General features: G+C 40.4%; 1 protein-coding gene across 18 annotated transcripts; it reads left to right on the forward strand.

The window, feature by feature from the left end:
- The first annotated feature begins 12,400 nt into the window (after positions 1-12,400).
- PCBP2 (poly(rC) binding protein 2) lies at positions 12,401-37,653 on the forward strand. Of its 18 annotated transcripts, none has more exons than XM_032210750.1 (15): positions 12,402-12,570; positions 15,379-15,520; positions 15,912-15,935; positions 16,026-16,058; positions 16,367-16,483; positions 19,336-19,467; positions 20,547-20,675; positions 21,461-21,535; positions 23,135-23,221; positions 24,031-24,072; positions 25,211-25,283; positions 25,646-25,684; positions 26,860-26,915; positions 28,594-28,763; positions 32,346-32,762. In XM_032210750.1, the coding sequence occupies exons 2-15, from the start codon at positions 15,452-15,454 to the stop codon at positions 32,674-32,676; spliced, it is 1,377 nt and encodes a 458-aa protein (XP_032066641.1). In that variant the 5' UTR covers positions 12,402-12,570; positions 15,379-15,451; the 3' UTR covers positions 32,677-32,762. The 18 variants fall into 18 exon arrangements, with proteins under 18 accessions (XP_032066647.1, XP_032066650.1, XP_032066649.1 ...); XM_032210752.1 differs by having other exon boundaries at positions 26,863-26,915; XM_032210751.1 differs by having other exon boundaries at positions 15,399-15,520.
- Positions 37,654-51,650: the final 13,997 nt, after the last annotated feature.

Genomic DNA, 51,650 nt, shown 5'->3' on the forward strand with positions numbered 1-51,650 from the left:
CACTAAATAATGTGGTGTTTAAGTGAGTTGGGTCTGATTTTATCTTTTTTTTTTTTTGCCATGGTCTTAAATGAATCCAGCTCCTCCCCCCCCCCCCCCGACTTTGGAAATGGCAAACTTCGCAAATGGCAAACATGTGACTCCAGGATGACTGCAACCCATCATAAATGCTGTTCATGTTACTTGGCAAGCGTGTGGATTTTGATCATGCGACCGTGGAGACACTTCAAAAGTGTAAGCGTCGTTTATAAGTCACTTTTTCCAGTGCTATCGTAACTTTGAAAAAAATGGTCATAAGTTGAGGACTTATGTATATTTATTTTTCAGCTGTTAGTGGCTGTAGGAGAGAAGCAGCAATGGTATTGGAATGATTACAGCTATAATTTTCAGTCCCTTTTGGAATATGTGGGGCTTTAAAAAAAAAAAATTGAACCTACAGCTTATTGCCTCATTTCACTCCTTTTATTTTTCACACACACACTTCCAAATCACACCATGGTGGTTTGGAATTTGTGCTTCTGAAATTTTACCTCTGTTTTGGAAAGGCTCTGGGTCTCAGAAAGGGATTGGGCCCTGTATGGCTCAAGGACTGAAAGCTGCCCACTCTTTAACAAAAGGAACTCAATACATTGGAAAAAAAAAGAATTAAAGAGGAACAAATTAGGCTATGTAAAAACAATTCCAGGATCCGTCTTCTTTTTGGTAGAAGGCAATGATTTATCTGTTTGTTATCATGTTGTATCTTGTTTTGCAAAAAGTATAAAGGACTCCTTTGATGAGGAGGCCTGGAAATAAAGTTACTGATTATTTCTAATTAAATAAATAATTTTATTTTATTGGAATGGTTCCTTTTTTTCCAAAGTCATCTGGCCTTCATAAACCACACAACTATTTTATATTAAGCAAAGTAATATTGTTCTTAAATGGAAATTATTCCTAAGCAAGTACCGTGTTTCCCCGAAAATAAGACAGGGTCTCATTTTCTTTGAACCGAAATAAGCACTTGGCCTTAGTTTCAGGGAGGTCTTATTATTTTTGAGGTGCAGGAGGCAGTGAGCAGGGTCACCTCATGGCTGCTGCTGTGTTGCAATATTTTTGGGGAGGGCTTATTTTCGGGGGAAGGGCTTATTTTAGCGCATGCACTCAAAAGCCCGATTGGGCTTATTATCCAGGGAGTTCTTATTTTCAGGGAAACAGGGTACAAACAGAATTTTTAATCCTCCCAAAATGTCTATAAAGGAGAGCAATGATGACAAAGAAAACAATACTGGTATATCGATACAAGCCAAATTCCTTATTATAGAGGGGGGAAATGTCTTATTGTGAATGCAGTCTTCTTTAGGCCAAAGAGATTTTAAATCAATACTCCACCAGCAAGGGAAAAAAAAACTTTTGAAATACATTTATTTTAGTCCCCATTTTCATCCTCCAAACAATTTTTCTTTTTAAAAGAGGAAATGTGGAGGTGGCAGGAAGAGAGGAGCCTAGAAGCTGGGATGTGTGCACCATGCAAACATGCACAAAATATTTAAGGCAGCCATAAAAGCTATCTGAAATACCAATATTATGCTAATAGTATTGAAAATATAGTTTAACTGTGGCAGGGCTAAAAAAAATGCCCCAAAAGATAGACCCTTACATTTCTAGCAAGAAATTTCTGGAATAATTTTGAGAATAGCCTTTTTTCTAGTTGCCTTGTAAATAGCCTTGTTACTTGTTGGCACCATGAATTTCCATCTGTAGCAAGGATGCTTGGATGATATTTAAGCAGATTCCTAAACACTCAACACTTGTGCTAAGGGCAAGTAGCCTAGCTCCGATCTTCAATCATAGGGGTGGAATGCTCCCATGTGCTACCACCAACTATGTAATCACAACTTCTTTATTTTGCTGGTAGTGATCGGTCTTCGGGTCATTCCAAGTAAGATAATTCAGAAGAAAGCAACTATCCTCGACTATCAAAATCAATCACAACTTGCCTAGTGTAAAGGAATGAGCTGGTTGATTGAGCAGTCAACTCTATCATGCCCTCCACTTGTGCTAGAGCAGAGGTGTCAAACTCACATTGTCACGTGATGTATTTGACTTTTCCCTTCGCTAAAGTGGCGTAGCCAGTGCATGATGCATCCGGCCTACAGGCCGCAAGTTTTACACCCCTGTGCTAGAGGAAGAATCATGCCTCTCATTGACCCCCATCCCAGCTTAGCTCATGAGCCAAGACTGTGGCACTGCTTCCTCAAGAAACACCAGGCCTCCAATGGCCATCACCCTGTCCCTTTTCTTGACTGGCAGACCTTTCTGTGCTCTTCCCTCTGATTATCCTTTTAGCCGCTGTTCTAATTTTTCTAATCATGGCTTTGAGAAGGGATTTTTTAAAATGTCAGGCAGAAGATATCCTGAGGGGTAATGCAAGGAGAAAGAGTGGATGGGAAGAAGCTGTAAAGACAAATCGATACTTTTTTTTTAAAAAAATGGCTGTATTTAATATGTCTCCTAGCAAAAATATCACAGCAGTGTTTTCACTAGCAGTAATGCAACTACAACATCGCTTAATTGGAACAATTAATTTGTAGAAGTAATAAGCAAGGAGGGGGAAATGTCCATTTTAACGTGCAAAGAGGGAGCTGAATGAACAGCAGATGGCCTCTCTATCCATAGAGCAATGGTGAAGATAGAACTCACTAATTCTTATTTTGCATCTTTTTTCTCAAAAGGACAATTGAGCTGGTTGTTGTTATGCACTTGGAGACTGAGGAAACTGCAGGTTAGAACTGGCAAGGCTAATAGTGAATTTAACTAATTTAAATGATTTCTCAGATTGCAAGAACATGGTAATTTTTGAGAACTGCTGTAGAACTGGTTAATTTCCGAAGATTGGGGAACAAATATCTTCTATTTGCCATAAAATTCACATGCTTAGCTTACAGAATAGACAGCTAAAGAGAGAGAGATGACTGTAGTCTTCAAAAAATATCAGGTGGGATATTGCACCAAAGGAATTAATTTACTGTCTTGTTCTAGAGATAGGCCCAGACAAATGGATTAAAAGGAAGTTTTAATGGAAGTAATCAAGTTCAAGCTAAATACCTGGATGAAAGCCTGACTATACAAACTGTCAGTCAGCAGAACACATGAAGTGGTGCATTCTTCCTTTAGAGATTTTCAAACAAGCTGGTTGGTCAACTCCTATCAGAGAAATGCCAGTGGATTCTGCAATGTTTCTCTATGTTTCTGTGACGACCTTCTATAATCCACAAAGGGAAGGAAGGAAGGAGGAACGACTTTAGCTTCACGCCTGTCCAATCTTGGGAGCTAGCAAAAACTGGCTCAAAAAACTGCACTGACAACATCTGAAACTGGACTTACAAGCGGAGTTGAAATGATTGTGAAGAATCTGAACAACTTCATGCAGGGGTGTTAAACTGGCGGCTTGCGGGCTGGATGCATCATGTGCAGGCCACACCCACCCTGGCTTCACAAAGGCAAAAAACAATATGATATGTGACATCACTTGACGCAATCACATTTGACACCCGTGAACTAAAGCATCCCCAATTTGAGCTCATAATTAAAGTAAGCAATACAGACTGTAATAAGGGACCATGAAGGATTTAGATTTAAGGGAATGGGACAAATTCAGCAAGGAACTTAAAAATAGGGCCCTTAAACGACACTGTATGATTTTCATTGGCTTTAACTTTATGTAAGGGCATAGCTGGGAACCATATAGGATCCAGGAGATTATTTATGGTTTAAAGGTCTTAGTGACTGATAGCCTAGAATGTCCTCTTCATTAATAGTAGAAACCTAGCGTAGCCTTTGCACTCTTGCCAGCTTTTTAGGTGACTGACCTATTTTTTTCCCCTTTATGATCCAAAGGAACAGAAAGTCGTTCCAAGATATTTAAAGGATCTGACTTGCTCTATTAAGTTTCCATGTTTTTGCCAAGAGTGTTTGAAGCTCTGGACCCCTTCTGAAGAAACCGTGACCTTGGTTTTGGATTAGCTTCACTTCATCACAGTAGGTTGCTATGGTCCTCCAAGGCCATAAGAGTGGTCATAGGGCTAGCTGCACCATTGGCATAAAGAAACATGGCTCTATGTCCACTACCCAGCCTGGCAGGGTGGAACATACTTTGTTTAAACTGTAACTGTAACACTCAAATAATTGCTAAAGGAAGGGAAGCCAAATGCAATCTGACTCCTGGAGATTTGGAAGAAAGATGGCAGTACCTACAAAATATACAGTATCAGGCAAGGAGACATTTTCATGCAGCTTCATATTAGTAGTACAGCAGCAGTCTCTACTCTATGGCATAGGAACATCTGTATTTGTTACTTTCCCAGTTTGAGCCAGCATAGCAATATCACATAGACTTACATACCGCTTCACAGTGCTTTACAGTCCTCTCTAAGCGGTTTACGGAGTCAGCACATTGTCCTCAAAAATCTGAGTCCTCATTTTACCCACCTGAGAAGGATGGAAGGCTGAGTCAACCTTGAGCCTGGTGAGATTCGATCTGCCAAACTGCTGGCAGCTGGTGATCAGCAGAAGTAGCCTACAGTACTGAACTCTAACCCATCATGTTTGCATCTTTTCTGTGGACCTTTTTGCCAAGGTTACTACATTGGCAAAACAATGTTTTTGAAACAGACTTGCTCAAATATGTATTGGTTTTCATGGGCTATGTTGAACTCATAAAGTAAAGCTCACCATTTAAAAACAATGTACAGAAAGCAACAAGGAAGCAGAAGGATAGAGAAAATAAACCAACTGTATTAAGATTGAAACAGTATATTTTCAGTGGGGTTCATCACTCTGGGGTCTAATTTAATTCTGCTGCAGATTTTTTTTTTTAAAAAAAACCACTTAACATCAGAATATGATATTCTATCTCCTTCCTTCCGAACAGGAGCTTCTAGTGCCTGTCTGCAAAAGAGATGATCCAGTCAAAATAAGGCACTTCTTACTACTTGCCATCAGAAGCATATTTGTATTACAAATTGTATAGCCTCTTCCTGAAGCCTACAATTACACAGATTTCTAAATTGGTTTACTGTTCAACTTGTTGCCCATTCCAAGTCAATTCCACAAGCCATCACTAACTAAGATTGGTTTTATGAATCTACTGTTAATGATGGTTTTTCCTGGGCTAATACTGCAATTTAGATGAATTGTTAGAATGACAATCACAGCAAATGCTGTTTGGTTTTGTAGTTTAATAAATGGAGTCTTGACATTGACCACTAACCTTAAGTGATAGCCACATATGGACATGAAATAGGAATGGTTGCTTCTATAGCCAACATCAGGTCTTTTTCTGGTAACCAAGGAACAGAACATTACTTCAGCAGATCACATGATTCCAGAGTAGTATAAATAAAAACCACTTAGATTTTCACCTTGCAAGTAACTAGTCCATATGAGGCGTATCAAGCTGTATGTGGTGCTTTCATCTCAAAGTTCAACTGCCACAGGCTTCAAACTTATTTCATGGTCTCAAACTGCTTGGTGTCCCCTCTGTATCTTACCTTGCCAAGCTGTGAAGCCTTTTTGCACATTAGATTCCTGGTAGTTTTATATAGCTGTCCCCTCCAACTCCAGCTTTTCTTTATCTCTTTGTGTGTATCTGACAAGTGGCAGAAAGGATTGGCAGAATGTAAAGAGAGCAATCAGATATAATATAGTACTGTGAAGCAAAGACCAGGAAAGCAGAGAGTTGTGTAGCCTTAGCCCACTGCCAGTTCAAAATTGTCAACATGTTAATTACAACGTACCGGGATGAATCATATGCTGCTGTTTGCTTCAGGCTGACATTTTGCTTTTATAATCCAATAGTTGGATAACTATAATTACAGAAATGACTCCACTGATCCTCAATCTGATCCATTACTCATTTATACAAGCTGTGTGTGCGTTTGTGTGTCATCCATCCCTTCCCTGTTTGTTTTATTTACAGATAAAACAGGGTGTCCCCCACCCCCTTGCCTTGCTTAGTTTTTCTCACCAAAGCAGTTCAATAAATACAAACGTCACTGGTAGCTCATTTATATAGGCATATTATGAATTATGGGAGAGTTTATATTTCAAATACATTTTAAATCCGAAGATTCAGTAGTGAGCAGCACTGAAAGAAGAGAGATTATGAAATAGTTTAGCAATAAATTACCTTCTTAATTAAGTTTGTAAAAAGCTGCTTGCTGCTTGTTTTACTAAGTTAAAATTACTTAGAAGACCAAGTAAGTAGAATTAGCTTTTCTTAATGGAAAAAAATATAACAGGTTCAACTAAACAGTATTAGTCCCCCTGAGAAAATAACCTATGACAGGCTGGATTGACAGCCTCCTAGTGTTAAAACTAAAAGTCACCTTATGGCTTATTTGCATGACAGGTGCTATCAGGTGCTTATTTATCCTGTTTGGCCACCTGGAGGTTGTGGCAAGGATATCACAATATAGGTTGAAGATGGAATTTTTATCCTTTTGTTTTTGTTTTCTGGGCGGGTGGGCGGGATTGATTTTATTAATAGACTATAAAACCTGTTAAAAACAACCTATTTTTAGTGGATGTTTTGTCTTTTAAAGCAGAAAATTGTTCCACCATAATTTGGAGCTTGCCCATAAACTGTAGTGATGGGTAAGTGTTGATGAACTACATTTGGCTTGTCAACTGCTCTTGTTACTAGCCAGTCTTTTACTTTGTTTGTTTGTGTGTGTGCGTGTGTGTATAACAGACTATCTGTTTTCACAGATATCTGTGAGTAGCCAGATTAAAAATCCTCCCCCCTTTTTTTGTATAGGATGATAGCTTTTGTGGACTTACTTGCAGAACCTTAATTTAAAGGTTTATCCGAATGAAAAGGTCTGCTGTGTTTCTGAATTGAGTCACCTAAATGGTTACCTGCATGGCTCCATAGCTTTGCATTGTAACCTCAGCAGGTGTTTGAGAATCCTGATGCATTTGCAGTCCTAGGTAATTAGTAAACAAGAAAAAAAGGCATCAGCCCATTAAAAAAAAAGATATAGTAAGGGCTCACCGAAAGACTGAGAAGCTTTGTTTCAAATGTAGAGTAACTGAAGATTAAAAGCACCTAGGCTTTTGGCCTTCATGTTGTGGATTGTTTTGTTGTCCAACAGGTATGCCTACCTTCCTAACCACATTTGCTATTATCCAGAACATTCTGTCAGTTTTCTTTTGCCTCCCTCTGGATAAAGGGGAAAAACCTGTTAAGGATAGAAATATTGCAATGAAATGAGTTATTTTATGGATGCGCAACTGGGAAAAAAATATGGGAAGCTAATATTATATGTACTGGTACAGCAAGATTGCTGTATGTATAAAGATGGAAGACTAACAAAAAAAAACCAGTTAGAAGTTTGGATTATAAAAGTAACTGAGCTCATATGGAAATGGCAATACTGACCACTTTGGCTAGGGGGGAAAATAATACTTTTTTAAAAAGACAGATCTTAAATCAGTGATGGCGAACCTTTTCAGCACCAAGTGCCGAAAAGTGAGTACGTGCATGCATGTCTGATCTGAAATCCGGAAGAGGAGCTGCCCAGGAGGAACGTGTGTGCTGGAAAATGAACTTCCAGTCTCCGGTGCACGCTTGTGCACTGGCCAGCTAGTCTTCTGATTACTGGTGCACATGCCTGCGTGACGATCAGCTGGCCAGCGTGCATATTCATGCTGGAAAATGGAAGACCAGCTCTTTCAGTTTCTGGCACTACTGCAAACGTGAAGGCCAGCTGATCGTCTTGCACGCATGTGCGCCAGAAACCCGGAAGAGAAACGGGTGATGCCGCATGTGCCAGCTGACATAGTTCTGCGGGTTTCTGCCAGCATTACTACTGATTCAGTGCCTGAAAAATTTTGCTCTGTGTGCGTGCACATTTGCACTTAAAATGGTTTGTGTATGCGCAGAACATTAAAAAAGAAAAAAATGCATTTTTTTTCAATGAAGATTGTTCTGCACATGTGCAGAACAGAAAATCAAGATGGCGCCGCCGAGGATAGGATCTATTTATGGATCTATTCAGCAAAACTGGGAGGAACCTACCTCTGTTCTGCATGCCACTTTGGGCACACGTGCCATAGGTTGACCATCACGGTCTTATATGGCTTTTGGTTGAAAGAAATCTGAATTGATTATGTATGGATTTGAGGATGAAAAAGCTTTAAAGAGAAAGGGGAAGGATTAAGATGGCAATTACTCAATGCAAAGAAGGATGGAAGTCATACTTCTATGCTTTTTGCTTCTTTTTTCACTTTTTCCTATTTTCTGTCTTTTTGTTTAAATTTTTTAATCCTTTTTTGCACTAAAAATTCCAGTATTTTTTTTTAAAGGCTAGAAATACTTACAGTACTAGCAGCTTGAATGGGCCTCCTGTTTTGATATACATCTTTTCACAATGCCAACAAACCTCCTTTCCCCACCATTTATTCATGTTATGCTGAAACCTGGGTGGGAACTGTGGCTGAATTGGTCCCTGTTCCACAGCGTATTCAAGCTTTGACAGATCTGGGGGTGGTGTGTGTGAGGGAGGAAGGATTGGGGGAAGAGGCTGCCACTATTAGTAAGGCTTTTTCTGCCCTTGATTTTACAAACACATTACAAAGCAGAGAAACAAAATGGTGGGATACTCCAGTTGCTACAACCATGCAGTTTTGCTTCAAGCAGTGTGCAGAGACACAAAGCGGTTTGTTTAGTTTTGACTTTGCTGGTTGCAAGAATCGTTGTGAGGAGCCAGATATTGCTATAGTTACCCTATAGATTGCAGTAACTTTAAGGCTTGTTTCCACTCCATTAAGAATTGTAGTTAGACAGAGCTAAGAATCTTTGACAATTTAACGTTCTTGTCAAACTATCCCAAGCCAAGATAGCTACACTTCACTACAGTCTCTAATTGCTATGTTTTAATCTTTCTGACATGTCCTTTCTCCCCCAAGAACCAGGCTGCAGAAAACTACCAAATACGAATTCTAAACAAATATTTAACATACAAGATGCATGTAGTTGTAGCTGCATAGTTTGTCCTATGGCCTACCTGCCATCTCTGACCTAGGAACATCCCTGTACTGTAATTCTGCCACAGTTCTTATTCAGAGGCATGACAAGCATCCACATCTTAGCAAGTTGTGCTTTGATTAAATCATTGTTTGGTGAAAAAGTGATAGTAGCCAATTTTGCTGTTCATGCTGAATCAAGTTTATATATATTTTAATTTTGCAGCACAATATGGAAATTTGTATGTGGATGATTTGTATCCAATCTTTAATACCATATGTGAGATGGGTGGCTAAATAAATGGAATGAATGAATGAATGAATAAAATGCCAATGTTTTCAAGACCAGACAAAATATCATATCATAGCTAAATGTTCAGAAATCATGGGTTTTTTTTACTGGAGACAAAAATTTGGCTAACAAGGTGAATTCCTACACTATTTATGGATCTGAAAAAGAGTTCAAGTGTGGTTTAACTTAAATACTACAAAAATCCATTGAGTATACTCATACATACTATGACCACAAATGAAAATATTGGTAAGAGACTTCTAGCAGTTTCTTTCCATACCTATTGTTATATATCTTCAGTTGTTCTGAAGAGGCTTTCCTCAAAATACATCAATGATCTTCTGAGGTTAAAGAGAAACAATAACTCTTTGGTAATCACTTGTTGTAAAATGAAATCCTAACAAAAATCAATATTTTATTTTTTAGTTTTCAGGAAAGATGTGGCTATCTAGATAAGCATTTGGAATCTAATATAACACTATGAATTAATTTCAGTAAATCTGAATCTTAGTTGAGTGTGCTTTTTCACTGTATTTGATACAAGTTTATGTTATTTATATTTTATTAATCCTTTTCTAGAGTGTTTATGCAAAAAAAAGAGTCCAGGTTTGTTCCTGTTATATGAACCCAGCCAGTTTGCAAAATGTCAGCTTGTGTTTCAGGTCAAGTTCCAGCCTGAAATATTAGTAAAAATGATTAAATTCTGTGTGAAACATTATCTAATTACTACCTGTCTATCTAATTTATTTCATTCCTCAAGTAATTCTAGCTGCCTTACAAGTAAACATCCTTCCAAAAATATACATATTATAAAAATACACAAAGTTAGAAAGACAGAGAGCATCCTTAAGCCACCACCCTAGATTTGCCATAAATCCATTGGAGGAATTAAAAAACCAAGTCTAAAGAATGTGATTTCTTGGCAGTATTTTAGCATTTAACCATTGTTAATTCCACAGCCCATTTGAGAGTCTTTTTTCTGAAAATTAGCCAAAATCTGGATTCACATTTTATGCTAACCCATAATGTGGATTTTTTTTCTTAGCAAACCAATTGCAGCTTATTTTACAGACCATGGGTAACCAAACACTAATTTAGCTCATGATGGTCCCGATCCATAGGTGATGATTATTGGTAGAGACTTACTTACAAATACCTTGAAACAGGACTTCCTTTCCCTCTGTTTTATAGGTGATTTGTTTTTAGACCCCCTTCCATTTACACAGGTTTGACCTCTTTTGAAACAGAGATGTTGAAAAAAAGGAGGATCAATGCAATGTCCTTGAATAGCTGAATGTTCCTGTGAGAATAAATTAGCAAGCTTGAACATCACAGACACTGCAGCAACAATATGTGAAAGTTGACACCTGTTAAAATAAGGGAAGCTGTTCACACCCAACCTCCTCATCATTTTATGCCATTTCCACTTCTCTCCATGGTTTTTAGACACCCAACGCTTTTTTCACAGCAGCATTTATTTTGAAAACTAAACAAATACACCAGCATAGGTAAATATGCCTGGAACATTACTTTGTTAACTCTGCCCATTTTATAATATTCAGCATAATAAAAGATCATTCTGTTATTCCCAAATAACCTAAAATTAAGTTCACCCTGCCACCCCAAAAAAAGGCAAGTTAAAGACTAACAGGCTAGAAATGTTGTAACCTTGCAGACATTTACACACAATTCTTAGCAGTCTTGGTGTTAAATTTAGCAGCATCAAATGGCAGATTACCACTCTGGCACGTATGTTGGGAATACAGCACTATACAACAGTGTATGTAATCATTATGTAGCTGGCTCATTTACTATTTTGAACCAAATGAATGCTTGATCCACCCTCTCTATAGTGTAAGAAATGTGTGTGTATAAATCGCTTCACAGGTTTTATTTGACTTATTCCCACTTTCAAAAAATATATCTGGAATTTTGAAGCACTGTTTCTGTCTTTAATTTGGAGACTGTTAAATTGATGGAAACTTAATTATTTTGCCATGTTATTTTTCAAACACTGACTTTCAATTATTAATCATGCTCCTTCCCAAGTCTTTTAGCGGGCCACATTAAAAAAAGTTGCCAGTGCAACCTAAGTTAAGGGGAGGACATGTTTTGAATAGATTTATGTTTTTGCACAGCAGCACTCCCATTTTTTGCGTTTTCTGCTACTACAAAGTAATCTTACATATCTTCATCGAATCTAGTGTGATTGCAATAGAGCTTCTTCCTAGATAAAAGTATGCCATGTCTTTCTCTGTCTTCGGGCAAAACAATTTTCTTGTAAACGGATGTAGGCGAATACAGATGTTGCCATAAAATACGATTTAGCAGGACATCGAGTTTAATTCTCCGTCCCTACAGAGCCTCTGAGACTTTTGAGTTACTCTTCCTGTCGAGAATTATTGATAAAAACAGGAGCGAGAGTAAAAAGATCCACTAAGGAACTTTTCTGGGGTGTGGCGCGCTCTGTCTCCGATTCCAGCGCCTGTAAGAGGGGCATATTTCTATGTTTGTCCTGGGTTGCTGCTGATTGTTCCGTCAAAGTTAACAAGAACAACCGAAAGCAAACTGGATGCTTCCGCTCCCCCTTGTAAGACTAACAGGGCGGCAATTTTGGAAACCGCAGTATTACTATAGATACGCTGTTGATAAATAGATGGCTGCCCGCTTTTTCCCCTATCCCTTTCCTCCTGCAGCGATTCTCCATAGTTCGTCAGTCGCACCACGCTGCTTTTGGAAGACTACACAGCAGTTCGCCTGAAGGGGGTATCACGCACTCCCCGCCATTGAAGACGCTCTATCCGGTGTCCCAGACCCGCCTATCATTGCTTCCACTCTATGATCCAAATTACAACGGCAATTGGCAGAGCCGCGCTGGGCCGCCCTTCTCTCTCGTTCTTGCGCGCAAGAGGTCCGCACGGGGGAGGGATCTTATTATTTCCGGGTCAAGGCGGGGTTGAAATCGCCCCGCTCTCCGGCTCCCCCTCCCAGACCCGCCGAGGCCGCCGCCGCAAGAGCAGCTGCCGCAGCCCCTTCCCGCTGCCCTTGCCCTCCTCCCGCCGCCGCCATCCCACCCGCCCACCCCGGCTCTCTCCTCCTCCTCCCCTCCCCCTGTCCCGCTCCCTCCGCCCGCCCCGGAGACCCACGCACCACCCGCCCTCCCTCCTCCCGCTCCCCCGTCCCATCCCCTCCCCCTCCCGCCCGAGCGAGTCAGTGAGCAAGAGAGCGAGCGGACGTGCGAGGCCTGGCCTGGCCAGCTATCCCGCCAGGTAAGCTTCCCTATTAACCCTGGGTTAGTGTTTATCCTCAACCCCCCCCCCCTTCTCAATCCTCGGCCTCGAGTAGTTTCAGTTTTCCGCCAGTTCTTTTTCCCCGACCCGGCCAGGTCACTAAGGAAGCTGGGGGATGCGCGCGCGGCCTACTGGGGCCTAATCTGGCCCGAGTGCGTGTGTGAGGCGCGCGCGTGGGGGGGGAGGGGCGGCCGCGTTCGTCTTGCCACCTGCGTATCGGAGCGGGGCCCGCGCGATCAGCTCTGCGTGTTTGCGGGGGGGGGCACTAACTGGGGAGGCCGCACAGGGCCGGTGGGGGGGCGCGCGCGCTGTTGCTGCGTCACATTGGGCGGGATCTAGGCCCTGGCCGCGCGAGGGACGGTCGGAGGGAGGGGGGAGAGAGGGAGGAAGGAGAGGGTGGCGGGGGGGGAAGGGAGGGGCGGAGTTTATGCGTTTTAGTGGGGGAGGGAGGGCGAGGCTGACGCTATAACGCGCTTTGGCTCTGTGGAGTCGGGAGAATGGAGGCGGCCCCGCTGGCGGGCGGAGGAGGGAGCGGGGAAGGGAGCCGCCGCCGCCGCCGAGTTGCGTCTTGTGTAATTTTCAAAGCACTGTATCCCGCCAGCGGTACAGCGCCCTCTTCACTGTTTAACCGCGATTCTCTTTTTAAGCCTTCTCAGGTCGTTTGGGGAGGAAAAGTCGACACAGTATAAGAACTTTGCCTCAAGGATTTTTTTTTAAACCCGAGTAGGGTTTGGATTAAAAAAAAGTGGGGTTGTTGTTTCCTCCCGACACTGGACACATAGGAGTATTTAGCGTACTTTAAATAGCGAGATTGGTAAATACCTAATGTGGAATAGGCTGGAATATATGTATAATTGGGCTGTATACTCAAATTTTGCCACTTTGCCCCCCCCCCCCCCGCGTGAAACATTGAGAAGGAAGCCAGATCTTTTAGAAAAAGAAAATCCTCTGATAGATACTTTAACAATGATTGGAAAATAATAAACATAATTTGGAGATTAAATTCTTATGGGCGAGGTTTTTTAAAAATACAATTGTAAACAAGTAAAACAGACCTTTTTTATGGGCATCAGATTTATTAATCCAATGTGTTACATTGTTGATGTAGACAAAAATCCTTGTGAGTTACACCAATGAGTGAATAAGGATTTGGGAGAGAGTTGCATAACACACTTTTAAAAATATAGAGACTTGTCTGAAATGTGGCAGATACAGTGAAATTGTGGTCTTACTCTATTAATGGTATATTTTTATCTACGTGCTAAGCAAAAAAAAACAACCTTAGTCTGATTTTTAATTTTTGATAATAAAAAGCAATTTCTGATGTCTGTTCTTCTATATTCTTAATATTGATTTATTTTATTTTATTTTTTGTGCCTTCAAGACTCCTGGCGACTGCCTGAACTAGTCCCTGCAGTTTTCTTGGCAAGGTTTTTCACAAGTGATTTTCCTTTGCCTGCCTTTCTAGGGCTGAAAATGAGTGACTGGCCCAAAGTCACTACCCAGCTGTATTTTGTGCTGATGTGTGACTAGAACTCACTGTCTCCCAGTTTCTCACCTGATGCCTTTATAATACACCAAATACACCGAACTGACTCTCTTTAATACTGATGCATATCTTAATGAACAAGTAATTTTTGTTAATTCATTAATTTAAAAACTGCATGTGTTGTAGCTTCCTGTAGTGTTGAGTAAGTAGCTTAAGAAAAGCATATTGATCATACTCAGAAGTTATTAGATTGAAGATTGAGGTTCTTGGTGCTTAAAATTGGATGTTATATAAAAGGTGATTTAAGTGTAGCATATGATACAATTGGTCAACCAGGCTGTACACTGTCAGATTTAAATAGTTTTTTTTTTTAATATTCTTAATGCAGAAATTGCCAGAAGAACTAGGAATTAATGGAGAAACTGGTTTGCTGTGGATATGAAAATGACAATTGATCTCTATCCCAGCAAAATTGGGGAAAGGGCGTCTGGGTCGAAAAGAAAATCAAATTGTTCAAGGGGAATCTAGTTCATGATGATTATTTCAAGGACGAAACTATAATCCATATTTCTGGTAAACATCAACATTTTAATTTTTCAAGTATCTGAATATTTTATGAATAAACATATAGGAGATTGAAATTTATCTTTATCAACTCTTAAGAGAAAACACCAGGAAATCTAGGTGTAGGGATTACTTTGGCCTATTCTCTCCTGTCAAACTAATGTTATTGTGAATACACAATGCTAAGACATACAACAGGGGTGTCAAACTCATGTAGTCATGGTATCACATGATGTATTGGGACTTTTTCCCCTTTGCTAAACTGGGCAGGGTCAGGGCCAGCATGTGACGCATCCAGCCTACAGGCTGTGAGTTTGACAGCCCTGGCATAAAAAGTATCCACAACCAAGCTAATGTGAACAGAAAAGGCAATGCAATCCAGCCATTAATCTCAAAGGATTCCAATACGCCGCAGACATTGCATACTCAACCAAGCTAATGTCCAGATGGGATTAAAATGAACACAATAAATTTGCATCTTTTTCTTCCCTTCTAAAATAATTTTAATATTTCTCTTCCATTGCAAAGAGTAAAGGGCCATAATTTATTATTATTTTTCTTTGCTGAGAGTTATGGCAACATTACAGTTTAAAAGGGGAGAAAACCCTACATCCCTTGGTCTACTTTTTGTTAAGATATATTTAAAAAACATGTTTTCAGACAATAAATTAAAGACAGATTGGAAATGGTTCCAATGAACTGGTGGGTGATGAGATGGTATTTTTCTATTACAGTGCGGTTTTTTTTCTCCCAGCGACCAAAGATTTGACCACTGACTAAGCCTGACCTAACTGAACACAACTCAAGATGGACACCGGCGTAATTGAAGGAGGTTTAAATGTCACACTTACTATTCGCCTACTTATGCATGGGAAGGTAATTGCAGCTTTCTATGTTCTTTGTCTTGGCATAAAACTAGGTCACAGTAAATGCCTTGGAAAATCCAGTTGTCTGATCAGATTAAAACATCTGCTTGCTCTTGGCATGCCATATATTGTTCTCTTAACCCCTAAGAAGGGAAACTAGAATTTAACTTGATTAAGTATATCTTCAAAATGCTGATTTAAATCCTCTTCCAGTACAATTACTTCAATCAGAGCTTTGAGATTATCAAATTAAACTTAATCAAGTTCCTCTTGTCAATTGTAAAAATAAATGTTTTTTTGTTTGAAAAATGTAGGACTTATAAGCATAATGTTTGGGAACTTATGGTTATGGACATTGTTAAATTATTGAAAAGTATAACTTTTCATGTTTGCTGTTTCAGGAGGTTGGAAGCATCATTGGAAAGGTATGTGACACAATTTAATTAGTATTTTCTTACACACATTTGAATTAATAAGTTTTCACAAGTATTTTTCTTTTTTCCCTATCTGCACAGAAAGGAGAGTCTGTAAAGAAGATGCGTGAAGAGGTACGTTTCAAAAGATAAAAGGCAAACAAAATGGACCTGATAAATAGGGCAATATGGGCCTTCTTAACTAAACATTAGTAATTATGTTGTTCTTGTGTTATATCTGTTTTGTTTTAACTGGATATTGTTTCCGGATAAATTTGGAGTAGAGAACTTTATGGGGGGAAAGGTGAAGCGGATCAGAGGTGAAACTCAGAGGCTACAGTCCAAACCTTAGCATGCTTACTTAAAAAGAAATCCCAGAAATCTAATGCAATCCTAAGAAGTGGTGCATTATTGTCTAGCAATTCATTTATTTTTCTTTTTAGAGTGGTGCACGGATTAACATCTCAGAAGGGAACTGCCCAGAACGGATTATCACTCTTGCTGGACCCACTAATGCCATCTTCAAAGCTTTTGCTATGATTATTGATAAACTGGAAGAGGTGTGTGAATTTAATTAGATGATCCTTGATGAGTTGAGGATATGACCATGAAAGACATTTGGGGTAATGAGCATGGATTGAAACTGTTTTGAGAAGATTTAAAGTTGGAGATAATTTTTTTTCTTAGAACCCACATTTTTATGAAGTAAATATTTTTTAAATGATAGTAGATTTTGTTTCTTATTCAAAAACAATGAATTAGGATACTAAGCTGAGGAGATTCCCATTATAAGATATTATTCAAGGAGGGTGGGGGGAAGCCTCAGTCTGATAGCACCTTTCTGACTAACAAATTTTATTAGCAGATATACACTTTTGTGAGCTGCAGCTCGCTTCATAAGGTGTAGAGCTATCTTTGACAAAATTTGTTAGCCAGAGAAAATGTTATTGGACTTTCTTGATCCTATCATAGACTAATGGCTCTCATCCTACAATATACTCAAAAGGAGGAAAGAAGTTAATTAGTTTCCCCACACAATCCCAAGAGTTCTTTAAAAACCTCTGGGTGGCTCTGATACAATATTGAGATATGTTTCGAAGAATGGCTTCAATTGTTCTTCAAAGTGTTGCTTCTACTTGCAGAAATCAGAAATGTAACAAATCTGCACTATGGTTTCAATTCATTACATTTTTATCATGCCACGTAAATTATACATACATAGTTAAATATAAACGACAAAAGGCAGCAATCATAGCTAATATTCTAGCAGCATATTTTTCCCCACAACAACAACCCTGTGAAGTGAATTGTGCTAAGAGAGCAACAGACCTAAAGTCACCTAGCTATCTTCTATGCTTATGGTAAGCCTAGAAATCAGCACCTTAAGTACTACTTGTCTGAAATGGTAGAGGGCCGTGTTGGCAAACATAGGGCACAGGTGGCACGTGGAGCCATATCTGCTGGCATGCAAGCTGTCAGCTCCACCGTGCACATGCATGCCGGCCAGTTGATTTTTGGCTTTCTGGGGGGCTGCGGGAAGCCATTTTTGCTGTCCCCAGGCTTCAGGAAAGCCTCCGGAATGTTGTGCTCGTTATTTGCCTTACCCAGGCTCCGGAGGCTTTCCTGAAGCCTGGGGAGGGGGAATCCCTCCCTGCGTAGGGGGTTGTGTATGCATACATGGGGGGGTCGCATTCAGACACATGCACAGGTGGCCGGGGCACATTGGATTGTGAGTATGGGGCATGTGCACACTATTGTGCAAATACAATTTAGGGTTTCCTGCCTGAGTAGCGGATTGGACTAGAAGACCTCCAAGATCCTTCCAACTCTTGTTATTCTGCTCTACTCTACTCCATCAAACTGGCTCTGTGAAATTATAGCCACTTGAGAGAATTTTCTCAATTCTGTGGTGTTAAGAGCTTTGGTCACAATAAAATAGACAACAATAGCAATAGTTATTTTTAACCTTTGAAAATTTCAGTTGATGCTTCTGCCTGAGCTGCCTCGGAGTATAGAGCAGGCTTGCACAACATATGACCAGTAGCCCTATGTGTCTGCTGGTATTTTTTTTTAAAGTCAATAAATTTGCTGCTGCAGGAGATGTGCTGCTTAGCACCTCCAGATCTCTCCAGTATTGCTGTAGCCGATTAGTGTGCCACATACTTTTTTGTAGCCTAAAATAATTTTTACTATGACAGTGTATCCCTTTCCCGTCTACAAATTGTGCATAACTGGTACATAGTGGATTTGCCCGTTAGAATAACAGCAATAATAAATAAGGCATTAATAAATAAATAAGGCATTTGCCTTTGTTTCCTCTTAAATCTGTACAATACCAGCTTTTTACAGGCTGGAAATTGAAGAGCAGTCTGCTATTGTCCTGCAGTGTCTTTTTCTACTGAAATAGCAGATGTGAACATTTTGTTAGATAGCTCCCCCCCCCTCCCCCCCCCAATCTTCTGGATATAATTTCAAAAGCAAGCCTGGAAGAAATTCAGTTCTAAAAAAAATGATTTTTTTTTAGTATCAGAATGAATACTCTAGCAAAACAGTTTTGAGTTGCTCCTAAAATTAGCAACTTTGTGAAGTCATTTTCTTAACTTCATTTGGCTGGCTTCACTGACCCTGCTACTTCAATATCATGCCCTTGGTCTACCAAATAATAAAGCATAGGAATATAGTTTAAAATTTCAAGCTAAAAAAGGGTAATCTTCAGTGGAAAGCAAATATTAAAGGGATGTTCATTTGAATGTTTGAAATTTGATATGCTAAAATAGGCTTCTTAACTTGAAAGTCAGTGTCTAAACATACACACAATTTCAGTAACCTTTTACAACTTGAAACAGCCTTTTCTGCTTGCTCTATTACCTCTTCAAAGCTTCAGCCCTTGTCTTTGAGTAGTAAAAAATTTTTTTTACTGTTCTTGGCATGGAAATTTTAGCTTGCTTAGAAGAAAACTAGTTATTGAGTTTAGGTTTTTAAGATAATGCAGGTATCTATACCATGACTGAAGTTTCACAGATAAAAACACTATAACTATAAACACCCTATAAGTAGGGTTTTGTGTCTGATAGCCGAGACAGCATATTATGAGTGTTTTCCCTGTTACAATATGTGAAGTAAAAATAATTTGTTTGTAACATGCTGAATAAGAACAATTCTGTACATTGGAAAACATTTTGTATTTTTACATACTGTAAGGAAAAATATGGGAGGAATTTCTTAAGATGGCCCAAGAATTAAAGCATGTATTTACCTCATTAGAAGTTCCCTTGTTAGGAACACTGCTGGTAATCTACTGAGGACATGATGCAGGAGAGTTTAGCTTTTTGAAACATGAGTTGCAGAGTGCTTCAACACAGTCTCCGGTTGAAACCTTGCTTATTTGAAGTTTGTTAATCTCTATTTTCAGGACATCAGCAGCTCAATGACTAATAGTACAGCATCTAGCAGGCCCCCTGTTACTTTGAGACTCGTGGTACCTGCCAGCCAATGTGGTTCTCTTATTGGGAAAGGAGGCTGCAAAATCAAAGAGATAAGAGAGGTGGGTACTCAATTCTGCTAGTATTGCGAGATAATTTACTGTGGGGAAAAATGCACACTCATTATTTCATCTTTTGTCAAATGCAGTAAACATGGATGTTTTCCATTGATTCTGCACCATTCTGCTTAATACTGTACAGTATGGCCATTTAAATTTAGTGCTCATGAAACTGACAGGAGAGGACGGCTGAAAATCTCTAGCAATAAGTTGGTGTCAAATAAAATAATATCTTAACAGAAGAGTTATTCTGACATTCCCTGTACCATACTACTTTGCTCATGACATCTTGGATGAACAACATCATTTTGATAACCTCTTTCATTAAAGAAATTAAGTACATGGCTGTGTGGATTGAAACATATATAACTACCAAATCATTTGATGTAATTATATTGGCAATTACATTTTACCAGGGTGTTACCCTGGTTAAAAATGTAAATGACTTGATCCTAAGAGCTGTAGCTACTATCCTTTCAAAAGCAGGAAAGTTCTTTTGCTTTAGATTGGGTAATTTACTTCTAACTATACGAAATTAGTATTTTTCCTACCATTCTAGAAAAGTTATGAATGTGCATGGTTTTCTATTTTTGAGCATCTTTTTGAAGTTGTTAGGCCTAGAAATAACATTGTCTACAACAGTTGATGTTGATCTTTGTCAGATTATTTTGACTACAGTATTCATGTAGCATACCACATTGCAATCGTCCTTGCTTAACATCAGGTTAAAATCTACAGCTGCCAAATGTCAATTTAACATTGCTATATAACATATGTCAAAAATATAAGTGCAAAAAAGTGGGAATTAATAACTCTTATTTTAATTACTCTTTTAGAGTCATCCTGGAATAATATTTACAAGGTTATTTTATAACCATAAAATGAAAACAATTTTTTAAAAAGGATTTTGAGTATTATATTGGAACTGTTCTGCAATTATCTTTTTCTATAACAATAACTTCCAATAAATTTGTGTCTTTCCTAATAGTACTAATTACTATCCTTTTTGTGGGGGAGGGGAGGTATAAACCACATAAATCATGAAGCAAAATACCTGATTTTTTTTTATTTTCAATTTTAAGAGCACAGGGGCGCAGGTCCAAGTGGCAGGAGACATGTTACCCAACTCTACTGAAAGAGCGATCACCATTGCTGGGATTCCACAGTCCATCATCGAGTGTGTCAAACAGATCTGTGTGGTCATGCTGGAGGTAATCTTTATTTTTATAAAGGCTTAACACCTACACATAGAAAGTAGATGACAGAAGAAGAGCAAAGAGGATAGGGTCATTACCTAGTGGCCAGTTGTTTTTTTAATTTTCAGCAGTTGATAAAAGACTCCCATGCTGTCAACTGAATTGCTATTTTACTTTTGCTCCATAAAATGCAGCAAGAAAGTTTTGTGAAAGCATATACCCCTTTTCTAGTAGCAGGGTGATTCATGTAAATGGTGTTTGAAGTGTCATTTAGGCGAAGGATTTTTCAAAGGATCACAATTTCTAAAAGACCATTTTGATTGGTTCATTGTCTTGATTAGCCAGAAAGCTGAACTGTCTCTTCAGTTATTTGCAGGTATCTCCAGGGGAATATAAACAAAAAAATCAGTGCTATGTTTCTCAGTAAAAGATTTTTTTATTGTTACAATTCTATGTCATTTTTCTTCATTTTGTAGAAATGCTTTATTTGCTTCTAGATTTCCTAGTCCTGTTTTAAACTGTAGCCTTTCTGTTTTTATACTTGTATCTGTTGAAGAAAGTGATTCTTGCCTGAGAACTCATGTCACAAGGAAACTGCCTTTGGGCAGCAAGAGTTTTTCTTCTTCTCTTTCAGAAGATTGATATGACTACAGTTCAGAGACAAATCAAAGAATTGTAGAAGCCATAGATCAATCAGTTAGTTATGTAGCCTGTTATTTAAGTATTCTGGCAGATACTCGGTGTCTCTAAGAAGTCCCTATTGATTAACCATGTTTTCCCTTTGACTCTTTGTAATCTAGTCTCCCCCAAAGGGTGTCACCATCCCCTATCGACCCAAGCCATCCAGTTCTCCTGTCATCTTTGCAGGCGGTCAGGTAAGGCCATTCCTCTTGTTGGGCATGGGTGAGGGCAAAACAGCAGTAGCCTACCAAGCTTCAACACTGCCAGCACACATCAAACTACTCTGCATGCTTATCACCTGTGCTGCCCATCTGGCCAGCACAGTGCTATCTCTGCTGCTTTGGTTTTGTTCTTTGGAGGCTGCTCTCAAATGTTCACAAAACTCTGGTCTCTTTGGAAAATTAATGTAGTCAGCACTGTGATTTGCAGGATGTTGTTGGCATTTATAATCCACTCCAAGCATAAGACTGTTTGCAATCTCTTTTTATCTGGCCCCTCTATTTTGAGTCAGCATTCAAATTAGTGATTATTAAGTAGACTATTAATTCTGCAGAACCATAGTTCAAAAAGCAGCAGGGGCTTGAATTGAGACGGGTGGACATTGGGAGAGTTGTGTCCTAGAGGGCTGAGAAAGCGAGGAGTTGCTGGTTGATGCCACAGTACCTTTGAGCACAAATTTGGGAGTATCTGGGAATTACTTCTTTTTTAACCTTTTTCATCCTTTTAAAAGGAAATGAGTGCCACTTTCTTTTTAATTACATATGAAGTAGTTAGTTTAAAAAGAAATGATTTGGGGTGCAATTATCTTATTCTGCTTCAACACAGAGGAATATGAGGCACAAATATGTTAATTTTCTGATAAATTGTTATGGCCAGTGCATGACTTCAGTCTCTCAGCTGGCTGGAATCCTATAACTAGTTAAGCATTTTCAATGATATTCACTTGGTGAACTGTGAGTGCTCAGATATTTTAGCTGGACTTGAAGATTCTTGTGATCATTTTAGATATATTTGGTTTGAGGTTGAAGCATGCACTTTGGAAAAGCGGGTCTCAGAACTATGTGTCCAGGGCAAGCTCTTGAGTATGTGGAGTTGGAACATATAGTCATTCAACTGCTTTTGAGCACAGTGCCTCAAGGCCCACCTTTAAGCTTATTTTCTTTTAAAGGGCTGCATTAATTTTCAGATGCTTCAGAAATGGATTGGGTCAAGTGGCCTAAGCCAGCATGAGATTGTCAAGATAAGCAGTGATGGCACTGGGAAATAGATTTCAGGCAGCAGCTGGACAGGCCTGGCTGCAATGTACCCAGTGCTTTATACATTCATACGCTACTTATATTGGAATATCTTGCTGGGGGAAAGGTGCTGTCGTGATCTTGTTCTTGCCTCAATCCCTTCCTCTTCCTTGCCCCATTCATATTACCTACCTTCCAGAAGCTCTTGATAGCTTGCTAAGCAATTAATTGACAGTGCAAAGGCACTTGGGAGGTTACCAAAGATATTTGAAGTAGTCACTTGCATCCTAGAAATTGATCTTGTGGCAGAGTAGCCCCATTAATGCCATTAGAATAAGACATTTTGTATTCATGCAGTCCCCCTGTCCCTGAAGTTGAAGGTAGTTGGGGTTTGCACTCAGGGAAATCTCACATTGTCTTTGCTACTGAGTAAGAGTAAGCCAGCATTTGCCTAGTACAGATTAACCCTTGATCAGAGTAAGTTTTATGTGACTTTGGTGTTAGCGAAAGGTTTCGGATTGACAGCCCTGGAGACTGAAGTCCTCTATTTATCCACAGGACAGGTACAGCAGCGGCAGTGCAAGCTACCCCCACACCGCCCCATCAATGTGCCTCAACTCTGACCTGGAGGGACCACCTCAAGAGGTGAGAGGGGAGTTCAGTCTCCATGGCCCATTCAATCCTTGGCCTCTTTGAGACTGCCAACAAGGGTGGCAAGATTGGTGGTGGCGGCTTGTGCTGTGAACTCCTGTTCATTGGGAACTGGATTAAGGCCACCAAACAGTACCTGGCAGGCCAGTAGGCAGACCTGCAGGTGGCAACTGCTTGGCCAATTCCAACCAGGGCCTTATTTCTCCCCATGCCCTACCAGTGAGAGATAAGTTCTTCCAAAGCTTCACTTAGTGTTAAGCAAGTCCCCATACAGTGACTGCCTTGCTGGGTTTCTTCAGTAGGGTTATTCCTAGAATCATCGTGTTTGGCTGGCTGCTGCTTTCTCCTTATTCTTCCAGATGTATTTCTGCCATCCAGTGCCTGACTGTAGTAGTCCACTATAAAAATTTAAAGCGGATGGGATGGGGATGAACACCCAGCTGGTTCATCTTAGCTGTTAAAACAGTTGGAGCTATAGGAAGTAATTAATCTTCCCTTTGAGCCGAGAATGCAGAATGTGTAGGGCAGAAGGGCTTGCAGCACAATCCAGTCCTCTGCTAAACAACAAATCTTCACCAACAACCAGCTGTTAATACTAATCATTTTTGTGGTGGGGAACACTTTCCCTTCAAACACTATATACACCTAGCTAATACAAGGAGCCCCTTTAAGAGACCTGGTTTCAGGCTCCCCACCAACAATTCTCCCCTCAGCTTTCTGGCTTCCTGGCTAGTTGAACTCTTATCTGTCACTGGGTGGCTGTCCAATGGTTTTTAATAGGACTGTTTTCCTCCTTTTTGTAGGCCTATACCATTCAAGGACAGTATGCCATTCCACAGCCAGATGTAAGTTTTGTTTACACTTCTTGTCTTGAAATCACCCACTTCTCCCTTCAAAATTTCTCCATGCTTTCTCAACAAGCCACTTTAGAAGTCTGTTTTAATTTGAAACCACAAGCCAACCTAAAATGAGCCTCAAATTTTGTTCAGCAGTTCTATATGTAATTAACCTTAAATCTCTCCTCCTTTTTCTGTGTCCTGTGACACACACTTGCCCAGCAAAACTTGGCATTCTATCCAAGTTCCAGTCCCTGTCCCACAATTTGATATCAGATCCCACAAACAAACAAAACAAAACTCCATGGTATACTGTCATTGTGGTTCTTAGTAAATGGCATAGGGCATTGGGTGTAGTGCACTTCCCAGTGGTGGAGGGGAAGCTAGCCTCAGACTTGAGCTTTCATCTCTAAAACATGATGGCCAGCACATCATGTAGTCACTACAGGTGTCGTTATAAGGTGGAGGGCTTTTGCTTGGGATGCCTTTTCTTGGCACACTTTCTGCTAATAAATAAAATCATTAGCTGTCTTCACTTGATGTGAAAGGACTTTTTTCCTTCACTGTCCTTCTTTACTAATACCTTCTGTTGTGTGAGATAGTTGTAGTACTTCTCATGGAAGGGCATATAGGAATTGATCTCTGCTCATATAGCATGTTTAGAGCAAGAAAGGGTGGGGCTGGGATGAGTGAGTCTTAAGAGCTATAGAAATTTGTGCTGTTTAAGATTGGGGAGAGCATCTGACTCCATTCTGGTCACTCATGATATACCTCTCCCCTCCAAATGCTTGACAGAGTCCTGCATGGTGTGGTCCCAAGCACCACTGCAAATCAGTCTCTGTGTTATTTTGCCTGTTTGTGCTTTGTCTCCTGGTGTTTGTCACAATTCACTGCAGATGCCTTCTGTTGAGCCAGGGGTTTTTTGAGATGGGTGTTGGCTTTACACCCCATTAGTGCTTTTCTACTGTGTACCCATCTCTGCTCAGGGAAGCGCTTGCTCCTCAATCCAGTTTTCCTCCTGAACTCCCCTATCCCAAGGGGGCAGCACCTCATGCTCAGCTTGCAGGGTCTGTTTTTCTTTAAACTGTGCTGAACAAGTAAGTCTGCAAAATTCCTAACATTCACCTTTCTCTCTCTCTCTTTCTAGCTGACCAAGCTGCATCAGTTGGCAATGCAACAGTCACACTTTCCAATGTCTCATGGCAACACTGGATTCAGTGGTATGAAAATGTTGTTCTTTATTATATAAGCTAGCAGTCCAAGAATCTCCACTTGGCCTTTTAAGACAATTGCCTTAAGCACATTTTTTCACTTAAAAAACAAAGGATCCACAGGTACCAATCTTGAAAAACAGGTGACTGTTACTATCCTCAAGAACAAAAACATTGTGTTGATTTTAAAGAGAATATTGATGCTGCTTCCTCCTTTGGTCCTTTCAATAACATTGGCAGTTGCATCTTGCCTTCCAATTACTATGGTAGAAATAGTTGTACCAAGTTGTATAAAAGTTTGCCTTGTTGCTGAAAGTCTGATAGGACTTCGGCTAGGACCACCACACTTACTGTCCCTTGTATTTTGACAGGCGTTGAATCCAGCTCTCCAGATGTGAAAGGCTATTGGGGTAATGACTGAAAAAAAACCTAGTTACTCTGTTGTGTATGTTCATAATGGTAGGGGAGTCTTTCCCAGTTACCAAATTCTGCTAACTGCATTATAGTGCAGGGGGGAAAGCCTACAGCACATGATATAGGTGCAAAATCATATTCGATATTCTTTTTTCCTTCTGTAAAATACGGTGTGCTGGAACCTATATTGGAGAGCAGATAATAATAGAATGAATAAGTCTATTCTCTTTTCATGAGCTATTTGCTAGTGAAGATAGTAGGCCAGCTACAAATGTCCACACAGTAGCTGTATTGGGTTGATAAACATAAAAATGGCATTACACACAAGCCTCTTGAACAGTACAGATGGTACTGCTGTTTATTTATTTGCTCAGGCTTCTGTGCAGTTCTGGTCAAAAGCAACTGAAATATGGCCTCTGTCCATTATATAAAGTAAAAACCACAATAACAAGATAAAATGAATAACAACAGACCACAAAACAAAATACAGCACCAAGATAATCAACAGCAACCACTCAGAAGGTGTCACCTTGGATCATTCGCCAGTCCCTTTGAAAGAGGCAGAAATTAATGGCCTTCCAGAATCCTAGCAGCACTCTGATATCTGGAGTATGGTGTTCCAGAGAATGGATTCCGTGATGGAAAAGGCCTACACCCATGGGCCCTGGGGACAGCAGTCCCAGGTCAGCGGTCAGGTCCCAAAGAAGCCCTCTTTTCCTGTTCTTATCAGATGGATAGATATCAGAGGAAGTAAGAAGTCTCTTTGAGAGTGTTGTACCATGAGGCAGCAATAACTTTTATGTACAACTAAAATGTATACTGATGAACATGAGTATTTGCTTTGAGTCTGTTTATTACAACTTGTTGAAAAGTATTATATAAAGGATAATTGTTTTTCAATTGTTTGTTCATAAGAAGAGACAGTATTACTACTTCGGTTTGCTCTAGCTAAGTGCAAACATTCATTTTTGTCTCTTATAATCAGAGTTTACCAAAGAGAGAGAGAGAGAGGAAGAAAGGCTTAAGCTTAACATTTTGTTCATCTTCTGCTTGAATACTTCAAGATTATAATTCTTTCAGCAGCAAATGATAGCCTGATTGCTTTGGCATTTCAGTTTTGTACTGGGCTGATTGTCTCAACTTAACTTGTTTTGATCTCTTCCTATGTTAGCAGGTTTGGATGCATCAGCTCAGACTACTTCTCATGAACTCACCATTCCAAATGATGTAAGTATTTTTCAAACATGCCCAAAAGCTCTCTATTCTGGATTGTCTTGAGATACTGTTTCAGGAATTCCATTTCAAGGAAATTATGGTTGTGCTCTAATCTAGATAGCTGTTCTATTTTAAGTTTAGGGAATAGTTAAGGATGGGAAGAAGGCATTTAAATTACATGTCCTTGATTTGCAGCCACAATTGGGCAAGAATAGCCATTGCTGAGTCATGCCCGATTTTACAACTTTTTTGTCACGTTAAATAAATCATAGCAATGGTTAAGTGAATCTGCCTTTTCTCCCATTGACTGCTTGTTGGAGACTGGCTGGGAAAGTTGCAAATTGCAATCACATGACTGCTGGTTGCCAAGCAACTGAATTTTGATCATGTAATTGCGGTGATATTACGATAGTCATAAATATGAGCACTGGTCAGAACTCAGTTTTTCAGTACTATTGTGATTTCAAACAATCTCTAAAGAATCAAATAGAATAGAATAGAATTCTTTATTGCCCAAGTGTGATTGGACACATAAAGATGGTGCATACGCTCTGTGTATATAAAAGGAAAAAAATACATTCATCAAGTATCATAACATACAGCAAGTGATAGTCATAGGTTATTAATAAGGAATCAAATCATACTAGGAAACAAACAGAACAATATAAATGGTAAAAATATAAGCAACATAGTTATAGTCATAAGTGGGAGGAGATTGGTAATAGGAAGGATGAGAAAAATAATAGTAATACAGTCTTAGTAAATAGTTTGATAATGTAGGAGTTAGTTTAGCAGAATGATGGCATTTGGGTGGAAAACTGTCCTTGTGTACTTGTTCTGGTGTGCAGTGCCCTTTAGAGTCGCATTGAGGATAGAAGTTGAAACAATTTATGTCCAGGATGTAAGGGGTCTGTAGGTATTTTCTCAGCCCTCTTTTTGACTCCTGCAGTATACAGGAATGGTAGAGGGATACCTGTACGTGAACAATGACACCAAAGCATCTCGCAGTCTATCTCTTAGATTACGATTCTGTAATTGAAAAGGAAAGGAACAATTACACTTTCTCTTTGTAATCTTTTAAAACAAACATTGCAACTTAGAATAAGGAAAATTCTTTACGAATTAAAACGTGGCTTAATGATTAGTTTGAAGGGTGTTATGCTGGCCTTCTGAGAAGAAGCCTTTAGCATACAAAAAAATTGAAAACTATTACACATCTCAAAATTAATGCAGCTGCCAACCTTTCAAAAGAATATTGATTATGAGCACCAAATGCCACGCTGTTACCTTGCAGGCCAAGTTTTACTATTAACATTCTGGAGTGCTGTTAGGTTGATTTAAACAGCAAATGTTGAAATTGAGTATGTGTTGCTTTGAATTCCAAAAGGAAAGTTATGATTCTTTGGTAATATAGGAATACTGTGCAAAAGGTAACAAAGTTATTTGTCCAACCAAGTTAATACTACAGGACAATTTTATTCATTTGAATTCACGTTAGTTAATATGCCAATTGGAAAACAATTTAAGAAAAGGTCTTTTAACAATAGTGGAGTTTCCTGATAGAAAACAGCATTTACATAGTTTCTAGACATCAGCCGCATCCAAGTCTGAAAAGAAAACAACAGTACAAAAACATATTTTTGACATTTCAGATTGCAATTTGACTAAGACTTTGTTTTCTTTTTCTTAGCTGATTGGTTGTATCATTGGGCGTCAAGGCGCCAAGATCAATGAGATTCGCCAGATGTCTGGGGCGCAGATCAAAATTGCCAATCCAGTGGAAGGATCTACTGACAGGCAGGTTACTATAACTGGATCTGCAGCCAGCATCAGCCTGGCTCAATATCTAATTAATGTCAGGTAAGTTTTTAGTAAACTGCTTATTAATGCATGCCTCAGATGATAAAAGAAATGTTTACTTTTTAAAAACCTTTTAAAAAGACTAAAAGTTCCCAATTACCCCCCATTCCCCCACTCTTGTGTAGAAATAATGCAAAACTGCTGTTTGCTGCAGTGGAGCAACCTCATCTTCGCAGATGTATGGGTTGAGATTGGGAAGGTATTGGAGCTCTTGTAGGTAGAGGAGAGAAATAAGACATGCAGTACATCCCTCACTGCACTATAGACCTTGAGCTTCCTTTAAAAAACATTACTAGCTGATTGTCTTCTGAAAAACCCGTTTTTTTATGAAGGCAAGCTAAACTTGGAATTGCTAAGTACTACGTTTTTTTTTAAAAAAGAGGTGCTTAGTTGGATTCCTAAATGATAACAGTATGCAGTTTATCGAGAAAAAAGTAGGGGTAGCTGTGCCCCAGGAATGTGACTGGTCACTGCCACTGCTCCTGCAGTTCCTTTTCTTCATATATGCTTTTGCTTGCATTGAGCTTTTGTAATGGGCTGCAGTGGGGCTCTGCAGCAAGCAGTGGCAGCTTCTGGGGCTCTTTCCTTACAATCCCCAACTGGCAAATAGCCATTATCACCCAATCTCGTGGCGCAAAATCCAAATTATCGGCTTAACAGAAATAACGTCTTCAATAATTAAAAGTCCAGACCCAAACAGCTGGTATTCTATGTCCTGACATTCTTACTTGCCATCTATGCTATGACTAAAGTATCCATTGTAAGAAAGTAAGAATATACAGTTTAGTTTCAGGGCTGCTAGAGAATAAAGAAGTGTATTCCAGATATGAAGTTGCTGACATTTTTAAAACTATCCAAACATCTCAAATGTCTTTGAACAGAAGTGGCCATTTTGGTATGCCCAGGAAACTCTTAATTCAATTCAATAGCTAAATGTTAACATAGGCTCCATCGTTGGAGTGAATATTTTTTTCACTCATTGCTATGAAAACCTTCTAAAATTCTTATTAAAGGCTCTCGTGCTCTCCCCAATTAAATTACATTACAGAACTGTAATGTAATATAATGTGGTGGCGGTGATGATGGTGATGGTAGCAACTGCAAAAATACGTTTTATAAGTGGCTTAATGATACTTGCAAATGGCTGCTGTGCAATCAAAGAGGGATAATAATGGCTTCTGACCAAACTCAAGGACTCGGAATGTTTTGAGAGACATAGTGCCTATAAAAAAGTATTGTATGGCAAATAACTAGAAACAAAGCGCTACATACATAATTATGACCCACATTGTACTACCCTTACAGTTGCCCTATAAATTGTGTGTCTTATTTTGAGTTCCTCAATCTTAAAAAAAAAAAATTATTAGTTTTGGCTGATCTGGTATTAAGCAATAGGGATGAACCATCCTATGCGTTAAGCAGCAGAAAAAAAACCAATCCCCTCTCCTAATCTACATTCCGAGATGTATAAGAAAGTTTAAGTCTAGGTATATCAAGCAGAATAACTGCATCATTTTCCTGCAGAAAGCAAAATAAAACAGTTCCATGTGCAGAGCATAACTTTTACTTAAAACATTGTTTTGTTAGGTTTCAAGAGACTGCCAATCTCTGGAGATTTATATCGTAAGAGATTAGTAGCAAGGGTTTGCTCCATTTTTCATTCTAAAACAATAAAAGTAGGCAGGCAGTAGTCTGCTGATTTTTTTTTTACAACATCCAATCTGCAGAAAAAAGTAGCCAAGGTTCAAATACATTTAAAATTAAATTTTTCTTGTTCAAGGATTAAATCAGGGGGTTGACTTTAGCATAGCCCATAAACAGGTTATTAGCAGCAACAGTAGATTTTTCTGTTGGAGCTTTTTTTTATCCTGAATACTCAATAGCCTAGCAACACAGTTTCTAATAAATATATACATAGTGGTGTTTTCGTAAACTTCCTGTAAAATAAAGCAAAACACATAATGGAGAGACAATGCTCCAAGTACATATTCTATTATAATTTAAGATAACCTTGACCCATAGCAAAAGATTTAAAACAACAGTACAAGTAGTCCTCAACTTACCACCATAATTGAGCTCAGAATTACAATCATATGTCATTGCAGTCATAACTTGAGGCACCCACATGACTGGAAGTAATTTGCTGCCTCTTTTGTGGCAGTCAAGCAAACCCATTCATTTGGGCGTTTTCAGAAACCAGCAAAAAAGCATTGCATATTCCACTCATGTGACTGCTGAACAATGCAACCACCCAACATGACTGCCACAATTTCAAATGGTCATTAAGTGAGGACTATCTGTAAAACTGGCAATTAGATAGATAGCAGTTGTACGGTTTCCTTTCTTCAACCAGCTATCACCAGTCACAAGGATGGCAATTTAGCTTGCTGCTTTATTAGCTAAATCCCATTTAAAATCTTCTAAATCCAAGCCCTATTGTGGGGCATCAGAATAGTCAAATCTAACATGGAATGAAGCGCTCCAATTTGCCCTAGGTTTGGGATAAAACTAAAAAAATGCTGGATGTTTTGTTTGAACACCAAACACTCAGTTCTGAGCTCTGAATATTCAAGCTTGGAATGTTTGCACATGCCTTCATGTTTTTGGTAGATAATGTGGGTTTTTTTTTTGGGGGGGGTGAACTCGAACTTCAATGTGAGAATCAATAGCCAATGCTGAAGTATCTCAAAACAAAACAATAATCACTACCATTGCCTATTTATTATCTGGGCACTCTCAAAACATTGCCTCTCTTAACTGATGAAGTGTCTCAGTTTATCAATGGAGAATGAATTCTGTGGGTACAGTAAATGAAAGAAAGCACATCCAGAGCACAAGCTGCAATTGTGGATGTGAATCCTGTTTTCTAGGCAAGTACAAGTTGCTTTAAGACCTGATTAAAAACATCAGATCAGCCTACAATTCATTGAACTATTTCTGACAAAAATACCTCTGGAGTTTGATTTTATGAAATTATTGTTTTAAATGGCCTCTCCAAAATAAGTTATTTTCTTTCATTAATTAATATGGAGAAAACTAAACGCTGAATTCCTGGAGTTCAGTTAAGACTTCCTGATTGGTGTAGTACCATTTCATAGAACTCAGAACTGTGTTAATGTTGGTTTTGCTACTTCCAAGAGACATTTAAATACTGCAGTCTGTATTAAATCTGAAATAACAGTTGGGAAGGCAAAGAAAAGAATGCTGGAAGAACTTTTGCGAATAAACACTGACCATGTTGATTTAATAGTCTTGTGTAATTTCAAAGGGTGGTATGTAATTCTGTATTAAATAACAAAATGGTCACTTCTGAAGTCAATATAAATTGGAATTACTCCTAATGGGATTAGGATTGGGCAATGTTTTTGGGGACTATAAAATGGACCTTGGTACATCTAGAGAATGTTGAGATTCCCTGGCAGCCAGCATTCTCTCCCCATCCCATCTTTCTTCTGGCTATGCTATTTCCAAACCTTTCCAGACTAGGTTCATGCTATTTAAGCTGTTTTGTGTCCTGTGCTTTTTGTGTGGTGTTCCCATCCACCCACCCGTATATTTTGTTCCTTTTTTCCTCTGTTACAGTTTAGAAAGCGCTAAACCCTCCTCCCAGGCAGCCTCCGTCACGATCCCCGACCACCTCAGCATCAACCTCTCTCAACCCTCCACCCCTTCTTCTTCTTCCTCCTCCACCACCACCCCCTCGCTTGCGACAGCAGGGGTCTCCGACGCACCCTCCAGCCTCCCCAACCCTCTTCCGACCGCCCCCTGTGTCTCCAGTCTGCTTGGCATGAAACCCGTCCCTCTCCTGGCTCTAAATGTTGTGTCTGCTGCTAAGGGTGCCTCCACCACCTCAGCTGTGCCATGTGTTACTAACAAACTGAAAACGGAAAAACAGAGATTCTCTCCCTACTGAGAGTCTGCTTGTGGCCTTAGAGGAACAGCAGATTGTTTTTCAGCAATGTGGAATCCTGTAGAGGAGACTTGGAAGAGATTTTTTTTTTAAACTTCAAAAACAGAAATGAGCTTGTGATTCTTTAGAATGGAGTTTCTTTTTGCTGCCAATCTCCACTAGGTCAAAGACAATTGAGCAAGTGTATTAATCAGTTTTGGAGTCCAGTAGTAATCTTGATTATATAGCTTGTAGCTGTTGCTTTAGTAGATTTTGTTTGCATTGTTACATGAAATAAGGTGGGTGGGCAAGGGTGGGTGGGGTATGGGATTCTAGCATTTGTTAATAAAAACTATTCATTTTGTGATACCTTGGTTTAAGCTGTTGCAAAGAGGCTACTTTGGTCAAACCTGTCTCAATGTCTGTCTTGTAATAAAGCTATTACATTGAGAATGTGCACAGATGTGCCTGAATTGGATCCAGACTATATAACTGCAAACTGGTGGATATCACATTGCACACCCAGGCTAAAAGTCTTTAAATAGATGTCAATTATTGTCCTAGAATAGTTTTCCTCAGCCTAATAGCCCCGCCACCCCCAGTGTTTGGGACCAAAATTTCAGTCATCCCTGCCTACTGCTGTATTGCCTTGGGCTTGATGGAAAAGTTAAGAGAAAATATATCTCATATTAGAGAAGACTTTCCTGGAGTGTAGTGAAATGTTTAAGCTCTATGCTTGGGAAGCTGTAACCATTCAGTATACAATTGTGAAGTTGCCAACTGAAGGCAGGGAGTAGGCCTTGTACACTGTGTTTCCATTCAGGCTATGGCTTGTCCCTGAGAATTCCTAGCTAGCATGTCTATACATTCACCTGTTTGGTAGAAATGTGATACATTTCTTTGCGCATACAGTATGTCCTATGCTTTTGTAGAGGTTGCTGTGAGTTTCTGAAAAACGCAAGTGCCTCAGATACCTGGCTTTCTCTACATCCAGGACTATGTTATCACTAAGGAGATAAGAGAATTGGATCAGCAAGCACAGTGTATAAACAGCTTTAATAGTGCTTCAAGTCCAGCCTTCTTTTGCCATATGTTCTAAAAATGAAATAAAAGATCTAATCCTCAAGTTGATAGATGAGTAGCCCAGAGCTATAGTTTAAAAATCTCATTATTATTGATGAAAATATTAGCGTGTGTATAGTGTCTTTTAAAACATGCTCCTTAGGCCATGTAGTTTGTCTTGAAAGAAAGTCTTCTGCCAAAGCTAGCCAGTTGGCTTCTCTTGTTCCAGCAAACATCTAGTTTTAAAGACCAAGGAAGTCGCCTGTTTCCACAATAAAGGTTTTTTGGAAGCAGAAGTCAGATAAATAGGATAATGTAATAAAAAGCAGAGCTCCAGTGTTTATCATGGTGCTCATATTATTTTCCCATCTGAATCAGAATCACTCGATTTTTAGCCTGGGATTGCCGCATGAACATTGCAGTTTTAAAAAAATGGGAGGGGAATGTTTATTAATTTTCGAAGTGTTGAGGTAACACTGAATAAGAAAAGATAATTGTTAAAATTGATAAGAATTGTGTGCTTATCTTTTGTATTAAAATTGGAACAAGTTTGAAATGGCAATTAGATTATGGGGCTACATAATTTTGGACTTCGCATTCAGGGATGTGGAGGGTCTAATCTGATCCTATTGTGAGGGATGGGATGGCCATTAACTGGCTGACTTACGCAGTTATGTCAAATCTTTTTTTCCTTTAATAGTAGGAGTCTTTTTTAGTAATTGTTTCTGCAGTTTGACTTTCACAATTGTAACTTTTTAAAAAAATCTGTTCTGCTGTAGTGTAATCACATCAAGTAAAATTGTCCACTCTTAACCAAGCTTATGGATTGGCCGTCTGTTTCATAGTGTCTTGTAGAGACTGATTTTGTGACCAGTAAGGTGGTGATGTGTTGTCCAGAAGCTATTTGTTATATTGCACAAACACTAGTTCTCAGTAATAACCATATCAAACTCACAGTATTGGGAAGTGGATATCAGTACCTGACTTCTTAAAAAAAATCTGCATTTGCCTTCATCTGCATCCACATTCACTTTTACAATTTTTCCAATCTTTAACACTATTAGTTTTATGATGCAGCAGGAAAACAATGTTCCTCTGTCAAATTATATTAAGGCAGCACACTTTGAATGTATATGTTGTATGTACAAAAATTCTACATTTCTAAACAGTTGACTTCATTGACAGTGGGGGGAAATTAATAACAGGTCTTTTTTCTGGTTTGGGTTATGTCCCCAAGGTTGCTTATTTCACAAAAATTACAAGTAAGATGACTCCCTATAGAGTCTTAATTCTCTATAATCTGTTATTTCTGGACTATGATTTGTTCATAGCAGTGATCTATTCATTGGATCTGTAAATTTGATTTGAACTTGTCTCAGCTTTTTGGTACATGGGATTATATTCTCATCTCCAAGATACAGCTACACAATGAGGGTCAAGTAGCAAAGGCTATTTGAGGTTCATTTTTCAATATTCCAAGTTCACACATAATCATCTGCTCTATATCTTGACGGACAGAACATACAAACAAAGAGGAGATACTGCTTTTCAACACACCATAGCAAAACCCATCCTTGTCCCCAGTCTTGTTTAATATAGGAATCACGAATAAGTGATTGCTCTTTATCAGTGTCATTTAAAAAAATGTCAAGCTGTATTAATGCATAATCCACTAATGTGGGTATGCAGTGAGTAGTTAACTTTTTAGAAAAGAAAATAATTGTCCAGTGTTTGCTAGAATATATTTTGGGGTGGGTAAGGAAGGGTAAACAAGCTTTGCTCAAATGTGACACACTTTCATTTTGTGAGAGCCTTCCCCCTTGACTATACCAATTGGGACTTAAGGAAGTTCTACTTCCATAAATTATCTTAGGAAGGCTGCTCTGTAAAAACAACACAAAAATAATGGTGAACTACTTAGATGTACTTGAACCTCTTCCTGTATTTACCGGTAGTTAGTATGAATGATTCTTTGCCCTTGTTTCAATGGGTCTTATTTGGAATTCTACTTTTTGTCCTTGTATATGGCCAGCTCAGCCTAGGCATCCTTCAAATGCAAGAATCTGAGCTACCAAGAAGCCTAACTGTTACTCCAGGGAAAACTACCTTGGGTCATTCTATTAATAAAAGACTGGACATTTGAGTTATTCAGTAGTATATACAGGGTCTCATTTTATCACCCTTCTATCCCCATTCTGGCCTGATTGTGGCAAAGACCCATTCAGCTGAGCCTTACCCATTTGTGTTGCCTAACCCATGTCCTATTGATTTGGGTGCAGCTTGTCAGTGAGTCTCTCGGTCAATTAGTAGTCTACTTAGAGAGCCTCCTTCCTAAAAGGTAAGTTTGTATAGCATGGCTTCTGCTTAAATATACAGACCTCAAGCCCTAGATTTCAAGTGGTTGAAGACTTCTGTTCTTTTTTTAATACAATCATTTTATGAACATTCAGGTTCTTTTAATGTAATTTTATTGGTAAAATCTGTTCTTTGTTACCAATCAGTGGATTAAGACGTGCCTTTGTAATGGTGACAAAGTGGAGAATTCATGGTTCTTTCTCTCTCTCTCTCTCTCTCTCACACACACACACACACACACACACACACACACCCCTCCACCTCCAGTCTTCCATTTAGGGACTTCTGGTTTTTACAAGCAAAGATCAATTTGGAATAATTTTATATATTTTATATTTTTACAGGCAAAATAAAACCACTTTTGCTATAAGCATCAGAAGCTGTAAAAGTTGTATGAATTGTATTATATTTAACAAATTGAAATTAGAGGTTGGCAAAGAAATTTGACTTTTAAATCAAAAGTATTTCTGATATCTTTTAATGATTTCACTTGTTAAACCTGATCTTTCCTAAATACCTGAACATACCTAACCAAGTATTACAGGCAATAAGAGGGCCATGAGTTCTAGTCCCAGTTTAGGCATGAAAATCGGCTGGGTGACACTGGGCCAGTCACTCCCTCAGCCCAACTCCCTTCGCAGGATTGTGGGAGAGTAGGTGGCAGTATTGGGTATGTTTGCTGCCTTGATTTTATAAAAATAAAGGCAGGATAAAAATGAACAAAAAATGGGCAATCTAGTCATATAATCTAATGGCTATATGTTTGCATATGCTAATAAAAGCGAAGTACTATGTCTACTTCTAGACAATTCTGGTGACTTTTGAGTAGTATGCACACATGCAGAAAGGGCTGAATATTTAAGACTGCTGGAAGCCATGCTTGATATGGGGATGTATGTACAAAAGCTGCAGTAAAGCCTGCCTGACTTTCCTTTTGGATATGTTCGAGATCATTATTTGTGTGTTTTGTAGCTGCTTCTGTATTAATTGATATGTGGGGCATTTGCCCCTGAAAAATTAGTTTTCAAATTACCATATGCTAAATACTATTCTATGAACAATATAGTTTTTATGGTTGAAAAAGGTCATATTATAACGCGGAATTTGGACTTGTGTCAAAATCTGGCTCTGTTTGTCTACGTTTGTTAAAAGACTTTAACTTTTGTTTTCATCCTAGGCTTTCTTCGGAGACTGGTGGAATGGGAAGCAGCTAGGACAATGCCACCACCTCACTCATTACCCGTTTCTGCCGTTCATCCCCATGATCCATCTGTGTAGTTTTTGAGCAGTCAGCAATTCCAGGTTTTAACTAGTTTGTAAATTTTCAGTTCTACATGCTTTACCCATTCATACATGATTTTTTTTTAAATTGCAGCATTTTAATTCCTTTTCTCTGTTCAACTGTTAAAATGCTGATTCATATTTTAGTTTAAGCTTCTTCCCCTTTCTTGGCTCATGAAGTTTTTCTGTTATGTCATGAAATGTAAGAGTGGAATTAATACATTTCAGTTTAGTTCTGTAATGTCAGAAATTTTTCAAAAAAATAAAAAGATGGACTGGAGTTTTTTTCCTTGTGAATAGAAATGTGTGGTGGTCTTGAGTCTTTATCGCTGGTCTTTATTATTTCTTCAGACTTCTGAATTGCAGATCAGAAAAGCTACTTAGTATGGAATGCAAAGTTATGACCATCATGGATGAGGGAGGAGAGTGCTATAATCAGAAGAATAAATGTTCCCGAATTGGAAGATGAATTGGGAGGGGGCAGTTGGCCTTCAAATGCAGATCGTTATGGTGTAGGTTTGGGTTATGGTGGAGCCTAAATAATGGTTAGCCCTTCTCTCATTTGAGGATTACAGATAGTCTTTGGCTGATAACCGCAATAAAGTCCAAAATTCCCATTGCTAAGCAAGATAGTTGTTTGAGTTGTGCCACATTTTACAGCCGTTTTTGACACAATTGTTAAGTGAATCAATGCAGTTGTTAAGTGAATCATTTGGTTGTTAAATGAATCTGCTTTCCCCCATTGAATTTGCTTCTCGGAAGCCAGCTGGGAAGATTACAAAGGGTGATCACATGACCCCGGGCAGTGCAATTGTCAAAAGTACATGCCGGTTGTCAAGCAGCTGAATTCTGATCATGTGATCATTGGGATAGTGCCATGGACGTAAATGTAAAAACTGGTCATGTTATTTTTTTCAGTGCTGTTATAACTGAACTGTCACTGATGGTTGTAAGTTGAGGACTATATGTAATGGTTATTAATTTTCTCCTATATAGCTTTTTTTTAAAAAGCTTGTATACAGTTCCCTGAATGGTTATGTCATAATGGCATAATCCTCATATATGTGTGATTCCCAAAATATTGGGGGTAGTGTGTGGAATACCTTTTAGTTTATTACTGAAGTCAAGGTTTCTTTTATATAAGATACAAACTGAGAAAACAAGTTGAGTGTAGGATACAGTCCCCATTACCTTTGTTTTATAGAAGTGACCACATATTTTGGAGTGTAAATACTATAGAACAGATGGTGGCAAATTGCATCCCTCCAGCTGTTTTGAATTTAAATTCTTATCAGACCAGTCAGTAGCAAGAAAATCTGGACATTTCTGTAAATGATTTATCTATTTTGCAAAGTATATGTATTATGCTTATCTGAGCGTTTTGGTATAAGCCAGGTTAGTGAAGTGCCTATTTTTGAAAGGTTTGCATGGAGCCTACCTGTGTTTTTTAAAAGCTCTCAAACTGGCAGAATTAAACAAAACACAGTACTTCTCAAAGTACAAGAAAATAAGTTAATTGGGAAAAAATTGCATTATTACCCATGTTACATTTTTATGAGACAAGAGAAGGCCATAAAACTATAGTTCTGCTTCCCTACAATATCACTCTACCAACTGTTGGGATATGTGAACATACAAGGCTCCTTGCAGAAGTTGCACAAAACATATAAATCCTCTCAAGATTTTAACTAGATATTAACATTTAAGTCAATATTGGGTTTATGTTGATCCTCTGCCAACAGACAATTGGCAAGAACCTCCTCTTGCAGTTCTGCAGAAGACTTTCTGGTGGCATGACATCAAGTAGTTGTCATTTTGATTTTCCCAAACTATTCTATATCGTCATTCCATTGTGGAGAATTTCAAACAGTAGTCTGTACAATGAAACTAGAGTTCTCGGCTTTTTTTTGCTGGTGTTTGGTTAACGGAGTAAGGAAAGCTTGTAGTAATTGTTTGGAAGGTTTAGATGTAGTTACTGAAGCTAAACTCAAGAGTGTTTAGCATTTTTATAAACATTACATCATAACTTACTTTCCTGAATTAGATTTGCATTAGCGGGATTCGGATTTTGCACTGAGAAACATTCAGATCTTAGAAAATAGTGGTGGACACTCAGTGGAACTGTCATTAATATGTCACTTTGTGACATTAAACAAATTTAATAAAAAATACTTGTATCAGCAGAAGAACCATCCCATTTGGAGGCCATGAAATAGCAATAGCACTTAGGCTTATATACCGGTTTACAGTGCTTTACAGCTCTCTAAGCGGTTTACAAAGTCAGCATATTGCCCCCAACAATCTGGGTCTTCATTTGACCCACCTTGGAAGGATGGAAGGCTGAGTCAACCTTGAGTCAGTGACTATTGAAGTGCCAAATTGCAGGCAGCCGACAGTCAGCAGAAGTAGCCTGCAGTATTGCACTCCAACCAATGTGCCACCTCAAATATGCTTAAGATCTCTGCTTTTGAAATAGCTAAAATTAGAGTGAATCTAGCTAGTTTTAGGTGCTTGCCATTACACTAAACAGGTGAGCCTAATGAAGCCTGCATACAGCAACTGTTCCAGAGGGCTACTTTGGGCTGTTTGATTTTCTATGTCCCTATTCTTAACCACACAGTTTGAGAAATAGCTAGATGCAATAAACTAGGTTTCCCAATGTCTTCAAAATAGAACAGCAGCTGCCAAATAGACTATAAGAACTTGATTTCTTGTGGTTGTAGAAACAACCTTGAAATCAAAACCTTACAAATCTAACAACATTAGCATGGCAATTGCCTCCTTGTGTTGTAGCAAAAATTGTGTACATTTGTGTAGAACTCTTTTAATAGTTTGACATTAGAACTCAAATTCTCCAATGTTGCTGGAGACAGCGGTCATGCATGGGTTAACTCAAGTCAGTAATCAATAGAACTGAGTCTACCAAAGTGATGTCATTGCCTCAGGAGTATCCTCCCGCTTTTTTAGACTCCGTTCAATCCGAACTGGCTGTGCTAACTGCTTTCTCCTCAACTTTCGTAGATATAATTACCTTTAATTGGATTTTTTTCTAAATTTCACCTAAATTACATCCAAATTGGGAAGAGCTAATTCTTTCAATTAGCCCCGGGCTTCTTGAAGAGACTCACCAGGGCTTCTTCGAGGCTTCTGCCTCCTGAGCTTACCGGCAATTTCAGAGGCTCTCCTGCAAGCAGCGCCTCCTAGCAATGGCCGTTGGAGGCCCCGCTCAGTGCTGCCACCTCTTCTGGCCTCTGGGCTTCTTGCTGCCAAGCCCTCAGTTGCCTCCAAGCGTCACAAAGCTGCCAAAAGCTGCCAGCAGCCGTCCAAAGGGCCGCCGGTGCCGGGAAGCGCCACCGCTACACACCACTGCTCCTCAGCACTCCCGCCTCCACCGGATCGCTGTTGCTGCTCTCTTCAGCATCCGCAGCCTCTTTGCAGGTCCTTTGACGCCCTCACTTGTTTTGCGGCCTCTGCTACCTTGTGACGCCCAGCCCATAGGCTCCGTAGCCTCAGTGGCCATTTTGTTTTGACATGAAGATCTTCAGTGGGCATTTTGGGTACTTCAAGGAGTCGTGACTACAGACTATGGCCTCATCTCCTGCCCCTGAACCACAAGTGCCTCGACCCACCAACGAGACCCCTTCTTCTGGGACCCGCAAATGCAGACGGTTGTTCCGCTTCGTCTATGCGGGCCGTCACTTTCAGTATCGGGCCCTTCCCTTTGGGCTATCATCAGTCTCAAGGGTCTTCACCAAGCTCCTGACAGTCGTAGCAGCCCACTTACGTGCCAGACCCATTCGGATTTTTTGCTACCTGGATGATATTCTCCTGTTGTCCAGGTCATGCAACCAGGCCCTTCACGATCTCCAGGACACCTTGCAGGTGCTTCAGAAGGTGGGATTCTCCATCAATCAGGAGAAAAGCCACCTTGTTCCCACCTCCCATCTAGTGCATTTGGGAGCCCTCATCAACTCCACTCAGGGGAAGGTTTTCCTGTCTCGGGAATGACCGATTAGCCTTAGGGACTTAGCCTTCGAGGTATGGAGGAGACAGCAGGTCCCTCTTCTCCAGCTGTCTCAACTGCTGGGGAAGATGGTCTCTTGCTTCTCCATCATCCCTTGGGTGTGGCTTCACAGCCACTGCCTACAGTGGTTTCTTCTCCCATTTCAGAAGACCAACAGCAGCTGTTCCCCAGTGAAGGTCACGTTGACTCCAGAAGTCTTACACTCTCTGGACTGGTGGATCTCCCCGGCCATCTCTCAGGTCCCTCTTCAGGAAGCCCCCTTGTCTCGTAGTTACGATGAACACGAGTTTGACGGGTTGGGGTGCTCACCTGGAGGATCAGATAGCTCAGGGTCTCTGGTCCGACTCCGACCTTTCCCACAGTATGAATTGGCTAGAGTTGAGGGCCATCCATCTAGCCCTCCTTCAGTTCCAATCTTCAATTCACAACACACGTGCTAATTCGTACAGACAACACAACAGCCAAGGTGCATGTCAACTGCCAGAGGGCGGTGAGAGCAGTATCCCTCATGGAGTCTGCCTTTCACTAGGGATCTGGGTGGAAGCCAACCTCTCTCTCTCCACGCCAAACACATGTTGGGCTGAACACCAGAGCAGACTGATTGAACCGCACAGCAATCGATCCTGCAGAGTGGACCCTCAACCGTCGCATCTTCAAACAGCTGTCGACTAGGTACGGGACCCTGGTGCTAGATCTCTTCGCAATGGCATCCAACAATTAGCTGCCCATGTTCCTTTCTCGCTACATGACACCAGGCACAGAAGCAACGGACGCCTTAAGGTGCAGGTGGCCTCACGGTCTCCTGTACGCTTTCCCTCCCCCCTGATGCAGAGGGTCATTCAGAAAATGATAGAGGAAGAGGCCAAGCTCATCCTACTCGCCCCCCATTGGCCGTGCTGCCCATAGTTCGCGGACCTAGTCAACCTCTCAGTGGGCCCAGCGTGGCGTCTCCTCTGCACCAGGGCTCCATCCATCATCCAGACCTATCTTGGCTCCGCCTAACTGCATGGAGGCTGAGCAGGCGGTCTTGAGGGCGGCAAACCTTTAACTGTAATTCAAACTATTCAGGCTTCTCGACGCCCAACCACTAATAGAATCTACGAGTCAATGTGGCAGACTTTCAGCACGTGCCTTTCTAAAGAGGTTCGCCCCTGGAGGCTTCGGTCCCCCAGATTTTGGGAGTTCCTGCAACAGGGACTAGATAAAGGGCTCACACCTAACACCTTACAGAGGCAGGTGTCGGCCCTCTCTTCGGTTCTCTCCACCGGGATGAGCTGCTCTCCTTGCATCCTCATGTACGCTGTTTCATTAAGGGCACATCTAATCTCTGCCCTCCTGTCATTCTCCACTTCCCCTCGTGGGATCTAACCAAAGTCCTTGACTTTCTCACTGGACCACCCTTCGAACCTCTCAGATCAGCCTCACTGCATCACCTCACATTGAAAACAACCTTTCTGGTGGCCATCACATCTGCACAATGGGTCTCAGAATTGGTGGCCCTTTCCATCCATTCCGACTTGTGTACCTTTCACTCAGACCACGTGGTCCTTCGACTTGATCCCACCTTTGTTCCAAAGGTCAATTCGGCTTTTCGTCAGTCTCTAGATCTCACTCTACTGTCCTAATCCTTCTCACAGTCTCAAACGCAAATTGCACAGGTTAGATGTAAACGCTCGCTTAAGATCTATATTGCCAGGACGGCTGTCTTCAGGCGCACTGAAGCGCTCTTTGTGTCTTTCCATCCCACAAACAAGGGTCTGAAGGCTTCTCCATCTATGGTTGGGCGCTGGATCCGGTCAACCATAACTAGAGCTTACCTGGTGCATCTCCTCACGCCTCCATTCAACATCGTGGCGCATTCCACACATAGCGCGGCTACATCAGCAGCGTGGACAAGGCAGGCCTCAGTGGAAGAGATCTGCAAGGTGGCCACCTGGGCGACTCCTACCTCCTTTATCCACCATTATAAGGTGGATCGATACACATCGGCAGATGTGGCATTCAGACGGCGGGTCTTTCAACAGGTTCTTCCCTCTTCGAGCTCCTAGCCCAGTCTCATTCCCACCCGGGGACACGCCCAGCTTTGGTACGTCCCATGCATGACTGCTGTCTCCACCAACGTTGGAGAATAGGGTATTGGTTCTTACCTGATATGCCCCTTCTCGAGGCAGGTGGAGACAGTGGTCATCCCCACCCTTTGGTTTCTGGCCTAGGTCGCGGAGTGCATTCTGGGAGCTAGGCTGGAGTATCGGAGGATTGAAAGCAGTTGACTAATGCACAGCAGTCTACTTATCTCCGTCACAAAAGCAGGAGGACACATACCCCCCAGGCAATGACATCACTTTGGTAGACTCAGTTCTATTGGTTACTGACTGAGTTAACCCATGCATGACCGCTGTCTCCACCTGCCTCGAGAAGGGGCATATCAGGTAAGAACCAATGCCTCATTTTCTGCACTCAGGCATTTGCTGGCAAAGGCTAAGCAATTCTACTATCAAGCACCATTATATTGTATATCAGTTGAGCCGAGTACTATGTGTAATAAGGAGACACTTGTTTTAAATTGAAACTATTTACTTTAACTTAGTACAGGTAGTCCTCGACCTGCAACAGTTCATTTAGTGATTGTTCAAAGTTACAAAGGCACTGAAAAAAGTCTTACAACCGTTTTTCACACTTAGGACCATTGTAGCATCTCCATGGTCACGTAATCAAAATCCAGGTTCTTGGTGACTGGCTCATAACAGTCTCAGTGTCCCAGGGTCATGTGATCCCCTTTTGCAACCTCCTGACAAACAAAGTCAATAGGATAGCCAGATTCACTTAACAATTGTGTTACTAATTTAACAACTGCAGAAATTCACTTAACAAATGTGCCAAGAAAGGTTGTAAAATGGGGCACAACTCACTTAACTAATTTCTCATTTAGCAACATAAATTCTGGACTCCATTGTGATTATAAGTCGAGGACTACCTGTATATCTCAGAAACCAAGTAACTAGCAAAATATAGGGGGCTCAACAGCATCCAGAAATCCCTTTTATCCCTAGTTGTTTCCTCAGTCAGCCAACTTCAGAGTATGTCTGGATGTTTTAAAAATAATCGTAAAAATATTGAAGGCTTATACTCATATTCGCATTTAGGTAGTATAATTTTGTGTTAATTAGTATAATTTTGCTTGTTGGTGGAGAAATCCTAACAGTCATTGACAATTATATTAAACTTTTTTGGCTTTTGAATTTGTTGTAGGCATTGCACACTCTTTCAAACATACCTTTTGTGTATCCATAAGAAATAAAAACGTCCTTAAGAGCAATTTAATAAATGATAGCTGGAATCCTTAGAATGGGGAACTCTGGTCATATTGAGGAAATGGATGTAAAGTGGGGACCCACTTTCAGGTATACACACTCGCACACACACGATTGCATTCGGAAATACAAGCAAAACGAAGAGCTACATCAGCATGCCAACACTGAATACAAAATGGTCTTTAATTGAAATCCGCAGTGCCATTATTCATCTAAGCAATGTTAGTTCCATACAGTTATGATCTATCTTACAAGTGTAGATGTTAAAACAAGAATAGAGAAAGCACAGATCCAAGGTGGTGGGAAGTATGGCTTTATCTAAGGGATTGAAAACTTGCCTTCCACAGGAAGAATGACAAACTGAGCTGGGAGGGGGTCAAGGCGGGTCTTTTAACATCATGCTTGCTGCGTAAGTGCAGCGTTTCTACAGAGGCTTTATGCTGGCAAGGGAATGAATACAGTCATAAGGAGTCTGAACGGAGACCCTGGGTTTTACAACCAAAGATTCCGGTGCGCTAACAAAGGATGGAATCATTTTAATCTGCTCTAAAAGAACATGTACTATCTGCCGGGGGTTTGGCTTTCATTGAAGGAGATTGTTTCTAAGAAGTGTCATTTTCATTTTGAGTAGAAGAGAGTTTTGATTTGTCTGTAACTTGGGAGAACTTTTTTTTTTGTATATTGATATTTATGGTTGGAAAATCAAGCCCAGTATTGATTTCTCTTGCCAGCATTTTTCCAAACCTATGAGGCACATACCTTTCTTAGCAGGGCTATCCCAAGCACCAGTATTTGACCTCATAAATTCGGAGCATGCTGTGTCCACAATTGAATTATAGTTCCGTTTTGCAGAGGCAGGCTGGGAATACTGGGCGCCATCCAGGGGCTAGCAGTTTCAGCAAGATAGGTTTTATTACCCATTCCCAAGGTGGTTCACCCTTACATAAAAGAATCAGTAACCACAATGCACTTGTAAATAATTGTAGCTTCTTTTGGCTGGATATGAAATATAAAAATGCTGATTTATCAGCACTGAAATCAGCCGAACAGCAAGAGGAGATAAATTCTGCAGGACTTGATATATATTTACAGGGATTTGATGCTGAATTCTGGTTTGAATTTTGCTTGAGATTTATACCCACGTTTGAGCTTTCTCACTACTGTTATGTTACTAAATGACCTTGCATGGATCAAATCAAAGGGCTGTAAAATTCAGCTGCAATCAGAGCCCAATTGCCCTGCGGTATTTGTTCAGGCTAACTTGATTCAACTTTTGGCCTCAATCCAGCATGTTCAGAAAACACCTATGGAAGAGACGGTGGAAAAGGACATCTCTTTCCATCCGAACAGAAGTGTCATTTTGTGACTGAAAAATCCAATGATGAATTGATCTGTAAAGTTGTTTGATGAACCTAGTTGTGTTTTCTGAGTGCAAGAAGGAAGAGCCATCCCAGCTGTGTTAACTCCTGCAGGTATATTAACTAGCCATATCTACCCCCCCACCCCCAATTGTGTATTCAGTGTGAAATGGAGCCTTGATGCATGTCCAGCTGTTGTCTCTAATTTAATTTGCCTTATTTGTGATTAGGGGAACCAAATGTGTATGGTTACAGATGTATAGGGCTTCTTTCTCAATTGTTTTGTAGCACGGGCCCAAAAACATTGGGTCTGAAACAAATAGAAAAATGCCTATCATGCTGAAGTGGTGGGAAAGTTTTTTAAAAAAGAGTTTGCCTAACTCCTGCCATACTGTTATTTTTAAAAGTATTTTTAAGAAGTATCCACAAGAAACATTAAATAAAGTTAACAGAGGGCCCTTTTAATTTTGCTTAGAATTTGTCTCAAAATTATACCTGAAGTCTTGCCAAGAAAACTTCAGATAAAAATGCTTGGAAGACAGTCTGTTTTCTCTCTGGAGTTTTGCCACAAGATCTTTTGGGTAGTTGTTTAGGGAACACAAAATGACCCATGCTACTGGCCCCTTCTGCACAAAGGGAATGTAAACATGTAGTTCTAAATTACCTACAAATTCTTAAACATTCTCCCAAGTTAAACCCCTTGTTTGGGCTAGTCAGGAGGGAGGCACAAGGAAGTATGGTGGTTTCTCACTTTCACCGAGTAGGATAAATTTCTTCAGTTCAAAAATCTTTAGTTGAGGCTAAAGAAGCAGCTAGACATGCAATTTCACATCTTCCCTTCCATCATTCTTAATCTTGGTTTTCCTGCTTCTAAGGTTATTACCATTTTAGCTGATGCATCTCCTGTACAGCTAGGAAGCTAGAATCTGATTTTAGTATTGCCCAGGGAGTGTCTGCCTCTGTCCCTGGCTAGAATGTTTCTGTACTACTTAATGTGAATTCACTGGGAGCTGCCCTGCCAGTAAGTCAAAAGGGATTCATTTATTGGCTCCGCTGTATTTCTTGCTTTTCAGCAGATGGCACCATTTGCCAGATCTTGTTTGGGTTCAGAAACTAAGCAGTTCTGGTTAGTGTTTGGATGGATGCTTTCCAGGAAAGCCTTACACCAGTGATGGCCAACCTTGTCAGCACCGAGTGCCCAACCAGAACATACGTGCATGTGCGTGCGCCAGAGTGCCGGAAACCCAAAGACAGCTGGCCAGTACATGCATGCCTGTTTTTTGCCTGTTTTTGGCCATTTCTCAGGCTGTTTTTTGGGGACCATTTTTCAGGTTGCTTTTTGGGCTGTTTTCAGGCCAAAACAGCTTGAAAAATGGCTTTTGGGAGGGAGATTGGTTGCTTTCAGGCCATTATCTGGTGCTCCGGCACCTGCAAAGGCCAGCTGCCTGGAAACCAGAAGCACAGCTGGCAATGGCAAACGTGCCCACAGAGAGGGCTCTGCGTGCCACCCCTGGCCCATTGCGGCCTTAGACTCTCAAAATGGGAAATTGAAAAACATCATGGAAGAAAGCACTGACCAAACGCTAGTCTAAAACAGCAGTCCCTGACCTGTTTGGCACCAGGGACTGGTTTTGTGGAAGACAATTTTTCCACGATGGGGGAGGAGGAGGTGGAAGAGGAACACACAACATAGATCCCTCCTCGCATGCACCATTTATAGTAGGTTTTGCGCTCCTACAAGATTCTAATGTCTGGTGATCTGAGGTGGAACTGGAGAACTCTTGTAAATGCAGGTAGTCCTTGACTTACGACCACAATTGAGCCCAACATTTCTGCAGCTAAGTGAAACATTTGTAAAACCATTTTACGACCTTCCTTGCCAAAGTTGTTAAATGAATCACTGCAGTTGATTAACTGTCGCTAAGTGAATCTGGCTTCCCCGTTGCTTGTCAGATGGTTGCAAAAGGGGATCACACATGACTTCAACACTGCAATCGTCATAAACATGAGACAGTTGCCAAGCATCTGAATTTTTATGTGACCATGGGGATGCTGAAATGGTCGTAAGTGAAAAAGGTCACTTTTTTTTCAGTACTGATGTAATTTTGGTCAGTAAATGAACTAATAAATCGAGGACTACCTGTACAGATGAGGCTTTGCCCACTCACCCACTACTCACCTCCAGGCATGTTGCCTGGTTCCTAACAAGCCGCAGAGACCAGTACCTGTCTTTGGCGCAGGGGTTAAGGACCCCTGCTCTAGAGTACTCTGCAGGACTCAAGCTTGGCTTGATACATCTTATAGCAATAGCACTTAGATGTATATACTGCTTTACACCTCCCTCTCTAAGCGGTTGACAGAGTCAGCCTCTTGCCCCCAACAATCTCGGTCCTCATTTTACCAACCTCGGAAGAATGGAAGGCTCGGTCAGTCAGGATCGAACTGCCAGTCAGGATCGAACTGCAGAACTTCGATCAGCAGAATTAGCCTGCCATGCTGCATTTTAATCACTGCGCCACTACGGCTCTTACAGGTAGTCCTCACTTACTGTGTCCTGTTTAACAACTGAAGCAGTGCTGAAAAAGTAAAACTGTGACCAGTCCTCACAGCAATGACCATTGCAGCATCCCATAGTCACGTGATGATCCTTTGTATGCTTCACAGCCAGCCTGCAGTAAATCACAAGCTGCAGCCATGCAATACCTTGCTTCGTGAGTGCAGTTTGATTTGCTTAATGACTAGGGCGGAAGTGGCATTGTAGGTCCTGTGCATATATTGTTTTGCTTAAGGACCATTTCACTTAGTAACAGAGTTGCTGCTCATGGTTGTGTTCATTAAGCATGGAAAAAGCAAACGTTAAAACGTTAAATTGTTCTTTTAGCTCAGGGCCCCCAAACCTGGCAACTTTAAGACTTGTGGACTTCTGGCTGGAGAATTCTGGGAGTTGAAGTCCACAAGTCTTAAAGTTGCCAAGTTTGAAGATCTTTATAGCTAGACAAAAAAAAATAAAAAACAACCCAATGCATAGGATTCACAATAAGGGCCCAGGCCTAGATGACTGATCAGAGAACATTTTCATTAGTCCTTTGCTTGATGGGTACTGTTGCCGTGTGGTGATGATGTGAAGTTTTGCAGCCCAGATATTCCAGCCTGTGAAGTCCTAAGGAACAGACCAAGTTACTTCTCTGCTAGCCAGTCTGTCTGCTTTCACCCCCTATTTACACCGCCTGCTTCACACATGCAGGATTTCTAACAAACAGCTTATGTACCCTGCTGTTCCCATTATTCCAAGGGCTGGCTTTTTAAAGGGGGCTAGCAACTTATTTTTGGGTTACCCCATTTTTCTTAAGCTAAAGAAATTAAAGGTTTTTTAAGAATTTTGATTGCCTTTCTTGTTTTCTTGAGAAAATCAGACAGGGGAGCCTATTTAAGATCAAAAAGCTGATAGTCTACCCTCCACTTTCCAGCAAAGAAAATATAATCAAAGTTCGATAAATGTTCAAGCACGTCCCTTGTGTGTTGCATTTCACCACAACTCAGGATTAAAACGGTTACAATTTTCCCTGAATAGCAGTAGAATTTCTTTCAGGTCTCCATACTGAGGCTGGATTTCTCTGCTGCCATCTAATGGTCATCCAGATTTTTGCAGCGCAGATATGGTAGCCCTGAGAATAAATTCTGCATCAAAATTTTACACTGGTTTTGTGTGTGTGTGTGTTAAACAGTAATGCAATGGTTGCATAAAATTTAGCAACAATTACGGCATCCTAGAACTTCCACCATGCCTTTAAGGTTATGAAAAAGGCATATGTTGGTATGATCCTTCTTAGACTAGCGAAGGTGTGGTTTATTTCAAGATTAAGTGGAGGATCACACAAGAGAGAGAAAAAATATTGCCGAGGCCAAAAGATGATCTCCAAAAATAGCGTGAAATCTGATTAGTATTTGAACAGGGGTCCACCAGGGAATTCACCAAGAGTCCACCAGAGTATCGGCTACTCTGGAAAGTAAAACATTTATAGATCCCAGAGGACAATGGCAAATAGTTTCTCTTTTGTTGCCAAAGCAACAACCACCCAACCCTGCACAGACGTAACTAAGAAGTTGCCATGAGTCAAGCTTGACCTGAAGGAGACTTTTGCTAAAGCAGCCGTACTGCATGAATAGGGTTTGAGAGCCTGCGTTGATAATCAGGAGAGATTTCCTAACCCATTTCCCAATATTTCAGAAGATATTCAGTAATAGTGTCTGACTTGGCAGAAACCGCTTTAGATATACAGCAGGCCAGTACTCTGCTTGACCTAGCCCCATTCAACCTTGACTGGCAGATTATTAGTATGCCATTTTCCCAGGAAATAATGCAACTTTTGTCTGGAGAGGGCTTGTTACCAGAAATATAACATTCCAAACGTAGGCAATTAAACTGCTACGCCAAGCTTGGGTCTGATTGCTGTAACTTCCCTCTCCCCCGCCGGGTTGCTGAGTGTCCTCTTTCATGAGAAAGGAGCACCTGTTGCTATATGGATAAATAAGCATCAAGCATGCTGCAAGAACAGCATCTTGTGCACCTAAGGGCTTGGCCTCTTTTTAACTGAGAGGACCAGCACTTGGGCACCTGAGGGTTGAATGCAATCAATGGTGGGCTTCCGAATCTTTTCCTACCAGTTCTATGAGAGCGTGGTTTGCACGCATGCATGCCTAACACGCACAGCACTCAAAGACCGCCCTCGCTGTCAGCGCTGGTGAGCTGAACTGGTTTTTTAGCTCAGCTGAGGTGTGGCAACCTGCTCTACCGCGTGAATCAGCTGAGCTAAAAATCAAGGGGATATAGGACAGGGAATGATGCGGGCAGGAGGGCAGGGCCAACCAGAGGTGGTTTTGCCGGTTCTCTCAAAATTTCCACTACCGGTTCACCCAGACTGGTCTGAACCGGCTGAATACCACCTCTGAATGCAATGGAACACTTTCCTGCCCTAGAGGCAACAGAAACATCCGATATATCATGCAGAGAGCCAATTGCCCCTCATAAGATTTCCTTCGACAATAATTTTTTGAGAGCCTCTCTTTCCAGCAAAAGCTGGTTGGCTGCAATAGGGAAAGAGTTGCATTGGTTACAACATTTTTTTTTTGTGGCTGTGCTTTTCCTGCAAATCTTCCACTGGGAGAAAAATGTTTCTGAATTAGCCTGAGTCCGACCTAGACTCTCATATACCTGGGATTTAACCAAACACCTCTAAGCAACAAATGAATTACAAAGGGGGCAATAGCACAATTTGATTCTCCAAGCCAAGATTTTCACCTGTGAAACCAAAGAGGACTGGGTGGTTTTGTTTGGTTTTCCCCACACAAGTGTAAACTTGAGCAACTCCCATTTCTCTTTTTTTAGGCCTGGCAGCCTCTCGATGTCAAATCCCGCTTCCTGCCCCCTCATGCGCTCCCTTTTCTTCCCCCTCCCTGGCTTCCTCCCTCAGACGGGACACACAATAAGTGCAAATGTAAACATTTCTCATAATAAATAAATTAAATAAATAAACAAACCAGGCACAAAAAAAGTGCAGTGCATGTTTGTGCCAGCAGAGACCAGAAGAGGGCCACGTTCCCTATCCC

This window comes from Thamnophis elegans, chromosome 2, assembly GCF_009769535.1.
Source record: "Thamnophis elegans isolate rThaEle1 chromosome 2, rThaEle1.pri, whole genome shotgun sequence".
Classification (NCBI taxonomy): domain Eukaryota; kingdom Metazoa; phylum Chordata; class Lepidosauria; order Squamata; family Colubridae; genus Thamnophis; species Thamnophis elegans.

Coding starts and splice junctions, on each gene's coding strand:
- PCBP2 (XM_032210750.1), top strand. CDS start 15,452: ATGGACACCGGCGTAATTGAAGGAGGTTTAAATGTCACACTTACTATT. Junction 24,073..25,210: donor ATGCCATTCCACAGCCAGAT/GTAAGTTTTGTT, acceptor CTCTCTTTCTAG/CTGACCAAGCTGCATCAGTT. Junction 28,764..32,345: donor CAATATCTAATTAATGTCAG/GTAAGTTTTTAG, acceptor CCTCTGTTACAG/TTTAGAAAGCGCTAAACCCT.